At 31.9% G+C, this 72,089-nt stretch overlaps 1 protein-coding gene across 1 annotated transcript; it reads right to left on the bottom strand.

Annotated features, from left to right (window-relative positions):
* Positions 1-30,728: 30,728 nt before the first annotated feature.
* Positions 30,729-58,080, bottom strand: LOC148299618 (putative RNA-binding protein EIF1AD). Its single transcript, XM_088275883.1, has 3 exons — positions 57,946-58,080; positions 32,801-33,016; positions 30,729-31,200 (listed from the first exon to the last, which is right to left on the bottom strand). Exons 1-3 carry the CDS (start codon positions 58,066-58,068, stop codon positions 31,042-31,044), a joined length of 498 nt encoding a protein of 165 aa, XP_088132009.1. The 5' UTR covers positions 58,069-58,080; the 3' UTR covers positions 30,729-31,041.
* Positions 58,081-72,089: the final 14,009 nt, after the last annotated feature.

The raw sequence follows: 72,089 nt of genomic DNA, 5'->3' as shown, positions 1-72,089 counted from the left end.
CATAGATGTAGCAAAAAAATTTCAAACAGATAAAAGTAAAAAAAAAATATCTTTTCAATTGTGTGATAAATACATAAACGATCAAGTTTAATAACTAAATTTCATGGTTGAACTGCGTTTTATTTAGCAAAATAATAACTGATTAGTTTTTTTTGCATTTTTATTTTATTCGACCAGTGGTCGGGTTTTATCGTTACCGACACCAGTTTGATGATTTTGGTAATGATGAAACTTATTCACTGGTCAAATAAAACATACATATCTGGAAAAAAAACAAATAGTTGTTATTTTATGTATTATATAAAATACAGATCCACTAAGAAATATCAGTACAAAACTATAAAAAAATTGAAATGTAAAAAAAATCTCCTTTTTAAACAAAAAATACTGTACAGTAATTTACTGTAAGTTTTCGAATTCCATTTATAAAATAATTGAAACAGTAATTCAACATTGTACCTTATCTCATATTATCAAAAGTTCTTAGTGGACAACAAAATGGGACAGTAAAAATATGTAATACCTTCACAAAACCATTAAAATCAAATACAACAAAATAAAAATATGTCAAATCAATCAATCAACCAAATTGGAAATGAGAAATTCTAGTGCTATTGATAAGAAAAACATCAAAACAAAACAGCAACGTAAAAACTTTTTTTTTTCATCTTTCAATCTGTCGTAAAACTAACATCACGAAAACAATGCAAAAACTGACAATTCAATCTATGACATTTTAAAATGGGCCATTAGAGTATTTTTTAATGAAATTTTAAAGAGCACTGGACTTTATCATTATCGGTTATTTTATCAACGCATGAAACTCAATTTCAAACACCAAACAGCTGTTACAAATTTAATTGATCAATAAGTACTCTAATAATTTTCCTTTTCAAATTATCATGTAACTCTATTAATAACACATTTTTCTAATGATACCGTTCGCCCCAAAGCTTCTCTAGTAACCTTCTACCCTTCGTTCGGTGTCATATCTCCAATTCACAAGGGATGACTGTTATTAAACGTAATTACATGTAAATAGCCTTCCAGGGCTTGTTAGAACTGAAGCGTCCGTGGGGTAGTTTCATGAATATCCCAAGTTAGCTGCAAGACACCCTATACTTTAATACATATTTAATTTCAAATTATAGCTCGAAAGGAAATCTGACTATGGTGACCCAAATAAAATAATACAAATTCTCTGAACATATAACTACGAAATGACGCATAGCTACAACTCCTGAGTGGAGAAACCTAGATATGTACACAACCAAAATATTGTGAATAAAATAGCCAGTAAAATTATTATGATGTCGATAAAAAAAAACACCCTAATTTGAGTGAAAAATAACATACTTGTGCACAGGGGCGTGCATAAAAGGCAGAAAAGCAATGCCTTTCCTAACTTACTCGCGTAACATATAAAAACGCAACCAGTAGGTACCTACTCTACCTAACTATATTTATATATATATATTTATATATATATATATATATATATATATATATATATATATATATATATATATATATATATATATATATATATATATATATATATATATATATATATATATATGTATATATATATATATATATATATATATATATATATATATATATATATATATATATATATATATATATATATATATATATATAAATCTTTATATATATATATATATATATATATATATATATATATATATATATATATATATAAATCTTATATATATATATATATATATATATATATATATATATATATATATATATATATATATATATATATATATATATATATATATATATATATATATATATATATATTCATAATGAAATGCCTTCTCCCAGAAGAATGTGTGACAAAACGATATATGATAGATGTGCGAATACTGAAATAAGGAAAGAAGGCAAAGCTAAGATTAGCAGTAACGATAAAATTAAGAGAGGTGTGTTGAGATGGTTTGGACATGTAGAACGAATGAGTGAGAAAAGAACGGTAAAACAAATTTATGAGGCGAATGTAAGTGGAAAAAGGAGCAGAGGAAGACCGAGAAAAACATGGCACGATCAGGTATGCCAAATACATGAAAGTGGTCAGGTTAGGAGTCGTAACAATCGGCGGGTATGTATGAGGAGATGCATGAACGTGGAAGAGGCGAACAATGTTTGCAAAGACAGAGTGGTGTGGCGTTCTATTCTCTCTGCCTACCCCTGCGGGGAAGCGGCGTGACGGTTAGTTAGTTAGTTAGTTTATATGTTAATATATATAATTTTTTGGCATAGCACCTAAAATTGAGTAGTTCATACTCGTTCATATATAATAAGAAAGGAAAATAATGAATTCATCTTAACTAAAAAGAAAGCCAAAATTTTTCACTCTGAAACAAGTAGAGGCGTTTAAAATTGGTCACCCCATCAAGAAAGTAATTTTTATTGTTGCAACGATTCTCTTGTTGGTATAATATATGTACCTAGAAATTTAGTGGGGACGTAAAATTTAATTTTTTATAGTAAACAATATACAGGTATTATAAAACACGTACGATGATAGTCTATGACAAAAAATCAATCAGTTTTCAAAGAATTTGAATTTATAACAACAAAAAGACTCACCCTATTGTGGAATACTTTCAGCAACGCGTCGATCTTGATTTCCTTCTCTTCAAAATCACTTCACTTCACGATACAGTAACTAAACAAACAAAAAACACAAAAAAGCATGAGAATAAAAATGTATTCTTCATGCTTCTTCAAACCCTTATCCGCACCCAAATGGTGCATAGGGCACTGCATCATATAAAAGCGGTGTTATCTTGATCGTTAACACATGAAGGAAAGATGATAAGCCCTCCGCTTCAGGTACTAGTCCAGGGTAATATTGAATAAATGTATACTAAGAAAATTTAAATGTTCGATTCTCAAAATCTTGAATCTCCCAAAGATATTCATCAATATTGATTTATTACACGAGGTAGCATTCAAATACGCACACGTTTTCTGAAATTTTTCATACTCTTATAAGGGGTTTAACCGAGGAAGGATGAAATTTTATATTCTTACAATATATTGTGCAATATAACTTCAATTGACGCTAATATAGTATGCAACGCACTATATTACACGAAATTACAAAGTATTGTGTAATACAACATTAGTCATCGGTGTTAAAATTATGTTATTTTATGACGCAACAAAAATTTATATTGTGTAATTTGTTATGAAATATTTTTAAACACACACATAGGTCCTGAATATTGCTTACAAGCCGTTGTGAAATTATACTTATTAGGAATGCGCGTTTTCTATTTTTTCCTTTGCCATTTAAGTTGAATGAGTCACAGCAATGCGTGCCGGGTACATCTTGTTTATATATATATATATATATATATATATATATATATATATATATATATATATATATATATATATATATACGTTGCTGTGGGTTGGTCTGGTTAAATGGAAAAGAAATAAACCATAAAGCACACATTTCTGAAATGTTTAAATTCACAATAATGGGAAAGACAATATTTTAGGAGCTCTCAAGAAGCACGCTACCCATCATTAAAAAAAGGCAAGTATTACGTTTATTGCTTTTACGTTCGATAGATCGCGTTGCTAATGCGATCAACAATGCATGTTTAAACTTGAACAACTTAAGAAGACTTAATAAACGAAGATTCACTTTTTTTATATATGTAAATGGATAAAAGCACACGCGTATTCGAAATCAACGTTGTATCTAAATTTCAAAGCCATTTTTAAATGACTAGCAGATTTTAGATTTTGAACAAAAAAATATAGCCATTTTTATAAAGGTAGATAAATACTCGCGCATTTCGTATAAGAATGCAACGATATGCAAATTCAAAGAAATCGGCAAATAAATTTACGAAATTTAAGATTTTGAGCAAACAAATATCAACGTTTTTATTTATATAGACAGGCAAAAACACGCGGGTACAGTATTCGATTAGCTGAAGAAAATTTTAATTTTTCGGCAAACGAAAAAAAAAATTATATAAACCGTAATGTATGGTATATGAATAAAAGCTTACCAATGAACAAATGTTTTTTTATTATTCTGAAGCACTTCACAAATCACTTAATTAAATCACTAAACAGAAGAGTATTTAAAAAAATGGTAAATAAATATAAATTTCATATCATTTGAAATATGACACCCTTCCACCGTTCTCCCACTTTTGAAACTGAGAAGAAAATTTCACAAACAAATTATTGCACAATACTTTTTTTACTGGTAACAAATTATTGTTGCAATTCATACGTTTTGGCTACGTGAGTTTTCAGCGGTTCTACTTTCAGCGTGGCTATGCATAAGCCAACTAGCAATTGTACCACGTTACACAGAAACCAGCCAACCCACAAATTTATTCATTTATTTAATTATTTTAATTTCATGTACTCATATCGTAGTCATACAGAAGAAAGTGACCAAGTGCATTTTTTACAAAAACGTGATCATTGACTATTTGATGTTCTTTAAACCCTTATCCGCACCCTAATGGTGCATAGGGCACTGCGTTTATATGATGCAGTATGCACCATTGGATGCGGGTAAGGGTAAGAGAGGGAATATACATACGAACTTAAATTGATACCTTCATTCACATTAAGTTCTCGGCACCATGTATGGTTGAGTTGAGTATGTTTTTTCTTTAGCTGAGACCTTCATGAAATGGATGTAAGATTACTCTCAGTCGACCCATGACTTGTCGTAACCCTCTTTATAATACGTAGAGCTCCATATTCTCTTTCATCCATTTTGAGATGTCAATGTAAATAACTGCTAAGTGGGCAAACCCAGAATTGTACACACTCAAAATATTTTCTTTCTTCTGTTGAATACTTATATTTTCAACATTTTGTGTGTGTCCAAATACTTGTTCACAAATCTGGATTATCTCCAATTACAGAAGTTATTTTTCATATTATCTTTTTGCATTTCATCAAAGATGAAGAAGAATATGAAAGTCTGGGCATTTACGGGGCTGACGACCGTCATTGGCTGGTTTAAGTGATCACTTGACACTCGTGTAACATTCATCAATTCTACCCATTGTTGACAACCACACTTCTCAACTTCTCGGAAGTTCTATATATATGTAATAAAATAACTAGGTACCTACCTATACATTTTATTAAGTACTTACAAAAAGTACCTACATAAAACAGTTCTACCACCAGATGCCGCATGCGTCACTCAGAAGAAAACAAAAGACTTCCGATAATATTATTAACTGTCAGAATCAGATAGATAGATAGATAGATAGATATAAAAATTATTATAAAGATAAATTAAGAATAAACTTTAATTATAAACTTTAATTACAAAGCAACACATTGTTTATTTTATTATTATACACCCACTTTACATATTATTTACACTTAATTTTCAAAAGGAAAATATTACCACGTTATAAAACGACAATTTTGTTAATTGGAAATGAATTATGAAACATTAGATGTATTAAAACAATTACTACAATATGTTCGGAGTGAGAGAGAAAAATTAGAAGATGATCAAAGAAAACGATTAGAAGGTAATCAAAGAAGACGTGGAAATCTAAGAACTAGTGATAAAATTAAAGATAAAAGTCCATGTAAGATTTGTGAAAATTTAAGTAAGGGAACTCGATATCACTCTGAAGCAACGTGCTGGTTTAAAACAAAGGAGGATGATAAGATTAATAATAAAAATGAAGACAAACAAATAACACAGAAACAGTGCTTGAAAAATGAAAATAAAAATAAAGTAGAAAAAACTTCTACGAAAGATAAAATAAAATATACTCCAGGAAAGAAGAATTTAGAAGTAGATTGTCTAAGCAAGAATCCAGTATTAAAATCGAATGAAAATGCAGATGAACAATTAAAAGTTGTAACTTTGGTTAAATTAGAAGATATTTTAAAAGATCAGAATAAAAATGAAGACATACAAATAACACAGAAACAGTGCTTGAAAAATGAAAATAAAAATAAAGTAGAAAAAACTTCTACGAAAGATAAAATAAAATATACTCCAGGAAAGAAGAATTTAGAAGTAGATTGTCTAAGTAGGAATCCAGTATTAAAATCGAATGAAAATGCAGATGAACAATTAAAAGTTGTAAATTTGGTTAAATTAGAAGATAATTTAAAAGATCAGAATAAAAATAAAGACATACAAAAAACACAGAAACAGTGCTTGAAAAATGAAAATAAAAATAAAGTAGAAAAAACTTCTACGAAAGATAAAATAAAATATACTCCAGGAAAGAAGAATTTAGAAGTAGATTGTCTAAGCAGGAATCCAGTTTTAGAATCGAATGAAAATGCAGATGAACAATTAAAAGTTGTACATTTGGTTATATTAGAAGATACTTTAAGAGATCTGAATAAAAATGAAGGAATTCAAAAGAAAAAAACAAATGGATTGAAAAAAACTGTGTCTACTTTAAAAGGGTTAAGAAGAAAAAAAAATACAAAAAAGAAAGAAAAAAAAGAACGGAAAAAAGAAAAAAAAGAAAGAAAGAAAAAAAAACAAGAAAGAAAAAAAAGAAAGAAAAAAAGAAGGAAAAAAGAAAGAAAGAAAAAAAAAACTTTATCATATCACTAAACTTATACCAGTCCCTTCACTACAAGAAGATGATCCGGAGGACGAGTGAAAATTTTACTATGAATTTTCATCCCCAAGGGGGGAGATGTAATAAAATAACTAGGTACCTACCTATACATTTTATTAAGTACTTACAAAAAGTACCTACATAAAACAGTTCTACCACCAGATGCCGCATGCGTCACTCAGAAGAAAACAAAAGACTTCCGATAATATTATTAACTGTCAGAATCAGATAGATAGATAGATAGATAGATATAAAAATTATTATAAAGATAAATTAAGAATAAACTTTAATTATAAACTTTAATTACAAAGCAACACATTGTTTATTTTATTATTATACACCCACTTTACATATTATTTACACTTAATTTTCAAAAGGAAAATATTACCACGTTATATATATATGAACCTATTCAGAAACCTTGTTCTTGAATCACTAGAACTTCACTAGAGACATTTATTGGTGAGACATATATTTTCACCTTCGTATATCCGTTTGAATCTGAAATGCTTTTCGTTGCAAGGAGCACTTGATTTGAAATAAAATACTCTAGTACCAGTCTTTACAGCAATTTATGTTCCAGCTTTGATACTCTACCCGGACACGCTTAAAGGTTCGAATAATATTAAATAAATAAAACCCTTATTTAATGCAATCACGCGACAAACGAGTTTTTTGTATAATTTTTCTTTGTTCTTCCTTACTTGTAGGGGAGAGTGCCCATGGATGGGACGTTTTTGATTTTGCCTCTCTAGTTCTTCTCTGTAAAATAAATCACAAAAAGTAAACGTGGTTTCTCTTTATTCAATCTTTTAACTACAAATATGCAATACTTCGTTTTCTAAAAAATTAACCTAACTGCCTGAAAAATCGATTTCAAATAATGTCCTAAAATGTCCCATTCATAAACACCCTCCCATGAGAGGGACACCAGTATACCATGAATGGGACATTAATTAAAACGCTAGATTGATGGAATAATTATATTTTAAAACAAAAATCATCTGTAGACACTTTCGTATAATACGTAGACACATGTAAAAGAAATTTTATTAAACATTTTTGCAACATTTTTGGCAAAAATTTTTTTTTTCATGGGCCACAAAATTTACATTTAAGCCATTGCATAAAACTATATTGATATTCTCCTTCACATATGTGACACTTATTATCCTCCTTTCCTTTTGTTTTTGTCAGTGATATACCTTCTATTTCAACTGATTTATCTGAACTGATCTCTATCATCACTCATTGAAATATTTTGTTTAAAACTGAGTTTTTTTAAACTCTTTTAGCGTTAGGCTTATTTTATGGTCTATCTATAGGTTTTCATTTTCTTTTCTTCAATAATTGTATTTTCAAAAACTTCTCCTTTTCTGAAGTGTCAGATATTATACTTGATTTCCCCTTACTGATTTATTTCTGTACTGTAGAACATATTCTTCTAGCTGAATTTAAATACGTGGAAAGTATTTCTTCTCGCTTCAGACTAAACTAACTAACTAAAAAAACTAACTTACCATCACGCCGCTTCCCCGCAGGGATAGGTAGAAAGAATATAACGCCACACCACTCTGTCTTTGCAAACATTCTTTTCGCCTCTTCCACGTTCATGCATCTCCTCACTCATACCCACCGATTGTTACGACTCCTAACCTGACCACTTGTAACTATTTGGCTTACCTGATCGTGCCATGTTTTTCTCAGTCTTCCTCTGCTCCTTTTTCCAATAACATTCGCCTAGTAAATTTGTTTAACCGTTTTATCCTCACTCATTCGTTCTACATGTCCAAACCATCTCAACACATTTTTCTTAATTTTATCGATTATGCTTATCTCAGCTTTGCATTCCTTCCTTATTTCACTATTCGAACATCTATCATACATCGTTTTGTCGCACATTCTTCTGAGAGATCGCATTTCGACTGCATTCAGTCTACTTTCATCCTTATTTTGCCAACTCCATATTTCACTTCCATACATTAGAGTTAGAACCAGGACTCCGTTATGCACTGCCAGTTTAGCTTCCGCTGATAGGCTCTTTTATTTCCTATCAGCCTTTACTTGTTTGACATGTCTATAAAGAGAAGATTTTTCTATTGCATATGTCTTTGCAACCGACCTAATATTTTGCTTTTATTTAAAACCTCTTCTACAGCAGCTTCAATTAGAACGTTGGTGATTGATGGTTGGTGAACGACGCCGTGTTTTTGGCATTATAACCTAAAAACAATATAATGTTTACAATGCGTGTAATACAAACGAGTACAAACGATTTTTAATATAAATTAAAAGTATTCGCCATGAATGGGGCAATTTTCCCTTGAGTGGGACCGTCCCATTCATGATCACTGCGCGCGTCCCATTCAAGGAAATGAGTGATTTTTAGAAAAATAGATAAATCGATACATTTATTCTAAAGTAAATTTGATGAAACATACTTTATAATATCCTGAGAGAACCAACTTAAATAATTGTATATATCAATTGCAGCACTTATCATAACCTATATGTACAAACAAAATCAAATTGCAATATATAATTTACTTTTTGACGCAAAAAAATTGTAACACGTCTTACTCGCTTCACTGTCAGTCGAGAACTGAGGTTTGAGGATTAATCTGTCTAATATTGTAGCGTTAATGTTGGGTAATTTTTAATTTTTTTTTGTAACAATAGTTTGGGCTGGAGGACGATTGTCCCATTCATCCTCTGTCCCACTCGTGGGCACTCTCCCCTACCATTTGGAAACAAGGGAATTTATAATATCAAGTAGCGTAAAAAGGGCAGTTATTGGCCACATGTTTTTTTTTTTATCTTTGAAAAGCATTTAAAGTTTTAAACGTTTTAAAATTCAAACATATTCAACTATGAACATATTAGTACAAAGGTACTACGAAAAAAAAACTAATGTTGTTTGAAATATAATAGAAACGTATTTTGCTAAAAAATATATTAATAAATATACCTTAAAAATTAACGGTTACTTCCAGTAAAACATTGTGTTTTACAACATTAAAATAACTAATTTATAACAAACATAGATTCAGATGCAGGTGTGATAAGAAAATTAAAAAAAAAATCATTTCTTGTTTTCTTTATTGAAGTTTTACTTGAAAGCAGTGCTGCCATATGCCAAACCTAAAAATCTGAATCAGACAGTCTAGAAATTTGTATAAAATCTGTATAGAATCAATAACCCAAAATTTAAATTTATTTTTATACTCATTTTTATTAATTTTAGAAATCAAATCCTTTTCTATTTTTAGTTTTTAGCATGGATCATTGTAGTTGTTTTGATAGTAATAATCCTTCCAACGTTTCAGTACTTATTATCAAATGTTAATCATGCTCGAATCTATACGTTTTTTCATTCTTCTGTTTTATCATATACTATGTCCGATTCCAAAAATGTGTATAAAACTAAAACTACTACCTAAGAGTAAAATCTGTCATCTGTAACGTCAGCCTAAAATCTGTATCAATACAGATAAATCTGTATATATGGCAACTCTGCTTGAAAGATACAATGATGTCAATAGCTGTGGGGTGCCAATAACTTTCCTCCTCACCCTAGGTAGCTCACGTAGGTCATCGAAAAATTACCTTTCAGGTTGTCCGCCGTTTTCCGGCTTAGAGTTGACAACATATTATTAGCACGCACAGTTATTTTCATTTAAAAATAAACGGCTTAATTTTAGATATATAAGTAAACGGTAGGGTAATTCCTCCAATTTCCTTTAGTATAAGGGATTTCAAAAATAAATAAACGTTTGTCCTATTTTTGGCTCACAAATATTCGATTTGCTTTGAGAATTATTCATATTATTATTAAATTAGTGTCCTGATATCTACCATACATTTCCATCTCAACAGATTCTTTGGATATATTAAAATCATTCGAACCCTTATCCGCACCCCAATGGTGCATAGGGCACTGCATTATATAAACGCAGTGTTATCTTGATCGTTAACACATAAAGGAAAGGTGATCAGCCCTCCGCTTCAGGTACCAGTCCATGGTAATTTTGAATAAATATTAGAGTGAAAGAATAACTTATATTTATAAGACCCCCCTCTGGGAATCGAACCCGGGACCTCCAGAACGGTAGCCGAGCATGCTGACCATTACACTACGGAGGCGGACAGCAAAAATATTAATATGAGTAGCTCCAATGTAAAAATTTGAATCACTCACAATTTTATTTTTAAATAATTTGGTAGAGTAAAATTGCGAATGATGTTTTTCAGATCTCCTAGTACGTAAAATAATCTTAAAGCATAAAATAAGCTTAAAGTTCTTCTTCCTGGCTCCATCACAACTTATAGACTTAATAGACTGTTGGGATCAGCTCTCCTCGTCCTCGGGTTGTGGGTCTTTCTATCATGGACAACGTCACCAAGGCCATGCTTTCGAGTCATGTTATCTTTCTGTATCATCCATGATTTTTTTATTTTCCTCTCGATGTCTCCCGAGAAGATCCATGGCGATTGTCTGCTTCACAATATGATCAGGTTTTCTGCGTACTATGCGCACATACCATCTCAATTGCCTTTCCTCTACCTTATTACTGATGTCTGTTACACCCAGGCTTCCACGAAAGGGGGAACTCTTTATTTTGTCTCTAATGGACACTTCAGCTGATCAGCTAAGCATACATCATTCCAATATATGAGTTATGTAGTTGTGTTGAAACATAACTGGAAAATAACGTTACGAACAAAAAATATTGTATATTTCATCCCTATATGTTTTCCCCTGTATGTGTTACGATCAAAACCATTTAAAAAAATAGGATCAATGAATTTTGTGGTCTACATTCCATGGTCTGCATCCGCAAGACTGAAAATCAAAAGTTTAAAAATCTTTCGATTCAATGGAACTAAACAAAGACACAATTGAAATTAATTTACAGCTTGCAAAAAAGAAAAAAGTTTGAAAATTTTAATTAAATTCATCATGGAAGGTACCAGGGGTATGGATTGTATAGTATGAAGTACGGCGTTAATTAAAACCTTAGTCTTACATACAAAAAGCAAGAAGGAACTCACTGCCGCCTTAGGCTTGAAACTTCGAAGCCTAGAATTTCCACCCTTGGGTGATATATTGATCATCACAAAATTTACAAAATAATTTTAATAAAAATATTGTTTCTGGAGTGCTGAACTATATAAAGCACAAAGGATATATTATGCGAAAGCTTTTAATACGTGTAAAATGACTAACTATATAATTAACAGTGTGTAAAAATAATCCGGGGTTAGAGAAAAACTAACTAACTAACCATCACGCCGCTTCCCCGCAGGGGTAGGCAGAGAGAATAGAGCGCCACACCACTCTGTCCTTGCAAACATTCTTCGCCTCTTCCACGTTAATGCATCTCCTCATACATACCCGCCGATTGTTACGACTCCTAACCTGACCACTTTCTAGTATTTGGCATACTTGATCGTGCCATGTTTTTCTCGGTGTTCCTCTGCTTCTTTTCCCACTAACATTCGCCTCATAAATCCGTTTTACCGTTCTTTCTTCACTCATTCGTTCCACATGTCCAAACCATCTCAACACACCTTTCTTAATTTTATCGATAATGCTTATCTCAGCTTTGCATTCCTTCCTTATTTCACTATTCGCACATCTATCATACATCGTTTTGTCGCACATTCTTCTGAGAGATCGCATTTCGACTGCATTCAATCTACTTTCATCCTTCTTTTGCCAACTCCATGTTTCACTTCCATACATTAGAATTGGAACCAGGACTCCGTTGTGCACTGCCAGTTTAGCTTCCGCTGATAGGTTTTTATTTGCTATAACTGATTTCAATGCACCATTCACTTTGTTCGCAGCATTCACTCTCCTTTCTATGTCTTCATCAATCTTATAATTTTAGGATTTGTAAGGATTTCTATAAATGGAGATAATCCAGATTTGTGAACAAAAATTTGAACACACTCCAAATGTTGTTTTTTTTTTTTAACTAAAAAAATAAATTAAGATATTAAATGTTTAAAACCAAACACTGATTTTTGAGTCTATAAAGTTGTTATTATTGTCAAAAAAAACATAAAAAATAAATTTTGAAATTGACATTCGTTTGAAAACATTTTCAAAAGAATGTCAATTTGTTCGAATGTCGTTCATTAGAATGTGTGTTAAGATTGTAATGAACGACATTCTTTTAAAAATGCCATAACAAGGGAATTTATTTTTTATGTGTTTTTTAACAATAAAATACAACTAAAAAAAAATCAGTGTTTGATTTTAACATTTACGTAATATAAAAATTAAAATGGAGTTTTACAAATAAAACGCAAAATCTAAAAATAAATAATTCAAACTTGATACGCTAAAGATAAGATCGTACATAAAATACAAATTCAAAAACTAAAAAAATTAGTGTTTGATTTTAACATTTACGTAATATAAAAATTAAAATGGAGTTTTACAAATAAAACGCAAAATTTAAGAATAAATAATTCAAAGTCGATACGCTAAAGATAAGATCGTACATAAAATACAAATTCAAAAAACTAAAAAAATCAATGTTTGATTTTAACATTTAATATAAAAATTAAAATGAAGTTTTACACATCAAACGAAACATCTAAAAATAATAAATAAATAATAATAACCATATCCGCTCCCTAGGTGGAGCATATGGAGTCCACAAACTGTCTCCAGGCTTTTCTGTCGGCTGCCAGCTCCCTTGCATCCTCCCAAGTCAGATCCGCGTCCCGAAGTTCTGACAAGAACTGCCGACGAATTGTCAGCAGTGGTCGTCCTGGGCGGCGCGAACCTGATGCCTTGTAAAAGAGGCAAGCTTGATTAAGGCTCTCGGGATGCATGCGGAATACATGGCCAAGCCAACTGAATCGCCTAAAAATAAATAATTCAAACTCGATACGCTAAAGATAAGATCGTACATAAAATACAAATTCAAAAAACAAAAAAATCCAGTGTTTGATTTTAACATTTAGTATAAAAATTAAAATGGAGTTTTACAAATCAAACGCAAAATCTAAAAATAAAAATTTCAAACTCGATACGCTAAAGGTATGATCGTAGATAAAATACAAATTCAAAAAACTAAAAAAATTAGTATTTTTTTAACATTTACGTAATCAATCATCATTTACGTACATAACATTTACGTAATAAATCAGTGTGATTTCAACATTTACGTAATATAAAAATTAAAATGAAGTTTTACACATCAAACGCAAAATCTAAAAATAAATAATTCAAACTCGATACGCTAAAGATAAGATCGTACATAAAATACAACTTCAAAAAACTAAAAAAATCAGTATTTGATTTTAACATTTACTTAATATAAAAATTAAAATGGAGTTTTACACATCAAACGCAAAATCTAAAAATAAATAATTCAAACTCGATAAGCTAAAGATAAGATCGTACATAAAATACTAATAAAAAAAACTGAAAAAATCAGAGTTTGATTTTAACATTAAATATAAAAATTAAAATGGAGTTTAACAAATAAAACGCAAAATTTAAAAATAAATAATTCAAACTCGATACGCTAAAGATAAGATCGTACATAAAATACAACTTCAAAAAACTAAAAAAATCAGTGTTTGATTTTAACATTTAATATAAAAATTAAAATGGAGTTTTACAAATCAAAAATTCAAACTCGATACGCTTAAGATAAGATCGTACATTGAGAAAGAATATATAAATAAAAAAAAGTAACGAAGATCCTTTTTGTAAAGTTGGGAACGGATGAAAGAGCGTTGGTAAATTGAAAAGAAAAAGTAAGATTAATTAAGATGTTTTGAACCACTTGGAAACTCTCAGCCCAGCAGTAATGGATTAAGAATTAAGTAATAATTCTCCCAAATACTTCTGGAACTACGCAACTATTAGTATGAAACATAAATGATTACTTTGTGCCTTTAATGGCACGAATCCAATAATATTACGTTTTGTAAGTAAAGAATTTTTTATATAACTTCCGTATAAACCCTCATCTGCACCCAATGGTGCATAGGGCACTGCATCATATAAACGCAGTGTTATCTTGATCATGACCACATGAAGGAAAGGTGATACCAGTCCAGGGTAATATTGAATAAATATTAGAGTGAAAAAATCACTTATATTTATACAACCCCCCTGGGAATCGAAACCGGGACCTCCAGTACGGTAGCCGAGCATGCTGACCATTACACTACGGAGGCTGACATAAAAAGGTTAAAAAATAACCGATTAAATTATAAGGAGCATAAAAATTTAAAATCATGTTTTCAGGCAGCTCCCGGTATGCTATATAATTCGGTAAAGATCTGGCACATATTTAAATAAAAGGGTCTCTGCTAAAAAACCTTCTCAAATCAACCATAGATGAACGTAAGAATAATATTATATATGTGTGAGTTACGAAAAAATGAGTAGTGTGGTTGTCAATCATGGATGGAATGTAACAAGTATATTTAGTGAACACTAAAGCCAATTTGACCATTGCACGCTCGGCTACCGTTATGGAGGTCCCGGGTTCGATTCCCAGGGGGGCCAGATTTTTAAGATTCTTAAGTTAATATATTTATTCAATATTACCATGGACTGGTACCGGAAGCGGAGGGCTGATCACCTATCCTTCGTGTTTTGACGATCAAGATAACACTGCGTTTATATGATGCAGTGCCCTATGCACCATTGGGGTGTGGATAAGGGTTTGAATGAATGAAAAGCCAACTTATGATAGGTTGTAAGCTCTGTAAATACCCAGACTTCCAAATCATTATTCATCTATGTTGAGATGTAAAATGTGAAAAAGGTTGAAATGCACGAAACTCTTCCAATATTTTTTTTAAAATCGAATCGGGTTGGATATATGTTACACACGACCAACTGAGGGTTAAATCATTTTTCATCTTCTTAACATGTCGTGTCGCGTTTTATAGGTCCCTTCTACGTTGACTATCAATTGTGAGAATTTTTCCTTATTAAGGGCAGTCCAAAACAGCTCCTCGACGCTCTGTACTCCTGTCCACTCGTGTATATTATGGGGCCAGGAGATCCGCCTTCCTCCGACACTCTTCGACCCTCGACCCTTGATAATAATTTTTATATAATTTCTAACTAGTTCGCTAAATTTCGTTTAGATTTACCTTCAATTTCGGTGACAAATGATGCGGATGAAGATTAGAGAGAGAATATGCATACGAACTCAAATTGATACCTTCGTTGAGTTGAGTATGTTTTTTCTTTAGCTGAGACCGTCATGAAATATATGTTAGATTACTCCCAGTCAACCCATGACATGTCTTAAACCCTGGTAATACGTAGAGTTCCATATTCTCTCTCATCCATGTTAAGATGTCAATGTAAATAACTCCTAAATGGGCAATCCCAGATTTGTCAACAAGGATTTGTACGCACTCAAAATATTGTCTTTCTTCTGTCGAATACTTACATTTTCAGCTTCGTATAATAATAATAATAACTCGTTATTCCAGCTTGACTAAGTGGTGGGTGCAATACTTAGTCAGCCATATATGTTTAACAACATTTTTTTTATACGATGAAATAAAAAATAATAAACAAATAAGAAATTGAAAGAAAAATATAAAATAAAAAATAAAATAAAAATAAAAATAATAATACATTTGGAGAGATGTAGATGAAAATTATCTCGATGGCAAACGCAGCACTTTTCTCCAGTGCCGCCACATGTCCAGCCCCCATCTGTGCTCCACAAGCCGCTTTATGATGAGGTTTGAGCTCTTCATCAGCCTCTCCCGGAAGCCTGCCACTTGCCTTAACAGACCATCCAATGTGATAGGCGTGCTGTGGCAAACATACCACTCGCGCTGCAGTATATCCGCTTGAATCTGAAATGCTTTTCTTTGTAAGGAGCACTTGATGTGTGTGAGTGATTATATATATATATATATATATATATATATATATATATATATATATATATATATATATATATATATATATATATATATATATATATATATATATATATATATATATATATATATATATATATATATATATAAATTAATCCAAATACACATCATATCAGTCTGGCTAAAAACCGTTATAAATTATACCTTAATCGTTAATGGGAAAGCAAAAAGAAATAAATGAACGTATTTTATCATGAGCTGGGCAAGACCACAAAAGAGGTTATTGACTTTTACCGAAACGAAAACTGCGTATTAAAATATACAAGTTTTACGATTTTTCTAACACTGTGTTAGAGGGGGTTGGAGCGATGTCCTTCTTAACAGGAATTCCCCTTTCGACACATTTAAGACGAGTTAAGTCGCATTAAGCGAGCGTGATAAGTGGTAATATTTTAGTGTCTACACAAGGCAACATTTCTCTTCTGGTAAATGACGATAAAAAAACACCATTTATTCTTTTACGGTGAGTGTTACGTTAGTTGGATTCACGTTTTTTTGCCTATTTTGTTCTGAAGTAATAGCATCTAAGCCGATTTAACCCGTTAAAGGAGTGATTTAATATGAAATTAACGTTTGAATACAAACTGATGTCTGTTCACATTTATTTTACCTCTAGTTTTTTTTAAATAATTTATTTGGCAGTATAAATATTTTTTAAAAAAATTATAAAAAAAAACAAGATGTAAAATGTTTAAAGAAAACACTTGTTTTTTACCACTTGAGTTTTATTATAGAATACATGTTTCAGAAGTTAAACTTCCATCATTCAGGTCTGTATAATAACTAAAATATAAAATATAAAATTGTTCTATAAATACGGATAATTATCTTGAAAATTTAGAATTCCAAAAAAACCTAAATTGTGACAAGAATTTATTAAATAATATATTGTTTCAAAATTCTTCACCTTTGCTTTCCATTTTTCCTTTGTTTTTAAACTCCGCCCCTTGACTAACCCCCTACCCCTAACTTTCCCCTCTCCTTATTTATAGAACAATTTTATGTTTTATATTTTAGTTATTATACAGACCTGAATGATGGAAGTTAATCTGAATGATAATCATTGTAACATGTCTTACCACAAAGTTAATGCCGAAACAATAAAATAAGATGTAAAATAACTGTGAACATTTTTAAAATGATTTATTTGGCAATATAAATAATAAAAAAAAACTGGAGATTAAATAACTGTGAACAGACTGTAAACCCGTAGATGGAAGCATCTGTATCTTATAAATCTAGTTGTACCAATATAATAACTCAAATGGTAAAAAAAAGTATTTTACTTATTATTTAATTATGCCTTACCACAAAGTGAATGCGAAAACAACGTTCTTTCTTTGTAAATAATCCAGGAACCATCGTACATGATCACAAACGTTCGTCTTACAGTTGGTTCTATTGTTTTTAATTTGTTTTTCTGTTATAATTTTATATTAGATGAGGACGCACATGGTTTTTTTAGAATTTTGTTTTTATGTATAGTATGTATTGTTATTTTTATCAATTTATTATATTTATTATTTTACAATATAAAGTTGTAAATAAAATATGACTAACAGTGCAAAACAAAAAAAAAAAACAAAAAATTTAAATCAATATATATGTAGATGAAGAAGAGTATTGAAGTCTGGTTATTTACAGGGCTTATGACGTGGTTAGTGATCACTTTACACACCTGCAACATTACCCTTTTACCCATGATTGACAACCACACTACTCAAAATTTTGGAACTCCTACATATATCATTAATCTCATGACATGTGACATCACTGGAGCCACCTTTGGTGGTATGAGGAAAGTTTTTATTTAGCAGAGATCCTTTTACCGTAAGTTGGTCTCTGTAGCGCAGGAGTGATCACCTTGCCAACAGGTGTCATAAGGTACTGCGTCAATACGATGCAGTACCTTATGCACCATTGGGTGTGGATTAGGGTTATAAGAAGAGGATAATTTGATCAGTAATATTTATTTACAATAATGAATGAGTATTGGGACACATTGAAAATGTTGTGAATAATTATTTTAATTTTAAATAACTTTTTAAGAATGTCTTTAAAAAGACACAGTAAAGGGTTAAAGACAAATTTGGCACCATTTGCTGTTGCCGTACTAAAAGTTATCATGAAATGGACGTAATAAAGAGTTAAATTGACCAAGCACTTGATTTATTTTACTTTGTACAAAAAAGTGGTTTCTTCGCATCCCTAATGTAATGTTTGATATATTTTACTACAAAACAGGATGTTTTGGGATCAATTCACGATTTGGTAAAAATAAACAATTGTTTATTTTCCACACAACATTTTTGGTGTCCAAATCCTTGCTCATAAATCAGGGTTTCTACACATAGTAGTTGTTTTTTGCCATTTTGATATCCCAGCGTAGATGAAGAAGAATATGGAAGTCTACGTATTTACATGACTTCTAATTCATTCATTCAATGGTGCATAGGGCACTGCATCATATAAACGCAGTGTTTTCTTGATCATAAAGACATGAGGAAAGGTGATCAGCCCTCCGCTTCAGGTACTAGTCCAGGGTGATATTGAATAAATATAAGAGTGAAAAAATCATGTTTTGAATATTGAAAGCATTAACTTTGTGGATCATATTGATGTATTATTTCTCGAAATAATATATATATATATATGTATATATATATATATATGTATATATATATATATATATATATATATATATATATATATATATATATATATATATATATATATATATATATATATATATCGTGTGGCAACCTACACATATAATGTACATCGAATATGGCAACTCAAGCTCAACGTAGCGAGCTACCTTCACGAGACCAGAAAAGAACGAAACGAGCGACCCCGCCACACTTCGTCGCCACCCGTCCACAGATCGACACGTACTTCAACTGTTCTCATATTAGAGTCACGCGATTATCCTTAAGTATTTTCTTGATTGTAATTTGATAGAACTAAATAAATTTGTGTTAAAAGTAATCCGCTTTCATCTTGCTTCCCTTCTGATAAATTAAAGTGGTATTCAACTAGAAACCATAATTGGTGACCCCCCGACGTGATCCCGAAACACGTTTTACAAAATTCGGAATTTTAGAAGCATTTTTTAAATAAAAACCGAAAAAAACAACGCGTAATAAACATCGATCACAGGAGGCGTGGCGACGAGCGTCCCAGGGATAAAACGTAAGTCAACAAAATTTTAGTATTCTCACATATCTAACGTAAAATCTTTTCATTAAAAATAATAATCTCGAAATTAAACCTTTTATATTTGCACTACCCAATTTAGAATCTTTTCCCTGGTAAAATAAAAGTCAATTATTAAAAATTTTTTGAATCCTATCTATATCCGATATATCTATCTATATCTAATCCGATGAAACCACGTGGGAGAATAGAAAATTAATTGTACCGACAGAATACTCGCCGCTATTGTAACACTGATTTCAGCTAAGACGACATCTTCTCGGTCATCTTAAGGCTGACGCAGATATCGGAAATCCACACAGGAAGAACGTGCGCGAACACGTACTTCAGATACGGAAGCCGTCAACAACGAAGAGGAAACGAACAACGAAAAGCTAAGTCAACCTAAATAAACATAATTTAAAATCATTTATTTGCCAAAAAAAAAAATATATATGCGAAAATTCAATAATTAGCTCTCATAGTAAACGCCACCTATCCTGTTTCATAAATAAAATCAAATCGTAAATAATTCACAAATAAAACAAGGCAAAAAACGCCGCTGTAAATGTAGAATCAATAAATTATTGTCATTTATATAAAAAAAAAAAAATTTCTTTAATATTACGATCAAAAATTATCCTTATAATCAAATTTCTTTCAGCATTGTCATAACTATATAACATCGAAAAATAATCCCATTACATTAATTCGTCTATATAAATTCTCGCTTAAAAACAGCACGTAACAATAACACGAAACAAATTCCCGAGCGTATTCCGTAAACACCGCGACCGATAAGCAATAAATAAACCCGAGTCATTAACCCCACCATTTATTTTTTTCTAACAACGCGAAAAATACCAATCCGTAACATCCAAACACAGCAAAATCCAAAATATTTAAATATTTTTTTTTACAAAAAAAAAAAAAATAAATAATTTTTTTAAAATATCGCACAACGATGGCAACCAACGGCGAACATGAATATCAAGAATCGCAGCAAGTACAACCGCAGCTACAAGAACATACGGAAGTACACAAAGTCAGCGTGAAACTCCCACCATGTTGGAAAGAAAATATAACGCTTTGGTTCATACAAGCCGAAGCTCAATTTGCCACGGCAGGAATTACCACAGATGAAACCAAATATTATATTATATTAGCAGCACTGGATACGGATTCACTAAGAATTGTGAGCGACATAATAACGCGACCTCCAACAACAGGAAAATACACACACCTGAAAACAAACCTGATAGCACGACTGCAAGACTCCGACCAGAAGAAGCTAACAACCTTGTTAACAGGACTACAACTAGCAGACAGAAAACCATCAGAGCTAATGAGGTGTATGAAGGAGCTAGCAGGACCCAGTTTAGCAGAAAATCGTATAACAAAAACCCTGTGGCTACAGAGGCTACCTCAACAAGTCCAAGCAATATTATCAGCAACGAAAACAGAGAATCTGGACGAAATGGCCAACACGGCAGACAAAATAATGGACATATTGAGAAAACCGGAATTAAACAAAATAGACGAAGATCGACCATCCACAGCAGCACGACAATACAATGCAACATGCGATCAACCAAGAAACGAAAATCTTAGTGACCTAATACTGCTGAGCCTGCAGAAGCAAATAGAACTACTAACGCAGGAAGTTAAACAACTAAAAGCGAAACACGAAAACGACAACTGGCAAGGACGCATGAGCCGCTACGACAACAGACGACAAGAAAACGGCCGATATAGAAATAAAAGCAGATCCCCATACCGAAGCATGTCTAGAGAAAATTCAAACGGCATATGTTTTTACCACAACAAGTTCAAAAACAAAGCATTCAAATGTAGAAAACCATGCAGCTTCCAGCCGGAAAACGCCAACGGGGGGCCAAACTAGAGGCCTGTAACCCCCCTCATGATACATTCCGCCTCTTTGTTTACGATCGAAGAACCAACATGAAATTTCTAATCGACACCGGAGCCGACGTATCCGTGTTACCGAGGTCATACAACAACATAGAGAATTCACTCGCCTCCGACGAGACAACAACAACACTCTACGGCGCCGATGGAAACCAAATAAAAACATACGGTACAAGAACACTCGAATTAAACTTAAATTTAAGACGACCATTGAAATGGAGATTCATAATCGCCGACGTGTCAAGAGCGATACTAGGAGCCGATTTCCTACATAATTATAACTTAAGCGTAAACTTGAAAAACGCAACGTTAACTGACAACGTAACTGGATTAAAAGTAGACGGAAACACTTGCAAAAGTCCGTCTTCAAAAATTTCACTAATCAATAACAACTGTGAATATCACAAAATCATGGCTAAATACCCCGACATACTTAAACCAAAAATGGACATCGGACATAAAAAGAAACAGGAAGTGAAACACATAATAGAAACAAAAGGACAACCAGTTAGTGCAAGGGCCAGACGCCTCGCACCAAACCAGCTTATCGCAGCAAAGAAAGAATTCAAACTGCTGATGGAACAAGGAATTTGCCGCCCCTCAAAGAGTAATTGGGCAAGCCCGCTACATATGGTGAAGAAACCCAACGGAGAATGGAGACCCTGCGGCGATTACCGACGTTTAAACGCCCAGACGCTACCAGACAGGTACCCGATACCTCAACTCCAGGACTTCGCACATAAACTCAACACAGCGAAAATATTCTCGACAATAGATCTGAAGAGAGCGTATCACCAAATACCAATGGAAAGCGAAGACATCCAAAAGACAGCCATAATCACGCCATTTGGACTTTTCGAATTCACCGCCATGCAATTCGGCCTATGCAACGCAGCTCAGACATTCCAACGATACATGAACAATATAACAAAGAATCTAGACTATTGTTTCGTATACATAGATGACATACTCATAGCATCAACGAGCGAAGAAGAACATAAAAGACATCTCGAAGAAGTATTTTTAACCCTTTCAGAAAACGGTTTAATAATAAACGCAGACAAGTGCAGTTTCGGAAAACCGGACGTCAGTTTCCTCGGATACACTATAACATCGAACGGCATCACACCACTGCAAGAAAAGGTACAAGCAATAACACAATTCGAGACACCAAAAACCGCGAAAGGACTCCGACGTTTCCTCGGAATGATAAACTTCTATAGAAAATTTTTACCAAATGCAATAGAGACACAAGCTATACTATTTGACATGCTTCAGGGTTATGTAAAAAACGACCGGAGAGAATTAATATGGACACAAACGTCGACAGCCGCATTTAATAAATGTAAAGACGACCTGGCGACAGCAACGCTACTAGCGCACCAAACCATCGATGCCCACCTCGCTATAATGGTCGACGCCTCAGACAACGCAATGGGAGCGTCCCTACAGCAGGAAAACAACGGAACATGGCAACCACTAGGATTCTTCTCAAGGAAACTCACCCCAGCACAGAAGAAATACAGCACGTATGACAGAGAACTGACAGCAGTCTACGAAGCCGTAAAATATTTCAGACAGAATGTCGAAGGACGCAATTTTATAATATATACAGATCACAAACCGATCACATTCGCATTTACAAAAAAAACAGCTACGAACTCTCCAAGACAGGAAAGACAGCTAGACTACATAGGACAATTCTGCACGAACATAAAACATATTACTGGATCAAAAAACACAGTCGCCGACACACTATCACGGATCGAAGAATTAACAATACCCGCAACGATAGATTACGACGAGATGCACGAGCAGCAAAAAGAAGATGAAGATTTAGCAAACTCCCTTCAAAATTCGTCACTAACCCTTCAACAGAAAAACATTCCAGGCATGAACAACCCCATATGGTGTGATAGTCAAATAATAACATACGACCTTTCGTCCCTCAACAAATGAGAAACCAAGTCATAGCGAAAGTACACAATATATGTCACCCAGGAATAAACGGTACTAAAAAAAGTATACAACAGAGATTCGTATGGCCACACATGACAAGAGACATAAAAGAATTCGTCAAAAACTGTATACCATGCCAAAAAGCGAAAATAAACCGACATACCTCAGCACCGATTAACACATTCAACGTACCAGAAGACAGATTCCAGCACATCAACATAGACATCGTAGGACCCCTACCAACCTGCCGAGAATATTCGTATTTATTGACAATGATCGATAGATATACCCGGTGGCCCGAAGCAGTACCAATCAAAGACATCACTGCTGAAACAATAGCCAAAACATTACTAGACACGTGGATCGTCCGCTGCGGCGTACCACAAACAGTAACCACGGACCAAGGAACACAGTTCGAATCGAAACTTTTCAAGGCACTATCGGAAATACTGGGAACAAAACACAGCAGAACATCAGCTTATCATCCACAAACAAACGGGATGATAGAGGGATGGCATCGCGCATTAAAAACCGCACTAACAGCAAAAAACGACGACACCTGGTTGGACACGCTACCAATAGTCCTACTCGGACTTAGAACTACGGTAAGAGACGAGCTTAGATGCTCACCCGCAGAACTAACTTATGGAAAAACATTACGACTCCCAAGCGACTTCTTCACGAACACCATAAGCACCGACCCAGGAATATTCGTGAGCAAACTACGTGACAGATTCACGGACGTCAGGCCGACGCCCGGCATCCACCACTCATCAAAGAAAGTATTCATACCAAAGGAACTACCGACAGCCACCCATGTATTCATCCGAACCGACTCACACAGAAAGCCCATACAAAATACTTACGAGGGCCCCTATCGAATCGAATCGCGAACAGAAAAAACATTTGTAGTCGATATCAAAGGAAAACTAAAACACATTTCAATAGATAGATTGAAACCCGCGTTCACAACGACAATGGACGAAAAAATCGACACACAACAGAGAGCGACAGAAATCCGTACGCCAACCCCGGAAACGGACTCAAACAAGCCGACAGAAGGAAACCTGCAAGAAAGAAAAACCAGAGCAGGAAGAAAAGTTCATTTCCCAGACAGATTTCGACCATGAACGCCTGAACAATAAGAAAAAAAAACAAAAGCCAATTGTAAAAATAAAAACTTATATTTTACCAAGAAAAACAAATCACAATCAATAACAAGAAAAACAAACTACAGTCAACAAAAAGAAAAACAAACTACGGTCAACAACAAGAAAACAATTTAAATTACATATGTACAATTCACCTATATGTTTTAAAATTTCTGATTACAGTATCATGTCTTCTGTTCAAAGACACTGGAGGAGGGCCGTGTGGCAACCTACACATATAATGTACATCGAATATGGCAACTCAAGCTCAACGTAGCGAGCTACCTTCACGAGACCAGAAAAGAACGAAACGAGCGACCCCGCCACACTTCGTCGCCACCCGTCCACAGATCGACACGTACTTCAACTGTTCTCATATTAGAGTCACGCGATTTTCCTTAAGTATTTTCTTGATTGTAATTTGATAGAACTAAATAAATTTGTGTTAAAAGTAATCCGCTTTCATCTTGCTTCCCTTCTGATAAATTAAAGTGGTATTCAACTAGAAACCATAATATATATATATATATATATATATATATATATATATATATATATATATATATATATATATATATATATATATATATATATATATATATATATATATATATATATATATATATATATATATATATATATATATATATATATATATATATATATATATATATATATATATATATATATATATATATATATATATATATATATATATATATATATATGTTTAGTCATAAATTAGATCCTGAAGAGGGCAACAGGTTGTTGCCGAAACTAGTTAGTTAATAAAAATGTGAGTGGATCAAAACACAAAGTATTTTTATTACTCGAAATAATATTAAAAAAATTGGCTCCCCAAAAATTTTCAAGCCATTTGCTACTCACGTTTGGCTTTTGGTCCAAGAGGATGCCGACCACTGAAATAGGGGGTCAGAAAATAATAATATAAGAACAATTAATAATAAAACACTGTGTAATTTTACGAACTCACATTTATTTATATAGCTACGCACACTAAATAAATATACGTATACATATAATCGTACATAAAAATAATATTAATTAATAAAATACACTTGTATTAAAAAAAATATAACAAAATGATTTCATACAGAATTTTTTAAAAATTAACCTAGCTGAAAAACTGTTTCATTAATATAAACCAGGGGTGTGGAACATATGGCTTTTTGAATTTATCCAAATTTCAAAAAAATCTGAATATCTTTATTTATGAAAAAGTAGCCGCCACGAAATTAGAAGAGCTTGACTTGATTTTTTTACAAATGTAAAATCAGAGAAATGATTTGGTTTTAAAAAATTAAAAAGTTCTCCACCCCTGCTATAAACACATACACACATTTTCAATTTTTTTGAATCTTACATCTAATATTCCTAATTATGTATATCATTAAAAAATAAATCGAAACAAAATTCATGACTTCTTAGAATCAATTAATTTTTGGGGCAGCTGTTTAGTTTCGAAAAACGATCAAATTGTGTCGATTTTTTTTTATAGTTCAGTATCAAATTTGTAATTCAGTCAATATGGTCATGGTGTTTTATTATGAGGTGAGTGAATTTATCTTAGATGGCGCCATTCCATAGTGTGAACCAGGGATTTTGTGAGTATGTTTCGAATACCATATGAATAATCACCACATAACGAGAGAAATTAGATTTTTTGTCTGCCTTACGACATATGTGCTTAAAAACGCGTATTTGATTTTGAAACAGTTTGAAAATGTCCTCTCAATGCGAAACAGCTATCACAAAACAAATAAATTCATTAAAATCCTAAATCGTGTTTCAATTTTCATAAATAATAATAGATTACGGAATTCTACAATATAAATGCCAATACAAGAAATAACCTAACAGGAGTCTTTCCACGTACTTTTTTTACTTCAAAAAATGTACAAAAAATATAAAAATGTTTTTTTTTTAAATGAAGTGAAAAGTATTTTTTAAATGCGTAAAATATGGATATGTCAATTCACCTATATAAAGACATTTTCGCGCGCTACAAAATCCGTGATGTAGCAGTCGTTGCGTTTTATTGCGTACTCCATATAAATGTCTATACACGCACCTGCTTCTGTGAAATGAACTAACTTGGCCCTATTAGTTAGTCTTCTCTATACAAGGCGCGGGGATGGAGAATGTAACTCACGAGAGGCGACGGGGCAAAGATTATGATGTCATTTTATAAACTATGTAACAAAAAGTCGTTTTGTAGTAAAAAAAAAATTGGAAAGTTAAGTTTAAAAATAAATTATAATGATACTATTAGAATCGTAAAAATATGATTTGAAAATTCAATATATTTAAAACAGAATCCCACATGTATGAAAAGACCCCATTGTATATCTACATACAGATAATGTACATATACACTAACACAGATTCACTCTTTACAACAATGAACTACATATCTCACATATATCACTACACGCGAAGAACTAAAGCATTGAATGACCCATGAGGTGACATTTTACAACGTATGCATCTCAAAAGCAATGGGCAGGACATATTGCAAGACAAGACCCTACAAGATGGAGCTCAAGAATTTTATACGATGGAGACCTTGGAAGAACAAAAGAGGTGTCGAAAGACCCCAAAAGAGATGGTCCGACGACATAGTCGCGTGGGGGGTAGAAACTGGTTGCAAGCAGCAACTGACCGGAGAATGGAAAGAAGGGGAAAAGGCCTATATCCAGCGGTGGAAGACAGAAGGCTCATACCAGAAGTACCCAGAAGAATCGGTCTGGGTTGGGTAGCCTTTGAAAAACTCAATTATGGCCTTAAGAATGAAGTTATTCCCATATATTTGACAAGAAAAGTGTTCGAGATATTTATTATTCCTGTGCTCACGTATGGTCTGGGATCATCAATAAATTGAGATGTACACAGTGGTCTATGTAGAGACCAATCCTTGGCTTAAGCTTCAGAGATAGAATCAGAAACGAAGAAATTAGACGCCGGACAAAGGTTGTCGATGTGATAGATCGCGTTGCCTGACTGATGTGACAATGGAAGGGTCATGATGCAAGACAGGAAATGGACAGATGGGCATCTAGAGTTCTGCGGTGGAGACCAAGGGATATGAAGAGAGGAATAGGCCAGCCTCAGAAAAGATGGGCCGATGACATTGTCATAAGTGGATTGAAAAAGTCCAAACGAGAGAAGTCTGGAAAGAATTTGAAGAGGCCTACAACTAGCAGTGGAGAGACTGCTGACAAAGAAGATATTACAGGGAATGGACCGATGGGTATCCAGAGTTCTGCGATGGAGACCATGGGACATGAAGAGAGGAACAGGCCAGCCCCAGAAAAGATAGGCAGATGACATTGTCTCCATTGCAGGTAGTAAGTGGATTGAAAAAACCCAAAAGAGAGAAGTCTGGATAGAATTAGAAGAGGCTTACATCCAGCAGTACAAAGACAGCAGACAACAAAGAAGATGAAGAAGATACATCTACTAGTAGCAATCGCATAGTTACACAAAGCTATACAAATATATCTGGACTGCAAATCCATGTGGATAAATACATTTTGTGTTTTTCAAATGACCGCTTAACAATTCCGCAAAATTTGACCGATTTTGCGTTACGAAATAGTGTAACGCCTGCGCGAACGTGATTTCGAACGAAACTTAACCCCCTCTCGACTCGAGGTTTAAGTTCGGCATAAAATCGCCTGGTTAACGAAACGCGTTTTTTACGACTTAACCACATGGATATAGAACACCGTCACGGGGCTCTAGACATTTATTACTTATCTAACAAGGATACAGATTGAAAATAAACGTTTAAACCGATCTCAGATCTCAAAATAAATTTGTAAAAATGAAAAATCCACGTAATCCAGTTTAAAATTCAAACAAGTATTTTTTTTATTTAAATCTTCAAAATTAATTTAAAACAATATCACCACTAAATAAATTCAAATACAAAATAAAGATCTGAATGACATGACGTAAAAATTACTAATCCTTGAATTAAATTCGTAGGTCAGTGGTTTTCAAAGTGTGGATCTACGAATAAACTAGTAAAAATTAAATACGCACGTAATAATTTTTAATTAAAAGGAACATATTTTTTATACATCCAAAATCAATTCAAACACCATTAAACGAATTGAAATACCAATTAAAGATCTGACGTATAAATTACTGATCCATCAATTTATATCGTAGGCCAGCGGTTCTTAAAGGGTGCTCTGCGGAGCCCTGGGACTTTGCAAAGCCTTTGCAGGGCTCCTACATTTGAGAGCATTGTAGAAACTAAATAATTTGATGCAAACAAATAATATAGCTTCTATGAGTAGGTGTTGTATGATATTTTTGCGTGTTGCATTGAATACTATTGAAGAACTCAGTAGTGTATAATGCACCTAATTTTGTATGAATTATGAAAACCAGGTTTTGTTTATTCTAGTTCTCACCAATTATTTAGTGTTTCTGTCGTCAAAAAATGTTTGAGAACCACTGATATAGGGTATAGGTATATCAGACTCCAACTCGAAAATAAATCTCATCCATGTAATTTCGAATTAATACCTCGTCAATTCGGTGCAGTGCCCTATGCACCGTTCGGGTGCGGATAGGGGCCAGTAAAAAAGTATTGCACCGAATGCAAGTTTTGAAGTCGATTGATCAAAAATAAAAATACTTTTCACTATGGAGTGTGACACTTAGTATGTACTCGTATTAATATACCACTAATGATGACATTTAGTATTTTCAACAAAGTAAATTTTCTTCGATGAAAAATTTCAATGCTTACTAAAAGTTGATAGAAAAAACAGTAAAAAAATCTTATGCATAAAAAAATAGTCGAAATTTCTCTAAAATGAGTTAAAACGTCATAAAAATACAAGATTTTTAATGTGACGTGAAAAAGTGTTTCGTTTGCAATCAATTTGGATGTGTCTTTGTTTGACCGGGTCCGCAGTGCTGTGGTTAGCGCGTCAGGCTACCGTGTCGGAGGTCCCTGGTTTGGTTCCCAGGGGTGTCAAAGCATCCACATACATGTTGAAGATGATAATGTTGAGTGCGCCGAAACACATATCAGAAAATAGTTGGTAATATATAATAATTAGTGGTTTTGGCCAAGAATTTTGAAATTAAAAAAATATAGGATATTACCACAATTGACCCGAATCAATTTATGATTTTTTTACACAAATTTGTTTCGTAAGTCTCATGTAATGTTTTTTTTAATCATTTGTGATCCAATTAATTTTTTTAGCGTCATTGTAATGACAATTGAATAAATATTTATTTTAAATAGCTTTGTCGTGAAAACTATTTAAAAAAGTCTTGATGATCTATTTTTTTTAATAAAATAAATAAGCTCGCTCTTGATATTAATTTTTAAAATAAATAAAAAGCCTTTGGCTTGATATTCTATTTTATTTTTAAATAAAAAAATGACCCAGGTCTTAATGTTCTTTTTTTTAAGTGATCTTAGTGTTATTATTCGATTTAAAAAATTAAAATCTGATCTCTATCTTGATATTAATTTTTTTAATAAAAAGAAGACCCAGGTCATGATATACTATTTGTTTAAAAAAATTACCTTGGTCTTAATATTCATTTTTGAATAAAAAATGACCTTTGTCTCTATATTCTATTTTTTTTTAAATAAACAAACTGACCTAAGTAGTCTTAATATTCCATTTTTTAAGAAAAAAAAAACACATTTTTTTTGATATTCTATTTCTTTTCAAATAAAATAAAAATACCTAGGTCTTGATGTTATTTATTTTTTTAAATGAATTAACTTTCAATATTCCATTTATTTAAACAAAATAATGACCTTGATTTTGATATTCTTTATTGAAATTAAAATAAATGAGCAAGGTCTTGATAAAAAATATATATTTTATCAAGACCTTGCTCATTTATTTTAATTTCAATAAAGAATACGAAAACCAAGGTCATTTTTTATTTAATAAATTAAATAAAAAGAGTAAGTTCAATAAAAAAAATATATGATATCAAGACCTAGGTATTTTAAGCTCTTGACGATCTTTTTGTTTTCAATGAGCTTCGTCTTGATAATCAATAAAAAATAATCACAAAACCAAAATTTTAAAATAAAACGCTTAACAAATCATGCTCCAAACGTAACCAGAGGCCAAGACGATGATGGGTCTTGCAGCAAAGAACATAGCCATGTACAGTACTGGGTAGCACACCTCCGGTCCGTTGAGGAACTTTAGTCATTCGTTCAGCGCCCGCTTTTCCATCTCGTACGTGTTGGCGTTGATGCTGCCCTCGCTGTCGGAGGACGAGGATCCCTTCTGGACGTTAATCTTGGGTCGGTTCGTGTTCCGGCCAATGCCTTCATCGGAGTCGGATTCGTCCGCGAAACTGATCATCTGAAAAAAATAGTCTTCGATTTATCAACTGCTTTTTTAAATTATTTTTTGACATCTCTTCAAAGATGATGAAGAATATGGAAGTCTGGGCGTTTACGAGGCTGACGACCGTCATGGGCTGGTTTAAGTGATCACTTTACATACGTGTAACATAAACCAGCCTGTGACGGTCGTCAGCCCCGTAAATGCCTAGACTTCCATATTCTTCTGATGAGATGTTACACGTGTTTAAAGTGATCACTTAAACTAGCCTATGACGGTCGTCAGCCCCGTAAATGCCCAAACTTTCATGTTCTTCTTCATCTTTGATGAGATGTCAAAAAATAATATGAAAATAACTACTGTAATTGGAGATAATCCAGATAGAACAAGTATTTGGACACACTGAGATGGTTTAGGGATGTAAATCGAATGAGAGAAGAAAAGACAGTTGAACCAATTTATAAGGCGAATGTGGTTGGTAATAGGAGCAGAGGAAAACCGAGGACAAACTTGGTGCGATCAAGTATTTCACATACTTGAAAGCGGTCAGGCCAGGAGTCGGAATAATCAGCGTGTATGTATGAACGTGGAAGAGGCGAAGATTGTGTGCGAAGACAGATAGTGTGGCGTACTATTCTGTCTGCCAACCCCTGCGGGGAAGCGGCGTGATGGATGGTCACTATTTTTTGTTTAATTTTGAAAACTCTTCGAAATATTATGAATAGGGTATATTTATTTTCAAATACCATGTGATTATTTTCAACCCTAGTAATACATAGAAGAAAAGTGATGATGGAGCAATTATTACTAAAAATAATATATTAGACATGCGATCAAGCAATCTAAACGGAACACGAAACTTGTTCGTATATTGTAGAGGGTAGATAGATATGTCAATATAGTCGGAATTTTAAAGGTATACCCTTTCAAGTGCCTTTTCCAGTTTTCCAGTCTAATCAGGTACCTTTCGAAGGGACTACCTAGTTAACCTTTCTCGTATTGATCATTCAAAAATTACATTTGATCCGAAACGGGGTACTAAAATACCCCAGTTCCTATTTGTATGGAAATCGTACTACGCAGCTCGCGCAGAGTCATAGATGGGACGTCTTTTCGAACGCGCAGCCAAGCGCTGACTGAGCGAGAGGTTGGAAATTGAATTAAACGAAATCGGAATACTGTAATTGTGTCGCTCTCTTCTTGTAGTAATAACACATTTATTAGAGTGAAAGAAATAACATGTCGCTAGCAGACAAAAAATTAACGTGCTGATATATAAGAAAGTAAATCTCGCGGTACCGACTAAGTGTGCTTTTTATCAAAAACAATATTTTGAAACATTTAAAATTAACTAACCATCACGCCGCTTTCCCGTAGGGGTAGGTAGAGAGACTAGAACACCACATCACTCTGTATTTGCAAACATTCTTCGTCTCTTCCATATTCATGCATCTCCTCATACATACCCGCCGATTATTTCGACTCTTGACCTGACCACTTTCAAGTATTGGACATACCTGATTATGATTAACGATTTGAAATGATAAAATAAAAAAATGGGAAAATTTTCTTCATTATTATTTTTTATTTGTTTCTCCAAGTCATAGCTTCGACTCACCACTTGTTTGACGGGCTGGAACCTCTCGGGCCACACTTCGTTCAGCTTGAAGTAGTGAATGTGCTCGTTCGTGAGCGCGAGCACCATCTCGGCGCGCACTTTGTCACCTTCCTCGATGGGCTCCACCAGCACGAAGTCGCCCCGCTTCACCCACACGCTGCGGCGATACTTGGGCGGCATCGACATCAGGAAACGTTCGCCGGTACCAGTCTCAACCTGAGCGGGACAAAAAAACACAAATCAAATAATAAAAAATTCTTGATCGCTTAAGCCAGCCAAATGTCAGGTGGATTGAAGTCTGAGCCCTGGGATTTTTTATTATTAAAAAAAAAAATCTTTAGTAAGCTTATCTAACATTGAATACAAATTTTTATTTACACTTAATTTACATCATATATATATTTACATCTTCTTACAGTAAACAAAACATTTATTTTTAAATTCTTTCAGATACTTTCCATTCTTCATTCATTCTTCTTCTTTCCCATCTTCTTTCATAAAAACGGGAAGAATGATAAAAGCTTAATATCAAGTTGAGACACCTTTAAAATTGACATCTCATCCGCAGCGTGAATAATCCACTGACCGATATAATAAATAATATTAATATCAAACATTACACATAATTTAATTTTCATCGCATTGGCTTTTTTGGCATTACATAACGTCCAAGTGACTCTGAATTCTAGATCTTATGCAGCACTGCTTATTATGCTCCAACTAAATGTGAGTAGGCCTACTCTGCATGATCGAAGCCATTATAATTCATAAAATTCATATAAATGTTTCATGTAATTTTTGAGCGAAAAATTCTAGGCAAAATACTCGAACATTCCCTAAATTTTCCAATGTTGCATTTATGGTATTTATTCAGTTGTGCATGTTTTCGGAATGCCCAGACAACGTACTTTATCCCAGCAAAAGAGGCATATTTTTAACTTAATATTTACCCGCTTAAGGGCAGAAAATGTTGTTTTTGCATTTTGAAAAAAAGGTATTATTTAATTATTTTTTTAAAATGATTAAAGATTGTTTTTTCCCACTTTTTTTGTTTTCTTTAATCATTGTAACATGTCTTACCACAAAGTTAATGCCGAAACAATAAATAAAATATTTTTTTAAATAAACTTAATATTTTTCAAATGGAGAAAAAACCTTCAGGTTTTACCTAAAAAGATCTGTTGCACAGTAAAAAGTTCAATAAGTGGCTTAATATTTATTTTTAATACATTGTGTTATATTTTTAAACTTTAAAAACGTTCTCCTGAAAAATCAAGTTTTTTTTTATTTATGACGTTCTTGAAAGGAGTGAGCAATATGTTATATATGTTTTCAGGTTTAATTAATTTTTATAATAAATCAATTTGAAATGAATTTTGTTTTTTTCTTTGGTGTACCTCTAAAGAATCTTGATTTGGCAGGTGTACCTTGAACAGAAAAAGTTTGCGGAACACTGAGCTTGCTACTACTCGCGCTTTTAGAGCTTTGAAAACGTAATTAATAAACTGTGATTTTTGGCTAAGCCCTTGAACTTCCAAATTGATATCCGTATTTATAACATAAGAGAAAAGAAAAATCCAAGGCGGAAAGGATGCCGAAGTCCCACGCTTTTCTTTCGTTCATTTTTAGCCGGCGAATTTTTTCGAGAAACATTTAATTAAGAGCTACTTATAATAAAGAAGGTCTCATTATAACTATGCAGTGTTTACACAATTTTGATAGGCTTTGAAGTTGAGAAACTGGGGATTTCGACATAATTTAAAATATACATAATCTGATTTCGTTACATTTTTTAATTAAATTATAGTAATTTTGCAAAAAAAATCCCGGAATGAAGTTATTACGCAGCATGTATTTTTTATTATTAAATCAGCCAACCTTTTGAACTAAAAATATTTTGAATTATCAAAGTATGGCGTTAATTTTAAAATACACAATATTCTAAAATAGATGGCAAAACATATAAAAAACTAAATAAGTAAATAGAGAGTAAACCAGGCGATTGCCATGGATCTTCCTCGAAAGACATCTAGAAAATACCAAAAAGTTCATGGATGCTACAGTAAAGAGACGTTGTCGATGAAATAGAAGGATCTACAACCTGAGGACGACAATCTACAAAGACGATAAGTTGAGATGGAGCCTGGAAGAAAAATATATTTTTCTTCCTCAAACCCTTATCTACACCCAATAGTGCATAGGGCACTGCATCATATAAACGCAGTGTAATTTTGATCGTTAACCCATAAAGGAAAAGTGATCAGCTCTGCGCTTCTTGTACCAGTCCAGGGTAAAATTGAATTAATATTAGATTGAAAAATCACTTATATTTATTTTACCCCCCCCCCTGGGAATCAAACCTGGGACCTCCAAGTGCGGATAAGGGTTAGAAGAATATATATATATATATATATATATATATATATATATATATATATATATATATATATATATATATATATATATATATATATATATATTCTTCTAACCCTTATCCGCACTTAATGGTGCATAGGGCACAGCATCATATAAACGCAGTGTTATCTTGATCATTAATGAAGAAAAGGTGATCAGCCCTCCGCTTCAGGTACCAGTCCAGGATAATATTCAATAAATATTAGAGTGAAAAAAACACTTATATTTATTTGACCCCCCCTGGGAATCGAGCCCGGGACCTCCAGTATGGTAGCCGAGCATATATACATATATATATATATATATTATATATATATATATATATATATATATATATATATATATATATATATATATATATATATATATATATATATATATATATATATATATATATATATTTATATATAAATTCACATATAATTGAGAAAGGGAAATGTAGAAAAGCATTCCCAATCGTATTAATGATACTTAACACCCATTTCGAATAGTGCGACCTCAACACCATCATTAATACGATACAAAGGGTATTAGGTACCTTATAAATCCTGCGAACTATAAATTCCCATTTGTAAAACCTCTTTGACAGGAGCATTCGATTGTAATTTCCGTTCAAGCGCCCTTGTTTCGCGCAAAAAGCTCAATCGGCGCCCGACTAGCATTGGATTACTGCTATTATTAGATCCGATATCGCTTTATTCAAAGGGTCCGGATCATAACGATATCTGAGTCGACTTTTACTATTTTACGCTACTTTTTACCTTGACCCGAATGAGAAAGCGAGATGGAAATGCTCATTTAGAGGCAGTGTAATCGGAGAGAAGTGAATCATCTCCAAAAGTGCAGAGCTTCTAAAAGCTTCAGAAAAAAGCTCGTCTAAGAACTTCAGAAATGAGGACATTGATGTGCATAACAGGAAACATGTTTACGGAACGTTCACTACACTAAAGCACTAAAGAACTGTTAAAAATTTTATTAAATTTATAAAAAAGACTATAAATGACATCCACAAAAAAAATAGTTTTGTATCGACATTTCTTGGTGGAACTGCATTTTATATAGGTTGTTTTTTTAGAGGTGTACAAAATAAAATTTCCCGCAATAAATTGATGGTAGCACCCGCCGTGTGGCATGTTGCGCCATCTTGTTGAAACCACAGCGCAATGTTACATCAATGCCATTCAACTGATGTAAAAAGAAGTCTACAACATTTTGAGTGTGTCCAAATACTTGTTCATAAAATCTGGATTATCTCCAATTACAGGAGTTATTTTCATTTTATTTTTTGACATCTCATCAAAGATGATTTAAGAACAAGGTTTCTAAATTGGTTCATATATACAGAACTTCCAAGAATTTGAGTAGTGTGCTTGTCAATAATGGGTAGAATTGGGAATGTTACACGTGTGTAAAGTGATCACTTAAACCAGCCTATGACGGTCGTCAGCCCCGTAAATTCCCAGACTTCCATATTCTTCTTCATCTTTGATGAGATGTCAAAAAATAATATAAAAAGAAGTCAGTAATCATGGTTCTGTAGCGCTCTCCATTGACCGTAACATTCTGGCCGGCATCGTCTTTAAAAAAAATATGGGCCAATGATTCCACCTACCCATAAAGCACACCAAACAGAGACTGTCGATGGATGTTAGGGCGTCTCGGTTTTCTGAGTTTTCTTCACTCCGAATTTGGAAAAACTATATTGAAAATAAAATTGTCAAATTGACAGTCTGTAAAAACCATGTTGCCAGTTCAAAAACCAAACCTAAAAAAAACATCAGCAATGCGTGCGGGGTACATCTAGTTTTAAATAATAATTAATGGAATCTAGATGTTATCCTCATGATATACGGAAATAGAATCTTCGCTCGTAAAATCTCCGAAGCGTCCGACATTTCAAGACGTCCGAATTCATTGTCTTACAGTTTTTACTTTTAGGGAGACGATTCCCAGGGGAATGACGGAAAACGTGCGAGAGAAAAAATATAAAACTGAGAAGAAAAATAGGGGATGGTTGGTAGAACCGAGATTCCCTGATGTATTTAAAATATTTATTTATTTAACGGTTTATTCGTACATTTATAGGTATACTATTAAGTATATTAAAACATTTTGAGTGTGTCCAAATAGTTGTTCACAAATATGGATTGTCTCCAATTATAGGAGTCATTCTTCATATTATTTTTTGACATCACATCAAAGATGAAGAAGAATTTCATCTTCATCATGTTGTAAATAAATTAACTGGTTCAATTATAAGCTAAAATAATGGAAATGAAAACGATATTTTCTCATGTATGTGATTATAATCCAGGATTCGGACCTCACATACTAATATATGAGTTTCTGCTTAGTAAAGGGCTTCTTTATATCTCACCAATAGATGTCTCTTGTGAAGTTGTAGTGATTCAGGAACAAGGTTTCTAAATTGGTTCATATATATATAGAACTTCTAAGAATATGAGTAGTGTCAATAATGGGTAGAATTGGTGAATGTTACACGTGTGTAAAGTGATCACTTAAACCAGCCTCGTCAGCCCCGGTAAATGCCCAGACTTCCATATTCTTCTTCATCTTTGATGAGATGTCAAAAAATAATATGAAATGTACTGGCTTCAATAATTTCATTGATTGCGTTAAATAATATTAATATTTTTAAAGCTATGAATGAAATTAATAATTACATTAAATAGTGGTATTTACTAAGTAAAACTTAAATTTAAGAAAATAACTGCATTACAGATACGAATATGATGACGTAAAATAAAGCTAGTTTGGTAATCCTCTCCCAAAGCAAGAAGCTTCAACGTTCGCGTTTAAAAAATAAATTCGTTTGTTTCTACAATATAATTATTATTTAATGCTGTGAGTACATTAATAAGTACATTAAATAGTGGTATTTACTAAGTAAAACTTAAATTTTAAAAAAATTACTACATTACAGATACGAATATGATGACGTAAACTAAAGCTAGTTTGGTAATCCTCTCCCAAAGCTCGAAGCTTCAAACTTTCGCGTTTAAAAAATAAATTCGTTTGATTATACAATAGGCGTGGGTCGAAATTTGTTCAAGGGGCCGCAATAATGTTGCCCGCAAAGTGAGGGGAGCTTTTCGTGTCGGCAACTTTTTCCACCTTTGATGTTTTTATTAGCATTTACTTACGATTCAAAGCGAGCATTTAAATTTCTTGTTAGTGAATATTTTCCTTTTTTCTCTCTCTTAATTCCTAGATTCGGTCTCTCATCGGAAATAAAATTTATTCTAACAATATGAATAATTTATGAAATTTCTACTACTACTACTACAACTACTACCATCACGCCGTTTCCCCGCAGGGGTAGGCAGAGAGGATGGAACGCCACACTCTTCTGTCCTGACATACACTCCTCGCCTCCATCACATCCATACATCTAGTCATACATGCTCTCCGATTACGCAGACTTTTGACACCGCCAGATTATAGGTTCTGATTGATCTGATCGTGCCAAGTCTTTTTCGGTCGTCCTCGTTCTGTTTTCCCTCTCACATTCGCCACATACATTTTCTCTTTTTTTATGAAATTTCAATTATAATATTTCCGTATAAGTGTTTATTTAAAAAAAAAAGTAAAGCATACACATATTTTTTTTGTATTTAAAAGCATTATAAACTTTGTCGTATGGTAATATAACACTCTCCTTTTCATTCATCGTTCACTTTATGTAATACCACTTAAAACCCTATTTCACGACTTATGGTCAATCATTAGGTCAACTACGATAGTATGGTTATTCCGAAACCAGTAGTTTTGTTTTTAAGTGGTATTACATAAAGTAAACGATGAATGATAAGGAGAGTGTAATACACGTATTTATTTGTTATTGAAAAAACAGCTCACGTTTCTTCTTCTTATCCTTATCCACAACCAATTGTGCATATGGCATTTCATCGTATCGACGCAGCGTTATCTTGGTCGTGAATTCCATGGAGGCAAGGTGACCTGTCTTACGTTTCTTACACCAACCAGTCCAGTGTAATATTAAAGTAATATTATTATTCCTTTTTGTACATATTGACATAAATGATTAAAAATATGGAAGTCTGGGTATTTACGGGGCTTATGACCCGTCATCGTGATCATTTTGCACTCGTGCAATATTCACCATTCTACCCAAGGTTCACAACCACACTACTGTTATTTAAAAAATGTCAGAAACACAAGTGTGGTTGTCAAGCATGGGTAGTGATAACTTTACCAGCCTATGACAGATCATAAACCCTGTAAATACCCAGACTTTCATATTCTTCTTGATTTTTGTTGAGATGTCAAAAAAAATAACTCCCTTTAAAAATAAGTGGAAAAACCCCATCTTTTTTACTAGTATTTGGACACAATCAAAATGCTGTGAATATTATCATACCTGAAAAATCATTTGTATTTTTTTTTCGACGCCCCCCCTTTCCCTTAGCGCGGTAGCTAGACGCCTTCTGTCAGTTTTTGTTTGTTACCTCGTGTATATTATTTAGTACATAGCTTGTGTGTACATATGTACATCTGAAGCAATGTTTGTCACGGATACCAAAGTATTTTTTCACCCTATTTATTTTTGGAGGGCGACTTGTGACACTTCAAATATTGACAGATCCAAATCTCAGAGCCGGAGAACTTAATTGGAAACCCGATACATCCGTGAAAACAAGTAATTTTCTACCCTTCAAAAAATATAACATTAAAGGCTTTTTTTTTTAAATCTGTTCAAATGTTTCCTTGCTGTAATATTTTCTTTATTTATTTCACTTTTTTTTAAATTTCTCAAATACTGAAAATTCTCTTATATATTTTGTTTGTTCGCTAATTTTTTTCTTTACTTTTTGTACAATTTCTCAAATAAATAAAAAAAATCACTCCTGCGCTTCGGGGACCATTTCAATTCAAACCCTTATCCGCACCCCAATGGTGCATATCTTGGTCGTTAACACGCTAAGGAAAGGTGATCAGCCCTCCGCTTCAGGTACCAGTCCAGGGTAATATTTAATAAATATTAATGTGAAAAAATCACTAATATTTATTTGACCCCCCCTGGGAATTATATAAGTTCCCACAGAGGAAATAATCAACAAATGACAACATATCGCTCACTCCTTTCAACAACTTCAAATATCAAAAATCGTAAATATTCAGTTGTGCGTGTTTTCGGAATGCCCAGAAATTGTACTATATCCCAGCAAAAGAGGCAAATTTTTAACTTAATATTTACCCGCTACAGGGCAGAAAGTGTTGTTTTTGGATTTTGATGAAAAGATATTGTTTAATTATTTTTTTTAAATATACTTAATATTTTTCAACTGGAGAAAAAACCTTCAGGTTTTTCTAAAAAGGTCTGTTGCACGGAAAAAAGTTCAATAAGTGGCTAGTAATTTATTTTTAATACATTGTATTATTTTTTTAAACTTTAAAAACGTTCTCCTGAAAAATTAACTAACACTACTACTACTAACATCACGCCGTTTCCCCGCAGGGGTAGGCAGAGAGGATGAAACGCCACACTCTTCTGTCCTGACATACATTCTCGCCTCCTTCACATCCATACATAGTCATACATGCTCTCCGATTACGCACTTTTGACACCGCCAAATTTTAGGTTCTGATTGATCTGATCGTGCTAAGTCTTTTTCGGTCGTCGTCGTTCTGTTTTTTTTTTGAAAAATCATGTCAATCAAGTCCATTTGATCTTTACATAAGTTTGAAAATGCTTTACAAGGCGAAACAGTTGTAACAATTTTTTTAAAAAATTAACATTTTAGTTACTCAAATCAGTCTTTGGTTCAAATATTTAAAGTGTAAAATAATTCCATCTCTAACGTGTAAGAAATAAAAAATATATATTAAAAAAGTTTGAACATGCCCTTCATATTAAAATATGCAGGTCCTATGTAGATACATGATATTAATTTAATTTGAAAAAAGATACCAAAAAGGTCCACCGATCTTAAAAGTATCCAAGATTCTATTACATTCGAGTTTCCGCCTACGAGAAAATGGATATAATGTATTTTTATTCAAAAACTAAGGTCTCTCAATATGTTTCAAATATTATTTTCAGGTGGAAAAAAGCAACGGTCAGCACGTTTCCACTGCGCACATAAGATCATGGATACTTCAATTTTTTACGTTCTGGTAACTATGTTACAGTGATTCCTCGTCTAACGAATGTCCCACGTAACGAACGCTGAACACAATGAAATTTCTATCGTCCATTACGCGACAGGATCAACGATCTCTACAATGACACTCTTGCCAGTTATTTCCGGCAGGTGTTGAAGAAGAGGGAGAAACAGGCAATATTGGAAAGGTTTTTCAAAAAGCCAAGAAGCAAAGGATGGAAGAAGAGCATTTGACCCTGCAAGCCTCGATAGACACTAACCAATCGGAATATAACTAAAAAAATAAATACATAAAACGTGAGTATTTTTGACAGCCTCCGTAGTTTTATAGTTAGCACGCTCGGCTATCGTTCTGGAGGTCCCGAGTTCGATTTCCAGGAGGGGTCAAATAAATATAAGTGATTTTTTCAGTCTAAAATTTATTCAGTATTACCTTGGGTACATTTCTTTGCATGAGATGGTCTGTCAACAAGCCTCGATGCTTCTGTATCAGATCTGGGAATGCGGTGGGACAGCTTTCAATACCTTGGACTGGTACCTGAAGCGGAGAGCTGATCACCGTTCCTTCATATGTCAACGATCAAAATAACACTGTGTTTATATGATGCAGTGCCTTATGCACCATCGGGTGCGGATAAGGGTTTGAAGAAAATGTATTTTTAATGTTGCAGTACTAATATCTTATGCTACAGAAGGATTTTATGAAAATGTGTATTATTATGGGAACGCGTTTCACACAACGAACTTGCTCATGGAACGAATAAAATACGCTATGCGAGGCATCACTGTATCGCACTAAAAGGGTTGAGATATTCAGATTTACAAATGGATATTATTTGCGAGTTTTGAAATAAGTAAAGGATAAAACGGCTACGTGTTTCCTTAAAGTAACACAAGTTTGATAACATAATATATGTTTGGGAAAGAAATATATACTTACTTCAGGATATTATTTTCGCAAAAGTTATTTTCGTAGTCCTCCATAGTGTGACGCAAGTGGGCCCTACATAATTAAAGCGCCTGGTAAAAGTCTTGTCAATGTATAAATCTGATACGCTGACGTCACGGTGACGTAGTCAATTTATTGCGTAGGGGGTATGGTAGAATAATGCGAGAAAAATATTCAAGAGGGTGGAAAAGTAGAATTTCGATTATTTTCTACAGATTTGTTAAAAATTCCCAGGAGGCTTTATAATATTATTTTTCGACATCTCATCAAAGATGAAGAAGAATATGGAAGTCTGGGCATTTACGGGGCTGACGACCGTCATAGGCTGGTTTAAGTGATCACTTTACACACGTGTCTTCTTCTGACCCTTATCCGCACCCAATGGTGCATAGGGCACTGCATTGTATTGACGCAGTGTTATCTTGATCGTTAATTATATGAAGGCAAGGTGATCACTCCTGCGCTTCAGGGACCAGTCCAGGGTAATATTTTATAAATATTAGAGTGTAAAATCACTAATATTCATTTTACACACGTGTAACATTCACCAATTCTACCCAATATTGACATTTGACATATTAACATAGATATTGAAAGTATGGAAGTCCGGTTTTACAGAGTTTCAAACTTTTCATAAGATGGTTTAAATGATAACTTTATATTTGTATATAACATTCACCATTTTCCTTTTTTACATTATTTTTTACATCTCAATATAGATGAAAAAGAGTGTAGAAGTGTGGGCATTTACAGGGCTTACGACCGTCATGTGATCACTTTACACGCGTGTAACATTACAAATTCTATACATAATTAAGAACTACCCTACTGATTTTTTTTAAACTTCTAGATATATCATTAACCTCATGACACAGAACACACGAGTTCAAAAGAGCCATCTATGTTGGATTAAGAAAGCTTTTATTCAGGGGATACCCTTTTATTTAGATGCATGCAAAATGCGAACCCCGGATATAATTTTTACATACTGGGAAACGCCTGAAAACATGGATGTGGACACGCTCAAAATGTTGTGAATAAAAATAAAGAAATAAGAGAGATCCGAGCGAGGAAGAAGAAATTGTTTCGATTCAAGATAGAAGTCTCAGAATGACCATTATTTATTGGACGTATTTAGTATGCCTACCCGAGAGGCCATTAATTTATTCGTTGAGTTGTTAATCCCCCAATAGAGATCGCTATACGAGTTAACGATTTATGACTAGTACCATAGAACGGGGCTACTTGAACTTTGATGTGTTACTTGAGCCCAGTACAAAAAAAAATATCTGTATTTGGTCTACAATAATGAACGTACAAGTGTCACCTGTCTGGGAAACAATGAATCATGTCGATACGTTTATTATTGTAAACCAAATACAGATCTAAATATTTTTTTTTGCACTGGGCTCAAGTAACATATCAAAGTTCAAGTAGCCCCGTTCTACTGTACCTACTTTTAAAGCAATTACCTTTTTTTTTACCTATTCATTCCTATAAACCACAGGGTATTCTAACAAGGACTTATCCTTCAAAACTTCTTGAAAGCTTTGCTAATCCGCGCCAACCACACACTTCAACTAAACTAACCATCATGCCGCCTCCCCGCAGGGGTAGGCAGAGAGAATAGAATTCCACACCACTTCGTCTTTGCAAACATTCATGCGTGTCCTCATTCATACTCGCCGATTATTCCGACTCCCGATCTGACCATTGCAATGCATTGTCAAGTATTCGAATTACTTGATCATGCCAAGTTTTCCTCGGTTTTCCTCTGCTCTTTTTTTAAACAACATTCGCCTCATAAATTTGGTTTACCGTTCTATCCTCACTCTCAGTGTCTCAACTTGAGATGAAACGTATTTCCTTCTTAATTTCGCCCCACCTTCTGATATTGCAAACAATCTTCGCCTTTTCCACATTCGTGCATCTCCTCATACATACACGCCGATTATTCCGACTCGTGACCCTACCACATTTAATATTTAAAATACTTAATAATGCCATGTTTTCCTCGGGGTTACTCTGCTTCTATTACCAACCACATTCGCCTCGTGAATTTGTTTAACTGTTCTTTCTACACTCACATGCCTTAACCATCTCAACACATCTTTCTTCATTTTATCTATAATGCTTATTTCAGCCTTATATTCATTACTTTTATCACCATCCGATCACGTCTAACATGCATCGTTTTGCCGTACATTACTCTGATAGATCGTATTTTTATATTAAACCCATCTCTCGTACTGAAAATCAGATACCTATTACAGTATCACTTTATTATCCTGGTGCCTATGTTAAAACCAAAACTTCGAGTAAATAATGTTGAAAATAAATTCTAATTTATTTATATGTTTTTCACCACGGTCACCCTATGGGAGTCGGAAAGATTATATGCCAATGTCTATATCTGCCAATTTATTACTTACTTATAACCCTTATCCGCACCTAATGGTGCATAGGGTACTGCATCGAATTGACGCAGTGTTACCTTGATCATTACTTGCATGAAGGCAAGGTGATCACTCTTGCGCTTCAGAAACCAGTCCAGGGTAATATTAAATAAATATTACAGTGTAAAATCACCAATATTTATTTTCACCCCCCCTGGGAATCGAACCCGGGACCTCCAGCACGGCAGCTAAACACGCTGACCATTACAACACGGAGGCGGAGGCCAATTTATAACACAGTTTTAAAACAACTGTGATTTGTGCAAAAGCTTGCAAAATAACGTATCAACGCAAAGAATAACGTATCGCTGTATCATGCATTTATTATGAGTTTAATGGAATAAATTACAAATTCTCGTATTTCGCGATGTGTTTCTCGCACTTTGAAATGAAACGAATAAAAAGTATTCAGAAATGACCGCAGACAATGAAATATGGTATGCATTCAATGGAATAATATTTTTTCTGTTGTATAGGTATCTCGGAAGATGACCAAAACATCATGGGTCGTAAGGAAGTCCAACGAAAAGGTGTTGCAGGACGTAAAAGAAAGAAGAGAGCTTATAAATCATATTTTGAAGAGCACCAATTAGACATAGCACCTTTCTTAGCAACATCTTCGAAGGAAGAATCTTGGGAAAACGAACAAGAGGCCGCCCAAGAACTAAATACTTCCAGGATTTGAAGCGGCTCATGGACGTCTCCTCCTATTCGCAGCTCAAGATGGCGACTGACAGAGACAAGTGGCTGACACAACAAGGCGCTGCCTTTAGAAGATGATGATGAGGTATCTCGAAGGGAATGTTCTTTATAAAATTATATTTGAATAATATATTTTAATTAAATTAAACACTTGAATAATCCACTGAATTGAGTTTTATTATATTTACGACTAGTTTCGAAAACGACAATTGTTTTCATCTTCACGTACAAATTAAAACTAACGAATAAAAATATATTTAGGTGTATATATAGGTTAATAAGAATAGTTAGGGGGGTTAAGGAACAACATTTTTTGTAAAAGGAAACATTGATAATAATGGTGACGTATTTTTAAATAGTATATTATTAATTATTGTTTTATCTGAATTTAAATTTTTATGTTTAATATGAATAATATATAATATAATAGTATAATTTATATTTGAAGCATTAACTTTGTAATTTTCCAAATTATAATTAAAATGTATTTTTGTTTTAAAATCAATATAAATATTTTATTATAACTTAATTATAATGTCTACCGGTTTCGAAGTTACCTGCTTCTTTATCAAGTTTTTTTATATGTAAATTATGTTGAAATATAATAAAAAATAATAAAACCCCCAATGGTGCATAGGGCACTGCTTCATATGAACACAGTGTTATCTTGATCGTTTACACACGAAGGAAAGGTGATCAGCCCTCCGCTTCAGGTACCAGTCCAGGGTAATATTGAATAAATATTACAGTTAAAAAATCACTTATATTTATTTGACCCCCCTGGGAATCGAACCCGGGACCTCCAGAACGGTAGCCGAGCGTGCTGACCATTACACTACAGAGGCAGACAGATGTTAAAATAGATTTAAAAAATAATATTAATAAAAAGTATGTAAAAAGAACGCTACCAACAAGATGCATGGGGTCGCTTGGTGGGTCTGTGCAAAAAAGAGTTAATTATCTTCTGATTTTATAATTTGATGTATTATACACATCGCTCAAATAATACATATGTCCAGATTTGATGAAAAAATCAATATTAAAAAAAAGAGTTGCACACATATCGCTCACTCCTTTCAACAACGTCAAATATGAAAAAACTTGATTTTTCAGGAGATCGTTTTAAATCTTTAAAAATATAATACAATGTACTAAAAATAAATATCAAGCCACTTATTGAACTTTTTACTGTGCAACAGATCTTTTTAGGTAAAACCTGAATGTTTTTTCTCCATTTGAAAAATATTTAGTATATATAAAAATATAATTAATACCCTTTCTTAAAAATGCAAAAACAACACTTTCCGTCCTGTAGCGCGTAAATATTAAGTTAAAAATATGCCGCTTTTGCTGGGATATAGTACATTTTCTGGGTATTCCGAAAACATGCACAACTGAAAATTTACGTTTTTTTATATATGACGTTCTTGAAAGGAGTGAGCGATATCAGTCTGGCTAAAAACCATTATAAATTATACCTTAATCCTTAATGGGAAAGTAAAAAGAAATAAATGTACGTATTTTATCATTTTTTGTCATGAGCTGGGCAAGACCACAAAAAAGGTTATTGACTTTCACTGAAACGAAAACTGCGTATTAAAATGTACAAGTTTTACGATTTTTCTAACACTGTGTTAGAGGAGGTTGGATCGATGTCCTGTCCACAACTGAAAATTGATGATTTTTTATATATGACGTTGTTGAAAGGAGTGAGCGATATACGTTTGTATACGTACAAAAGTATAAGGAATAAATTAAAGAAAGAATTGAATTCACTCGGGAATTAATTGTATTTTATAAGGAATGATTTCATAAATTTAACTGGGTTATTAATTCTACATTAAGGAGTACGTGGTCGAGCGAAAATAAGATTTTAGATTGGAAATTTAATTGAGTGGAAGCAATTAGCAGAGATAATTAGATACACACACTTATAAATAATATAAATTTAATATGGGAAAGTATATCTTCTTCTTCTTTTTCTTGGTGTAGGCCTTGTGGCCTGTTTTTAAGAGGGATTAGCCTCCTGCGATATCGATTCCGATTTGAAACCGGTAGACATAAAAATCTCGGTGAGTGGTTATATACTATTATTACTAACATTTTTGTAAAAAAAAAAAAAAAATAATAATAATAAAACCCTTATCCGCACCCCAATGGTGCATAGGGCACTGCATCATATAAACGCAGTGTTATCTTGATCGTTTAAGCATGAAGGAAAGGTGATCAGCCCTCCGCTTCAGGTACCAGTCCAGGGTAATATTGAATAAATACAACAGTGAAAAAATCACTTATATTTATTTTACCCCCCTTGGGAATCGAACCCGGGACCTACAGAACGGTAGCAGAGCGTGCTGACCATTACACTACGGAGGCGGACATAAATAAGGTAAAAAAATAAATGAGGTAAAAACATGTTTGTATATATATTAAATTAAAAGAGGGTCCCGAATAATATTTGAGATAAACAACGTAATAATGTCGGAATGCGTATATTTTTGCATTAAAACTGTATAAATTTGGATGTTTCAAAGAAGATTAGCGGAATAAATTAGCCCCGAATGCTTTGGTGGATTAGGAGAGTATATGCAAGGCGTCGTCGTTCACGCACTTCTGATAATTATTCATACATTATATGGTATTTTCATACATCTTATTAGATAAACTTTGTAAAGAGGAGAAATTCCTGGCGCATTTGAATTCCGAAACGACGAAATTTCAACCCCCTTCTGGCCGGATTTTTGTTGTTGTTGTCCTAGAAAAATTAATTTTTATCAAAGATGAATATTGGTGATATTGTTTCGATTTATCAATATCAAATACAAATGACACGTATTGAAATGAGATGAAAAATTAATTAATTTTATTTTTATTGAAATTATGTACATTCTTCTCTTCTTCAAACCCTTTCAGCACTCCAATGGTACAAAGGGCGCTACATTATATAAACACAGTATAATCTTGATCGTAAAAAACATGAAGGAAAGGTGATCAGCCCTCAGCTTCAGGTACCAGTCCAGGGAAATATTGAATAAATATTACAGTGAAAAAAATCAGTTATATTTATCTGACCCCCCCCCCCCCATGGGGATCGAGCGTGCTGACCACTATGGAGGCGGCAAAGATACAAGCAAAAACGTATTCATAAAAATATAAATACTTATACATATTTTATTTATTGTTTTGGCATTAACTTTGTGGTAAGACATATTACAATGATTAAGGAAACACTAGTAGTCTTAAATAAAATTCAAGTGGTATAAAACAAGTGTTTCTTTAATCATTAAATATACATGTATGCAAATTTAATTAGTGTGGCTGTCTATCACAAGTAGATTGGATAATGTAACACGTGTATAAAGTGATCACTTAACCAGTCAATGACAGATAATTTTTATTTATTTATTTCATAGATACATACATTTTTTTTACTATATGTATTACAGCTCTTTAGGCATGGCCTGTGTTGAGCCGAAATACTTACATGTTAATAATACTTTATTTTTTATTTTATTTTTTTATTTTTTTATTTTTTTAATTATTAGATTATATACATTACATACAATAGATACAATACCAATTTACAGTATAAAGGTTTTACAATAAAATAATTACACCCGGACTTTAATTAATTCACTTTCTACCTTGTCCCTTCCAACGTAAAGCAACCATCGACGGACACTGTTCTTGAAGACATGATCACTACTGGAATTCTTAATGGTTACGGGCAGCAAATTAAATATCTTCGGCGCAAGGAATGAAAAGTTTTTTTGCCTATAATACAAGCCTTGTGAATGCCCAGAACCCCTTATTCTTCGTCATCTATGTTGAGATATTCTATGTCAAAATATTCCAAATTATATGATCCTAACAAGAAAATGCCTTTTCCTCACATTTTCATTCTTGTTAACATCTCTGATATATGCAAATTCTATTCATGGCGTTCTTTGACGTATTTACGAAATAATTTAAAGCTCCTGCGAAATTTTCATTTCGACAGATACGAGGTACTGCCTGATAGCCATAACAGTAGGGACATAATAGTAGGAAAATGGGTCGTTTTATGGACGTGAGTTGTACGTAGGTCGATAGCCATAAAGTCTAGGCTGAGAAGAAACCCGTAAAAAGACGTTTTTCCTAGACGGAATTGAATAAAGCGACCGTCCGAAATGGGTAACACTTTCAAGGGTAATTTGAACACTGAAAACTTTTTTGTTGTTACTGAAAACCTGAAATATTCACGGCTACCTTAAAAACAAAAAAAAAGTATCAAGATTTTCTTTATTTGCTATCTGTAACAAAGATGAAGAATAATTTGTATATAAGAGGGGTTTCGACCAATAATATATGGTTTTAGTGATTACTTTATACGCGTCTAACATTCACCATTCTACCCATGATTGACAAACATTTCAGGAGTTATTTTTATGCTTTAATTGCAAACTTTTTACGCATGCAAGGGCTTTTCAATTGAATTCAATTTAATTTCAATTTCTCTTGCGCAAGCATATCTTGGACACCATCTATTGTCGAATTTATAATGTTTATTTTATTTCCAGAGACCTTCATGACATCTGTATAAGATTCTTACCGAATCACATAATTTACATATTGTAAATTCTCTTCATCTTAGTAGAGATATCAATAAAAAAATCTAAAAAGGACTCCCAAGTAGATCTAAGCCCAGAATTTTTGAACGAAGATTTGGATACAATCAAAATTTTTCATTTTAAGTCAACTAAGTACTTAAATAAATAAAATATATTTTGGATTCAGTTATACATATAGTATGTTAACCCAAATATTTGAGAATGTATTCCCAAAGAATAAAATTAAACAAGAATATTGAATTACTTACTTTTTTTCTTGTACAAAGATAATCAAGTCAGATTTATATTATCCACTGACACTTCGTGATGGAATTGCATTTTTAATTTATTATTAGATTAAAACCAATATTTTTAGCTTTTCCACTTTTTTTTTATTTGACCAGCGACCGGGTTTCGTCGTTACCGACATCATCAGACTGGTGATGTCGGTAACGACGAAACCCGGTCGCTGGTCAAATAAAAAAAAGTGGAAAAGCTAAAAATATTGGTTTTAATCTAATAATAAATTAAAAATCAAGTCAGATTTAAATAAAAATATAATTTAAAAATATGTCTTCTAGCAACAATATTTTATAAATACGCAATATGTACATAAATGTATTTATACATAGTACAATGTATATTTGCGGGCTAATTGCTCAGAAGCAAAATCTTCCGACCAACCAAATGCAGACTAGCGATACTGGTCTATGTTTGAACATCATACGGCTATATATAGCTGACCACTAAAGTGAGCAATAATATTTGGTCTACGAGTAGCATTATTATTTCATTTAAACGATCTCAATTGTGTCTCGAGTTATTGTCCAAAAAATGTAAAACGAACGCTATAATTAAACGTTCCAATTCGCCGGAGGCTCAGTGGGTGTCTGCCATAACAGCCCCCCATTCGAATCCCCGCTGTGGCCACGCACGATACGTACAATGTAAACCGGAAAATAAAACCGGATTTCAATGACTCCCTGAACACAATGTATTCAAACATGACACATGTAAAACCCCTTATCATTGTTTAATTATTCTTTAAATACCCTTCCCAAAGGGGATGTGACGTGCATACCTGTTTTATTTCGAAATGGCGCGGTGCCGATTAAAAACACCGTATCCGCGAAAATTTGAGTAGTCCACTTGCAAACCACGTTATGTTAAAAAATTACGTTTTTTAGAAAATGATTTTACTTTAATCGGTAGAAAATTAAAAATACAAACGTCCATATTTAACATAATCTGCCAAAACTCGTTAGGTAGGATTAAAATGAAATATTAAAATATTATTTATTGATTCGGCATTAACTTTGTGGAATGACATAGTAGTTTTAATTTGTACCAGAAGATGAAAACAATTGTCGTTTTCGAAACTAGTCGTAAATAAAAATAAAACTCAATTAAGTGGATTATTCGAGTGTTTAATTTGTATTAGAATATTAAAATCACTAGTTATGTTATGTTATGGGTGGGGGGTGAACGGAGCATGACAATTTTTTTCCGTATATGCAATGTATATGTATATGTATGTATATGTGTATATGTATGTATACATATGTATGTATGTGTGTATTTATGTATATGTATATGTATGTATGTATGTATGTATGTATATTTATAAATGTATTCTTATTTTAATCTTCTTACCAAGAAAAAAATCCTTTAACCACCCTCATTAATTCCTCTCCTTTCCTTCTCCTTCCTGCAAAATCTATTTTTTTATACCATACCCTTTTTTATCTCTGAATGTTTTTAATAGTTATTATAACATAAATGTGGAATTGTTTAATTGGCTTTATTTTTATTAATGTAACTATTTTCGTTAATGTAATGTTTATTATTGTTAATGTAATTATAATTTATTATATACTTTTTTTAAATGTAAAGCTGTACGATTCCCGAACAAATAAAAAAAAATACGCTTGCAAAACTCGCTATGCCAATCGACAGTTAACTTTCTAAAATCTCTTAATGTTCTTACAATATCAATGTTTTCGTAAAAAATAAAAAAGTAAAAATTACTTATCACAAAGTAAATACGGACATCTTTGTACGAGGGTCAGTAAAAAGCAAAGACAAAAACATGCAAAACATTTTACAACGTGGACGTTTTACAAACCAAATTGGATGCCTTAATAATCAAATTGGACGTTTAACAATTCAAAATGGGCGTTTCATAAAACAAATTGCACGTCAAATTGTACTTCATAAAAAATTCAAACCTGTATACTAGTGGAGAGAAATTTCAGATATTTCGATTCAATGCTATCTTTAAGTGAGCCAAAGCTGTTTGCGTTTGAAAATAGGAATCACGTTGTGGCAAAGTGGGTATTGAACCTGGATGAAGTCCACGACTATAGTACAAAATAAGAAAGGCAAAATAAAAGGCGTTCGGGGATCCGAAATAAATTATCTGAAAAAATACTTTATGGAAAGACGTAGTGTTTAGAAATATTTTCTTATTTTATTTTTACCTTATATTTTTTATAATTTCTCATTTGTTTATTTTAAATATGCTTCTTAAACCTATTTATTATACCTGTTATTAGTTTTTATATTTTTCCATGTATTAGTTTTGGTTATTTAAAAAAAATCTTTTTTGTAACTTTATTATTTGTGTTCCAGTCTTGTTAACCTTAATCCCATGTCCCAAAATGAAAAATGGTAATTACCCATCGGAAATATTATATTTTGAATTATGTATGTAACATGTTTTAAAAATAAATAAAAATACATCAAATAAATTATTTTTTGGTATTTTTTTGGCTATTTATGTCGTGCATTTGTTCCATATCGAAAAACATACAAGCATAATGTATTAACGTATTTGAACGTCCCTCATTTGGAAAATTACCCCTTGTCTGGCAGTCGTTCTACCCTTAAACCATTTTCGCGACGTTTACAAAGCCTACTGCAATACGCGCGCATCCGAATTTCCCGAGCATAATTGCTTTAATAATCCAATATGTGGAGAAAATGTAACACATAAATTTGCCTAACAATTTGGCTTTTTAGCCCGCGGTGTTATGAGGGTGCATTTTTCCCAATACACCCCTTGCAGAACAATGTAAACGGCATAGGAATAGAAAATAATTTAACCGGTATTCGAAAAAAATTAAAGCGGTACACCAAGCTGTTTATATCATAGCCACCATGTATGAACATGGGGATTCTTACATATCGTAGTCATACAGGAGAAAGTGACCAAGTGCATTGTTTAACAAAAACGTGATCATTGACTATTTGCTATCTTACTAGCCTAATATTGCCCTGAAAAAATCCCAAAGGATTTTAAACTTGGAAGTATAATATAATATATTGACTTAGTAAAAATGACTAACTGCATTGATGTTTATTTTCTTGCCGAGCAAAAGTGACATAAATGGCCCTCCTGAACATTTTACATTTTGGTAGTTGGTCACTTTCTCCTGTACGACTACGATATAAGCAGTCGAAATAAGTATAAATCTATTTTGTATATTAAAAGGATTGTTTACTTTGTGGTATGGTAATGTAACAAACACTCTTCTAATCATTCGTAGTTCACTTTGTGAAATACTTGTGGTATTACACAAAGTGAAAAATGAATGATAAGGAAAGTGTTATATTACCAAACTACAAGTACATGTTTTTTAAATAAAAAAATGGATATCCACTACACTATTCGAGCGACAAGACATCTTTTTTATTAATGGATTCGGCAGTCACTTTGTGGTACAATGTATCCATTTTAAATTTAAGTTTTACTTATTGAATATCACTATTCACTAGTGGTATTTACTAAGTAAAACTTAAATTAAAAATGACATCCATTGTGATACGTGTCTCGATGCTTTCCGAATCATTTTCAAACACCGTATGTTTAAAAATGATGCGGAATGCATCGAAACACATGTCACAAAATACATTTTAAGAAATAATGGTATTTACCCAGTAAAACTTAAATAAAAAAAATGGATGGATATTACCATAAAGTGTGACTGTCGAATAAATTTATTAAATGAATTATTTTTTAAATATTGTAATTTAGCACCAAACTAAAGATGTTGAAAGTTTAAAGTGGCCAGTATAAGTCATCAAATATGAAAGTGCGTCATTTTTAAGACCAGCAATAAATTTGAGACGGCATTTCTTTATAACATTCTCAGTCTTAAAGTATGGACTCTTAAAAATATGTCTTTAAAAATAAATTTCCAAATTTTCAATATTAACAAAGTTATAGCGATTTGAATAGGGCTGAACCGACAGGTCGCACTTAGTTGTCGAAATTACACTAGAAAGTTTAAAAGCGTTTTTTTCTACAACCTAACTGATATAAATTTGAAATAAAAAATAGAGGGTTGAATTCATATTTTTCAGACTGTCGCCATCTTTATGCTCTTAGAAAGCTGCCATTAAGATATTCATTATTGACCATGAAAAATAGTTTTAATTCTATTTGAGAAGAGAACATTTAAATCAAGGGTGGCCAACCAGCCGCCCGCGGAGCAAATCATAGTATACACAAAACCACCAAAAGAACATTCCATCGTGCGTTGTTTGTATCATATCCCATATATGGGAGTATTTCACTTTCCTGGCAATATCAAGACCCATAATGGCGTCAAGTAGTAAAGACGTTGGACTAAAGAAGAGAAGAGTAACAGAAGACAGATGGACTTTAAACAATTTTTTCGTGGAATTTAACACAAAGCCGATTGGCCTGATATGCAATGATTCTGTTTCTATCTTGAAGATGTATAACGTTAAACGACATTACGAGGCTAAACATGCAAATAGGTTTGAAAAAACCCGAATAAATATATATATATATATGTATATATATATATATATATATATATATATATATATATATATATATATATATATATATATATATATATATATATATATATATATATATATATATATATATATATATATATATATATATATATATATATATATATATATATATATATATATATATATATATATATATATATATATATATATATATATATATATATATATATATATATATATATATATATATATATATATATATATATATATATATATATATATATATATATATATATATATATATATATATATATATATATATATATATATATATATATATATATATATATATATATATATATAATTTCCTGGCAATATCAAGACCCATAATGGCGTCAAGTAGTAAAGACGTTGGACTAAAGAAGAGAAGAGTAACAGAAGACAGATGGACTTTAAACAATTTTTTCGTGGAATTTAACACAAAGCCGATTGGCCTGATATGCAATGATTCTGTTTCTATCTTGAAGATGTATAACGTTAAACGACATTACGAGGCTAAACATGCAAATAGGTTTGAAAAAACCCGAATAAATATATATATATATATGTATATATATATATATATATATATATATATATATATATATATATATATATATATATATATATATATATATATATATATATATATATATATATATATATATATATATATATATATATATATATATATATATATATATATATATATATATATATATATATATATATATATATATATATATATATATATATATATATATATATATATATATATATATATATATATATATATATATATATATATATATATATATATATATATATATATATATATATATATATATATATATATATATATATATATATATATATATATATATATATATATATATATATATATATATATATATATATATATATATATATATATATTATAAATTATTTAATCCACTTTATTTTATATACTGTATATACCATTTGAAACTTAGAGCCATGCACCCTTCACAAAAAATTTAAAACAAAGATCAAGAAATAAATTTGCATCACGTTAACGTAATGCAATTAATTTTAATGATAATATATGACTATATGTAATTGATGACATCGCGCGTAATGTAAATTAGTGAGGGGAAAATTTATTGTGTAACAGAAACTCCTATATTAAATTCCTCGAAAAATAATTAATAAATAAGGGTGAATGAGGGTGAAACCGACACAACAGTCCTTATCAAGGGGGGAGGTAGGATAGTATGTGACAACACGGAGGTAAGAGGTCAAAATAAAATATGGAATAAAGGCCAAATAAAGGAATGGGTAAACGATCAAGAGTAAATTCAAATGAAAATTGTAAAATAATTTGTATTCTTAATTTTCTCTGTCTTTTTTGTGTGTATATTAGGTTAAAATGGATAAAAACAATAAAAAATGTATGTAAAAAGAACTCCACCAACAATACACACAAGGTGGCTTGGTGGGTCTCTGCAAAACATTTTTTAAATACGTTTTAAAGTGTTCTTTAAATAAATGTATACTATTTATGTGAATATTTAAAAAAAAACACTCTCCTTATCATTCATCGTTCACTTTGTGTAATACCACTTTTAATCGTGACTAGCGGTTTCGGAATAAGCATTCCATCATCAGATCATTAAATTAAATTATTACAGTTTGACATTTGTACAAAAATAAAATTTTGAAAGAACCCTTCTAAAAATAAGATAACTCTTACAGGAATATTAATAGAGAGCTTAGGGAGTAGTTCACGACAGGCAATTGAATTATAAGCTATTTTAACCCTTCCTTTACGGTGCTAAAAACTCCCGCGTGCATCGGTGATATATATTTTGAACACCATATGAAAATCCAGTTCAAAAACGGGAAAAATGTGAATATTCCTAAATGTTGCTTTTATTGACCAAAGTTGAAGTTTAAATTTAACAATTTTACAATTTCAGCTCTGATAATTATCTGAAAACGAGAAAAAAGACATCGTAAATAGTCGCAATAGCTATCGTAGCGACACGACCGTTGCATACGACGGTCTGCGCACTACTACACTTGCAACGACATGCGCGTATACACAAAGCAACGGCACGCGCTCAAACGATGAGAAATGTTTGTGTATTGGTCATTTTATTCCCGATTTTATCACAAATTATTATTTCCGTCGCTGCAAATGAATAACTTTATATTATAATCCTTTCATGTAATACATGATTACGGTATATTACGGAGGAATACAAATATTCTGAGACCGTATCTATTATATTTTTATTATAAGTCGAGTTGTAGTACATACATACCACCGGGAGGGTATGGTTAAGTAGAAATATAAAAGCCTTTGTGCCTTATAATACTTTGCGGTATGGAAATAAAATATTACCATACCACAAAGTTATCAATGCTTTTAATATACCATATGCAGTATCGAACAGATTAATTGAAACAAAACTTTTTTTCGTATTTTCAACACCCTCTAAAAAATGTTTTGGGGGTGTTTCTCGTATTATGGACCAGGGCTGCTTTTTTCAGTGACTGAGATGATGAATAGCGAGAAGTCTCACCCAATTCTACTGGAAAAGATACTACTAGAGATACAAAAACGAAGGTCAAATGGTAATGGAATATTTCAGGAGGATTAAACTCCCTGCCACAAATCCAAAAAACATATGAAATTTTTTACACAAAAACAATGAACTGCGTTGGACTGGTCAAGAATTTTGCCAGACATAAACCTAATTGAAAATCTATCGGCAATCTGTAAGAATCGGCTCTCTAAAACTGATTGCACATCGGTGGAAAAGCTCATTTTGTCCATAATGCAGGTATGGTTTCGAGACAAAAAAATGGCATCCACGTGCCAAAACCTTATAGAATAGATGCCAAGACTAAAATCTTTGATTGAGCCTAAATGAGATCATATTAAATATAAATTTGTGATATAACTAATAAACAAAAGATTTTTACATTTTTTTACGAAAATAATACAAAAAAAATTGTTTCAATTAATCTGTTCGATACTGTATATGGTATAGTATGTGACAGTTTGACTCACCTCGTGCAGGTTGTTCCCCTTGCTAGCGAGCACGCGCACCACAGATTGGTTGGCTTCAGGCAGCTTCAGATCCCTCAGCATGATTTCGTCCAAAACGTGCTTCATCTTAGTAGCCCTCGACATGCTTCAAACTGAAACAAAAAAATACAAAAATGTACGTATGTCATGGGCTGGTTTGAGTGATCACTTAACACATGCGCAACATTCACCATTCTTCCCATCATTGTGACAACCAAAAGTCTGGCTATTTGCAGGGCGTAGGACCTGTCATGGGTTGTGTTCACTTTATACGCGAGTAACATTCAACATTCTAGGTATGATAGATAACCGCATTACGGAATTATATTTATACTTGAAATGATTCTTCAATGCGCTTCTTTTTCACCGACATCTGTGGTTGAAATAAGTAAGTTTTTTCTAGGAGAAACCTTCAAGAAATGCATACATACATAAAACTAAAGAATACTTAGCATGATCGTGTATTTTAAATACTTGAAAGTGGTCTGGTCAGGAGTCGGAATAAGACAATTATAACCTGGAGTTGACGGGTATGTATGAGGAGATGCATGGATGTTTAAGAGGTGAATATAATTTGAAAAGACAGATTGGTGTGGCGTTCCATTCTCTCTGCCTACCCCTACGGAGAAACGGCGTGACGCTTAGTTAGTTTGTATATATAATACAAATAAATATATGTTTAAACGAGGAAGTATGTACAAGTCAAAAGTATCAAAAATCATATTTCATATCGCTCACTCAAAAACAACGTCAAATATCAAAAATCGTAAATTTTCGGTTGTGCATGTTTTCGGAATGCCCAGAAAATGTACTATATCCCAGCAAAAGCGGCATATTTTCAACTTAATATTTAACCGTTACAGGGCAGAGAGTGTTGTTTTTGCATTTTGAAGAAAATGTATTGTTTAATTATTTTTTTAAATACACTAAATATTTTTTGAATGGAAAAAAAACATTCAGGTTTTACCTAAAAAGATCTGTTGTACAGTAAAAACTCCAATAAGTGGCTTGAAATTTATTTTCAATACATTTGATTATATTTTTAAACTTTATAAAAGGATCTCCTGAAAAATTAAGTTTTTCGATATATGACGTTGTTGAAATGAGTGAGCGATATAAGTATGTACTAAAAACATTTCAAATAAAAAAAAACATTCAAGTTTCACCCAAAAAGATCTGTTGCACAATTAAAAGTTCAATTAGTGGCTTGATATTTATTTTTAATACATTTTATTATATTTTTAAATTTTAAAAACTATCTCCTGAATATTTTTTTGGTATATGACGTTGTTGAAAGGAGTGAGCTATATAACAATGTATTACATATGTCCCTATTGATGTAAGTCCCAGTAGAATCAGCCACGTGTAGCGAAATAATTACGAACGTAATGAGGCGCAAAACCGCAAACGTGTTTATCCATTAATTATTACATTACATTGTACGAATTCGATACGGATTATAATGCCAGCACTTACTTACCTACCTAGCAAACTGGGTCGAAAAGCTGCTTCAATATTATCATTAAACTATGGGAACACGATAGGGGTGGCGTTAAAAACAGACAAAGCATGGGTTAAGGCCCATGCTTTGTCTGTTTTAAAGCATAAATTGCAACTTGATTTTCTTTAAACCTAGGTTACATTAGACGTTATTTATTTTTTTGCTTACGGTACGGTATTTATACCGTTTCAGTATTGAAAAAATATATTTTTCTTCGAAATAAATTTTATATATGGTTTTGAAAGAAAAGAGTTATTGAAAGGTAAAAAGTAAAAAATAATAAAATAAATATTTTTTTGCAATTTTCTTTTAAGTCATTAACAAAATAAATTCAAAGAAAAACAAAAGTTTTAATAACTACAACGTTTTGAGTGTGTCCAAATATTTTTTCACAAAATCTGGATAATCTCCAATTACAGTTATTTTCATAACATTCTTTGACATCTCATCAAAGATGAAATAACATACTAATAAAAGAGTTTCTGCTCATTAAAAAGCTTCTTTTCATCTCACCAATACATGTCTCTAGTGATTCAAGAACAATGTTTTAAAATTGATTTATATATATAGAACTTCCCTTTCCCTAGAATTTGAGTAGTGTGGTTGTCAATAATGGGTAGAATTGGAGAATGTTACACGTGTGTAAAGTGTTCACTTAAACCAACCTATGACGGTCGTCAGCCTCGTAAATGCCCTGACTTCCATATTCTTCTTCATCTTTGATGAGATGTCAAAAAATAATACAACCAATTTGGACTACGCACAGATTTCACACCGACCACTGCACCTAATTTGCAACTGGATCATTGGATCACCAGCCTGTGACGGTGGTCAGCCCCGTAAATGCCCAGACTTCCATATTCGATGAGATGTCAAAAAATAATATGACTTTTAATAACACCTTACTTTTCAAACCCATTAATTGTTTCAAAGAAAAATTTATTTTATCAATACAAAAACAGTATATTAAATAAAATTAATTACGTCAAATGTTACCTGGGTTCAGAGAAAATTAAATTGCGATTTAACGAATACTGGGCTTTAAGTAGGTACTCGATTGCATTTACAATTCACGTAAGAGAAAGCGTGCGATAAGTATGAAATATCAAAAATAATATGTTTATCTAAAAATGAAAAAAAAATGAAAAAAAAATCAATAAAAATAAACAAGTGTAAGTCCTTCTCCAAGCACAACAGCTCAGTCTCTTTTTTGGAGAGAGCTGTGTTTTAATTATAAGATTGTAGAAATGTTTAGAATATTAATTAAAATTATTCAAAAAAACATTTGTAACCATATTAAATAAAAAATAAAAAATAATTCGGAACATTTTACGTGTGTCCAAATACTTGTCACTTCACGTTAGATGACACCAGTGTAAAAATTGACCTTTAGTTATTTATTTGTAATTATGTGATAAAAAAAGCAAAAAAAAAACAAACAAACATTATAACTTGGAGTTGTTTGTAATTGGTGCTATTTTCTATGAATAAATAATAAAAAATTAAAAAATCATCAAAACATTTTTTTGGTGGATAATTCAAAATGTCGTAGTGGGTAATTCAATTACACGTGGGTAATAGGTTTTTCGTCCGCCTCCGTAGTGTAATGGCCAGCACGCTCGGCTACCGTTCTGGAGGTCCCGGGTTCGATTACCAGGGGGGGTCAAATAAATATAATAATTAGTGATTTTTTCAGTCTAATATTTGTTCAATATTACCCTGGTACCTGAAGCGGAGGGCTGATCGCATTTCCTTCGTGTGTTAACGATCTAGATAACACTGTGTTTGTATAATGCAGTGCCCTATGCACCACTGGGGTGCGGATAAGGGTTTGAATTGAAATTGAAATAGGTTGTCGACCACTGGTCTAAATGGACCGACCAACTAGACCATATATTTTTATCCCATTATACCTGAGAATTTTACATACTAAATACTTAATTCAAAGAGCTTTTGATCCGGATTACACGCGTCAGTATAAATTTCCCATAAATTAAAAGTTTTCTGACGTCTTACCACAATAAAGTATATGCGACATTCTTGTGGTATCACGTTCCGTAAAATTCCTTCGAAATTGTACCAAGGTCCTGGGATATTGTTTCCCTTACAAAATTCTTAATCTGGATTATCTTTTACCATTTCCGTATTCATTAAATGTGCAAATTGCGTATTTATGATATTTCAACTGTAAACCGACTTACAGGGATTAATTTAAAAGTCATCGCTTTCGCATTTTTGTACAAAAAAGTATAAAATCATGTCTTGTTACTTTAAAAAAAATGGTGAAAAATTTGATACATTTTACTCGTGGTAAAAATAAGGGTGCGAAAAATTCGATATCTTTACCTTGTAATGAGATAAGGGTGAAAACAGCTGATATCTTTAACTTGCAGGTAAAATAAGGATGAAAAAATCTGATATTTTTACATGTTGTTAAGATAAGGGTGAAAAATCCGATATCTTTACCTTGTTCTTAAGATGGTGGTGAAAAAAATCTGAATCTTTAACTTGTAGATAAAATAAGGGTGAAAAATATAATATCACTAACATTCAAGTAAAAGAAGTGTAAAAATTTGATATCTTTTTGTTGTAGGTAAAATAAAAGCGAAAATATCTTATATCGTTAACTTTTAGTTTAAATAAGGGTTAAAAATATGATGCGTTTAGCTTTTAGGTAAATTAAAGGTTTTAAAAAATCTAGTACCTTTACTACTTCTAGATCTACTAAATCTAGTACTTCTAAATCTTCTAAATCTAGTACTTTAGCACTTTAAGTTGCATGTAAAATAAGTTTTTTTTTAACTTGCATGTAAAATAAGGATAGAAATACTTGGTGATTACAAGATTTCCTCGGAATACCTTTGCCTATATCACCAACCACATTGCTTCATAAATTGTATAATTTATTGATAGCTATTAATGTAATAAACGATCAAGATGATACTGCATCGATACAACACCATTCAATGCCGATAAGTTTAAGAATATAAAGTATGTATCAGATGCCACAAACTAAAAAATAATGCAAATAATTTTTATGTTTAAAAAAAAAATAATAATAAAATTTCTGATAAGTGGGAAATTTTTTGCGATGAGCAGAAAAATGGGACGAATTCTCTATGCAGTGGAAATAGACTTGAGAGAAAACCTCTGCGAGCAAGTTTTCTCGTTAGTGGAAAGTCGGCCTAATAAGCATACCTTTTTTTGCTTATGTCTTGATACAAAGCTGAGATTTTTATCAATCCGAAAGTTTCAAGCAGGAATTTCATGGTACCATTATTGAGAACAAAAAAAAGATTTATTGAAAATACAACACAGCTTTTAGAGCCAACGCGCGTAGTCAATTCTTCAACTCGATAGTTTAACGGTTATATTAAAAGAGATTTGTGGTTTTGTGTAACTAATAAAATACGAAATAGAGCACGCTAGACTGTCTACAGGATGAATATACAAGGTGGCGTAAAATAAATCGCCCTATCGTAAGATTTTATAATTTTTGCAAATCGCGTCGTAAGTCAATCATATTTGACACTTCGCTCACTCGTTTCAAGAACGTCATAAATCAAAAATTGTAAATTTTCAGTTGTGAATGTTTTCGGAATGCCCAGAAAATATACTATATCCCAGCAAAAGAGGCATATGTTTAACTTAATATTTACTCGCTACAGGGCAGAAAATGTTGTTTTTGCATTTTGAAGAAAATGTTTTGTATAATTATTTTTTTTTAAATATACTAAATATTTTTCAAATGGAGAAAAAACCTTCAGGTTTTACCTAAAAAGATCTGTTGCGCAGTCAAAGTTCAATAAGAGACTTGATATTTATTTTATGTACATTGTGTTATATTTTTAAGCTTTAAAAACGTTTTCCTGAAAAATCAAGTTTTTTGATTTATGACGTTCTTGAAAGGAGTGAGCGACACGTAAACTAGACTGCTGCAGTAAAGTAACAAATTTAAGGTGGCGCAAAATTAAACATCCCATTATATTTTTTAATAACTATTTTTAGTGATGGAAATCGTTATCTGGACCTTATAATTTTTTTTCTGTTGAGTGGAAAAGATGGTATCTGTCAAGTGGCTGCCGCCAGTGTTTATACACGCCTGTACCCGTTTTATCAATCTGTTTGTATACTGCAGCTGTCTAGTTTACAAATATCAAATTTGATTGATGTAGAATGCCACTTGCAAAAATTGTAACATCTTCCGATAGGGTGATTCATTTTGCACCACCCTATACAAGTTGGAAAAAGAACATTGCTAATTTTTTCACAAACTTTTTCCACTTTTCCAATATCCGCCGAAATCGACGAAACGAAACGATGTAAAACAAAATGAAAGATAATTCACATGCAAAGTATTTACTGTGTAGTAAAAAGTAAATCGGCAATTTATCAATGTCAGTTTTAAGCTAGTTAAATTTTACATCGTCTTTTACATTTTCATTTTTTTTTGTAATTATAATGTGACTTTGTTTTAAAATCACTATAAATAATTTATTAAAATTTAATTACAATGTCTACCGGTTTCGAAGCTAACCATTATAAAATGGAAAATCACAAAGTTGGTGCTTCAAATATAATTTATATCATTTTTTCGATTACCTGTATAAATTTAAAAAAATACAAAATACAGGATGATGATTATTGACCGATTATTTTATTAATTGCTAAAAATAAACAAGTTGCAGGATAATCATAGTTTCTGGGGATTTCAGAACTCTACGAAAGAAAGTTTTTTTTTTAAATTTGGGTTTTAGAGTGCGACTGACGGCGAAAATTTGTGAAAGGATCAAAGAAATGTAAAAGGACTTTTCATAAATATTAAAGGCGTTTGTACGACAAGACCTCAACAAATGGAAAGCTTAAGAAAAAGTTTCTTAAATACAAAGAGCTTTAAAACTAGACATTCAATGACCTTGTTGAAAGCAACTAATCGGACATAATTCTAAGGATATACATATATATGTATGTATGTATATATATATATATATATATATATATATATATATATATATATATATATATATATATATATATATATATATATATATATATATATATATATATATATATATATATATATATATATATATATATATATATATATATATATATATATATATATATATATATATATATATATATATATATATATATATATAAAACATAAATATATATATATATATATATATATATAATATATATATATATATATATATATATATATATATATATATATATATATATATATATTGTATATATATTGGGTTGATGCAAAAGTTTTGACAGTTTTTTACATATATTTTTTTAATTTTTTTTTTCTTGTGTATTATTTATTAAATCAATTATATAATTTCCATCAGTTCTTATAACCTTCTCCCATCTTTCTATCAACTTATTAATACTAGTAGTATAAAATTCCGAGGATTTTGATGCGAAAAATGAAGTAAGGGATGTTTTTACCTGCTCTATTGAATAATTTTTTTCATCATTTAAATTTTTTTGCAGTGATCGGAATAAATAAAATTCAGAAAGAGCAAGATCTGGAGAATACAGTGGATGCTTGATAACATCCCAATTTAACTCATTTAGCTTGTGTTGGGTCATCATAGCCACATGTGGTCGCGCGTTGTCGTGATGAAACACTGCCCCTTTTCTGTTTACCAATTCTGGTCTATCCTTTTGAAGGACCATGTTCAATTTGGATAAATGCTGACAATATCGTTCTGCTGTACTTGTCTTATCGTGTTCCAAGAGTTCAAATTACACAATACCCTTATTATTCCACCAAACACAAAGTATAACTTTTTTTTATGGATTTCGGCCTTCGAAGTTGTTAATGGGGCTTGTCCAGGTATAGTCCAATGTCTTTTTCTTGTCACGTTGTTGTACACGACTCATTTCTCATCTCCCGTCACCAAACGATGCAAAAAAGGTTCATGTTTTTGTCTCGCACTCAAAGCAACGCGCGTTGAAACACGATCCAATAAATTGGCAGCCGACAATTGATGAGGTATCCAAACGTCGTACCGCGAAACCATTTCCATACGCTTCAAATGTCTTAATGCGATTGTTTGATTGACTCCCATCATTGACACAATCTCTCTGATAGTTAGACGTGGATTGGTGTCAATTATGACTTTTAATTCGTCTTCATCAGACTTCAATGGCCGCCCGGTACGTGGTTTATCAATGAGTGAAAAATCTCCAGATCGGAATTTTGCAAACGATCTTCGTACCTGTCGAACTTTGATGACATCTGCTCCGTACACTTCACAAATGTTTTTGGTTGCCACACTCGCGGTATTGTCTTTACGGAATTCATAAAGTAAACAATGACGTAAATGCCCTTTATCGAACGACATTTTGAAAAAATACAGGGGGTTATTACTGTACTCTGGCCAGGCCAAAACTGAATAGAAAGTAGAGGGAAAGCATCCTTTATACAATGGAATCATAAAAAAAGAAGATACTATTCATAATTTAAAAAAAAAAAATTTTACCTGGGATCATAAAAAACGGTCATTACTTTTGCATCAACCCAATATATATATATATATATATATATATATATATATATATATATATATATATATATATATATATATATATATATATATATATATATATATATATATATATATATATATATATATATATATATATATATATATATATATATATATATATATATATATATATATATATATATATATATATATATATATATATATATATATATATATATATATATATATATATATATATATATATATATATATATATATATATATATATATATATATATATATATATATATATATATATATATATATATATATATATATATATATATATATATATATATATATATATATATATATATATATATATATATATATATATATATATATATATATATATATATATATATATATATATATATATATATATATATATATATATATATATATATATATATATATATATATATATATATATATATATATATATATATATATATATATATATATATATATATATATATATATATATATATATATATATACATATATATACATATATATACATATACATATATATACATATATATACATATATATACATATATATACATATATATACATATATATACATATATATACATATATATACATATATATATATATATATATATATATATATATATATATATATATATATATATATATATATATATATATATATATATTTATATATATATATTTATATATATATATATATATATACACACATATATATATCGGTAGTGTAAAGGCAAAAGGGTATATCTGTAAAAAATTTCATTTTCAAAGTTTGTTCCACAAAATGTCTAAAATAGTGTATTCCATAATCAGGCAAAAGGATTTTAGCTGTAGTTGCAATACTTAAGTATTTACTTTTATTGAGATATGTACATATAAAAATACGTAAAACAAATGAGTTATTTAATTTTAAAAGTTTGTTTTTGCTCTTCTGTAAAATTTGGTCTGAGACAGATATACCCCTTCGACTTTACACTACCGATATATACCATATACATATATTTATACCATACATAGGTACCATATAATCTAATAATTAAAAAAAAATAAAAACAAATAATATTACAAAATTAAAAATTAAAATATAAAAATTGTATTAACATGTTAGTATTCGGCTCAACACAGGCCATGCCTAAAGAGCCGTAATACATATAGTAAATGTATATATGAAATAAATATGTATCTATGTATTTATGAAATAAATAAAAATAAATAAATAAAAAGGTCTTACCTCATAGACAAAGTAAATAAAAACAGTCGATAAAAGTAGATATGTAAAAACATTAAACGTACAATGAAATATGGTAAGGAATTAGATAAAAGGGAAAAATTAATGAAACAAGTAAAACAATAGTATAAAAATATTTATTTACAAAGTATTTTTTATTACAAGTAGTACAAAAAAAAATGGAACGTGGATGGTACATTGTTCCCCTATTTCCTCCAGTATTTTCTTCAAATCAGCCTGAAAAATAGTCAACTTTTATTATTTATTACATCCTTATTTTCCTCTTCCTTGTATAATTCACCCAGCCCGTTTGGGCACTTTTGCAACGTCTGATGTATGTCCAGAGACTCTCCTAGGGGAACCCCGTAGGCCGCCGTAAGCCCGTGAGGGTTCGAAGGGGTGGAGCATTCGAGATGAGTCTCTTTCCTGAGGGATGTATCCACATCTACGGAGCTGAAGAAAGCGACCGATTGGGGTAGGTCCATCAAACCGAGTCTGGAATAAACAAACAAAACATATGTAGGCGTCTAGCTACACCGCCAAATTGACACCGCTGAAAAATACGAATTCGCTACGGAGATTCCCGAACGAAATCAACGATCGCGGCCAACCGAAGAGAAGAGGCCGAAATCGTTGATTTGGCGGTGTAGCTAGACGCCTACACATACATTTTGATAACCACTTTTATTTACATTCTTTATATAAAGTTTAACTTTATAAAATGAAACCACTTTTTTTAATACAATTTAACCTACCGGTTTTAACAAGAACCTTGTCATCATCAGGGTTTACATTAATTCAAAAAAAATAAAAACATTAAAATACTCTCACCAAAAAACTCACACTCCGTAAAAATCCTAAATTTAGGATGACCCTGATGGTAACAAGGTTCTTGTTGAAACCGGTAGGTTAAATTGTATTAATAAAAAAGTGGTTATAACAAAGTTATTTCGTTTTATAAGTTAATGAAATGTGCCACAAAGTATCTGCGGAAATCATTCAAGAAATAAAGTTTATATATTAAATGTTAATATCAACCACTGATTTTAAGAGTCTAAAAAATTGTATTTGATTTTTAAAAACACATAAAATGTTTGTTATTAATTCGACATTAGTTTGAAAATGCCATAGCAAGGCGAATCAATTATCACTATTTATTTTATATGCTTTTAAAAATAAAATACAATTTAGTAGACTCTAAAAATCAGTGTTTGATTGTAACATTTAATATATAAATTACAATGGAGTTCTACAAATAAAACGCCCAATCCGAAATATTAATTAAGTTAAATTTTAATTTTTGCACTGATATTTCTTTTTGGAACTGCATTTTTTATAGTAAAATAGGGAACTATATAGTTTTTTCCACATTTATCAAATTTGTCAAATGATGGACATGTGTAAAGTGACCAGCTTAACCAGCCTACGGCAGGTCGTTATCCCTGTAAATATCCAGACTTCCACATTCTTCATCATCTATGTTAAAATATCGAAATGTAAAAATAGCCCCGAAGTGGAGAAAATCTAGATTTGTGAACAAGTATTTGAACACACTCAAAATGTTGTAAATGAAATAATTGTTCTCTGTACTATTTTGACCGAGCTCAGTGCGTTGTTGTATGCTCCTAATTTCTCGCAATTTACAAAAACCCTGGCCTCAATCTGTTTATTTATTTCTGTACAAAAATAGAAAATTAAAGCTGCTCCAATACATTGACTGTGAAAAAAAAACTATAGAGGCTAAATGGAATTCATAGTGCTTAATCTGGATTCATTCGTCTTTCCCTTCGAAATACTCTGCATTAAAGTATTAGGTTGAATTTATATCACAAAAGAAAATCTTGTGGTCTTTTTCCTCGTGGAAGAATACAGTCGACCTCCCAAGCAAATGTAACTAAGTTTCGATAAATTTTACCGCAAACTGTTTTTTCGTGCTTTTTTAAATAAACTAACATTTCTGCCTTCTTTCATCTAATAGAACTTTGGATATATAAGGAAGGAAGAGGACCTCGCGTTTTTTTATGCGTAAATTAGGTTAAAATATACAAAATAAAATAGAGTGTATGTAAAAAGAACTCCACCGACAAGACACACAAGGTGGCTTGGTGGGTCTCAGCAAAAAAAATGTTAATTATGTTTATGAATTTTTAGATGAACGTATACAGTATGTGTATTGATATGTTTATACATATCAATACACATACAATATATTTTGTCCGCCTCCGTAGTGTAATGGTCAGCACGCTAGGCTACCGTTCTGGAGGTCCCGGGTTCGATTCCCAAGGGGGGTAAAATAATTATTAGTGATTTTTTCACTGTAATATTTATTAAAAAATTATCATGGTCTGGTACCTGAAGCGGAGGGCTGATCACCTTTCCTTCATGTATAAACGATCAAGATAACACTGCGATTATATGACACAGTGCCCTATGCACCATTGGGGTGCGGATAAGGGTTTTATTATATTATTATTATTATTAGTTAACAAATACATGTTTCAAAATTAAAAAAAATTAAAAAACATTTGACGTGATATTTTTTTTTGCTTAAAACAACGTTTTTGTTTTGAAAAAATACGTTTTCTTCGAAACAAATACAGTAAATGGTTTTGAAAAAAAATAAGAGTTTTAGAAAGGTAAAGAGTTAAGAAAACATTAAAGTGTATTTGTACATTTTAATCAGCGGAAATGATAGAAATGAGTCATTTAGCAACATTTTGAGTGTGTCTACAAAAACTAGTTCACAAATCTACGTTATCTTCAATTATAGGAGTTATTTTTCATATTATTTTTTGACATTAGGAATTCAAAAAGATTCACTAAAATATTTTTAATACATATTTTAAAAAAATTGTTCCAATATTTATTCTAAAGAAAAATGTGCGCCGAAAGACGTCTCTAGCCCTTAGCATAGCCGGTCAGATTCTGAATTTGAACATTCGAGATCTCAGCCTTAAGATTTTAAACAAACGAAAAATTTGAAAAAAAACGAAATAAATTAATATTTTGTGAATATTTCACAATCAATTCGTAATTGATTTGTACCCTTAATAACACCACTATCACCATTCCTGAGTTTATATTAATTTCAAGAAATGTGGCCGGAACTACCCTGCATATACACTTAAAGCCGAAGTGCAGGTTATAAGGGAGCGCTAAATGGGGTACTTAAGCGGTCTAAGAGTCCTTTTTTTAGATTGAGTCTGTTATAAATGGTCGCGTTATCTGACCCAAGATGAATTTTTGCGTCTTAAATGTCACAAAGTCAGCGTTCTAGAGACGTTTTTTCGCATTTTTACAGTGAAATTGAAGTGTTGAAAACTCGCATTTCAATTATACATACTTTGCAGTACTTTAAGCAATTTAGGCTTTTTTGCATTTCACGATGTTATACTTATATTATAAATTGTGCTCCAAATCTGTAGATTTTTTCTATGTAGCTTCCGATATGGTAAAAATATTATTAAACACAGATTGAACTCATATCGCGCACTCCTTTCAAGAAAGTCGTATATCAAAAAAACTTGATTTTTCAGATCGTTTTCAAAGTTTAAAAATACAATAAAATTTATTAAAAATAAATATCAAGCCACTTATTGAACTTTTTACTGTGCAACAGATCTTTTGAGGTAAAACCTGAATGTTTTTTCTCCATCTAAAAAGTATTTAGTTAATTTAAAAGATAATTAAACAATACCTTTTCTTCAAAATGGAAAAACAGCACTTTCTGCCCTGTAGCAGGTAAATATGAAGTTACAAATATGCCGCTTTTGCTGGTATATAGTACATTTTCTGGGCTTTCCAAAAACATGCAAAACTGAAAATTTCCGATTTTTTATATATGACGTTGTTGAAAGGAGTCAGCGATATGTACAGCGTACTAAATGCATTGTCATGGAGATCAATGGCTTTTTCAATATCTCAATAAAATTTTCTTTGGCTTGAGCTTTGATCTTTCCCTTTTTCCCTTTTCCACTTTTCCTCCCTCCCGTCCCTCTTCCAGGTATTTACGCAAATTAACAAATGTGGAATTATGTAATTGAATTAGTAGAAGTACTTATTTTGTGATATTATACGACTTGATGTAAAATTTCCAAAAAAACGCAAGTGCTGTTAAGGGGATACAACGCAAACACAGAATTCAATCACAGGAAACCACCTCATAGGTCACACGTCTCTTTTTTTCTTTCAATAACTCTTTTCTTTTCAGAGCCATTTAATTATATAGAAGAAAAACCTATTTTTTCAATCCAAAAACGGTATTTTAAGAAGAAAGAAAACAATTATGTTAAATGTTACCTGTATTTAGAGAAAATTAAATTGCAACTTAACAAATACTGAGCCTTAAGCATCATCGACAATCATTCGACTCAATGTATCGCAATACGAAATTGTTTTGCATTTCCCGTGCGTGTGTTCAAATAAACGAACGTGTGCGTCGAGGCTTAGCATTTAGAATAGACTAGGAAGTCTTCTTTGTTTTCTTTTCCAGATAATTGCTAGAATAATTCGGTTCGCAGATTATTGACTACAAAATACAAAACTTTCGTAAGTTGTCCCTACTTTACTCGGGGCGATCTTGGGCGTTGTAAAGCTTACGGAAGAGTTTAGATCGAAATTTTAATTGGGTTTTAGGTAATTAATTCCAACAGCTAAACATTTTTAGCCACCGTGTTGAGTTTAAGATCTATATCAATGGTGGCCAACCCGCGGCCCGCGGAGCGAATCACACAGTTTTCATTTTACACAAAACCACCAAAAGAACATTCCATCGTGCGTAGTTCGCATCATATTGCATAGATTATTTTGATTA

The sequence above is a fragment of the Brachycentrus maculatus genome, unplaced genomic scaffold (assembly GCF_059751285.1).
Source record: "Brachycentrus maculatus isolate JH-2025_06_01 unplaced genomic scaffold, ASM5975128v1 h1tg001048l, whole genome shotgun sequence".
NCBI classification, from domain to species: domain Eukaryota; kingdom Metazoa; phylum Arthropoda; class Insecta; order Trichoptera; family Brachycentridae; genus Brachycentrus; species Brachycentrus maculatus.
Note: the sequence above shows the minus strand (reverse complement) of the source record. Positions and strands in the feature narration are given on the sequence as shown.

Excerpts from the sequence above, each read along its gene's own strand:
- LOC148299618 (XM_088275883.1), bottom strand. The coding sequence starts at position 58,068 with ATGTCGAGGGCTACTAAGATGAAGCACGTTTTGGACGAAATCATGCTG. Across the intron at positions 33,017-57,945 it reads AGGGGAACAACCTGCACGAG|GTTGAGACTGGTACCGGCGA; the intron begins GTGAGTCAAACT and ends TGTCCCGCTCAG. Across the intron at positions 31,201-32,800 it reads TCCAGCCCGTCAAACAAGTG|ATGATCAGTTTCGCGGACGA; the intron begins GTGAGTCGAAGC and ends TATTTTTTTCAG.